The sequence below is a fragment of the Helianthus annuus genome, chromosome 1 (genome assembly GCF_002127325.2).
Source record: "Helianthus annuus cultivar XRQ/B chromosome 1, HanXRQr2.0-SUNRISE, whole genome shotgun sequence".
In the NCBI taxonomy this organism is placed as follows: Eukaryota; Viridiplantae; Streptophyta; class Magnoliopsida; order Asterales; family Asteraceae; genus Helianthus; species Helianthus annuus.
Genome location: NC_035433.2, coordinates 101,416,783 through 101,488,871, shown reverse-complemented (window position 1 = coordinate 101,488,871; position 72,089 = coordinate 101,416,783). Strand labels below are relative to the sequence as shown.

Genomic DNA, 72,089 nt, shown 5'->3' with positions numbered 1-72,089 from the left:
AATGAAGATATTTCAGAAAAGGAAGTTGTTTTTGACAAAACACCGTCTGATTCTGATATATCAGATGGTGATTCTGATAAATCTGTACACTTTGATAAATCACCTGATAACAGCAGCAGTGATGATGAGAAAGAGAAACACATAAATATTGCAAAATCTCATTTGTCTCCTAAAAATTTTCATTTTTATTTTGCAGAAAGAATGGAGAAACTAAAAGAGAAACAAGCTGCAAAAGAACAACAATCTGAATCTGAAGGTGATGTTCAGAATGTTGAAAGTGTTAATGAGAAGGTTATCAAGGTAGAGAAAGAAGTAGAAAAGGTGATTGAAGTAGAGAAAGTGATTGAAGTTGTAAAAACAGTCGAAGTTGAAAAAGTTGTTGAAGTCGTCAAGCCATGTGAGAAGTGTTTGGAAGCCTGCAAAGAATGTGCAGCAAAAGATGACATCATAGCTGAGTATGAGAAAAAAAAAGAGCAGTTATTGTTCAATCTCAATTATGTGAAGGAATCGTACGACGTGTTGAACAAAACAGTAACTGGTCTCCAAACAACAAACTCAGAAAGAGAACAGGCGCTGAAAATGATGAATGCAACTTTAATGTCGAAGCAAAAAGCTATAAATTTTTACATTGAAGAGAGTGCCAAATGGAAGCAAGAGTTGGAAACTGAAAAGATTGAAAATGAGAGAATTAGGAGGTTATTGTTGAGTTATTCTACCTCTGATTATCTCATTGATCGTGTTTACCCGACTGTTGCAGGTATGGAAGCTTTTCAAGACGAGAAGCCGAAAGAAAAGAAAGACTGTGGTAAGAAAACAACTGTGAGCTATAACAAGTGTCCGCCTCCAATTTGGGATGGGTATTCACCTAGGAAACCAAATGAGGAGCAACTTGCAAAAGCAGTCAATATAAAGCTTAAAACCGACACAACTGATGTCTTACCAGAAAATATTGATGTGACGTTTACCTCATCCGATACTGATCATGAGTCTGAATTAATCAAAAAGGTGGTCGATCAGGTGTTGGATACTGATGAGGAGACAGAGTCGAAATCTGAGTCTGAAAAGCCAAAGTCGTCAGTCAACAGTCAAAATTCGTCGGTTAAACGATCTTATAGTAAAGAATTTTTGTTATCAAAGGCAGATTTGAATGATGAAACATTCGAAGTTGTATATACTTTGAATGGTTCTGACAAATTATATTACAACAAAGAGTTTCCGATAATGAGTATCAAAACGGAATTAATCAACAAAACTTTTAAACTAATAGAGGTTAATATTCCTGAATTAAAAATTTTGAAAAGTTTTGACAAACCTAAAAAATATACTTCTAGAGTTCAACAACGTCTAAACAAGAAAAAAGGTTACAATTCTGGTTCTGGTTTTTCAAAGAAACTTAACCAAAATCGTAGCTACAAAAAGAAAGGTTTAGGTTTTGTTCCACCAGAAAATCATAAAAATGAGAAAAATTCTAAATCAAACACTGAATTTGTATCAGGTGGAAGCTCGGAAGATGAACAGCAGAAACCATTTTGGAGACAGTCTAACAAAGAGTTTCTTGCTGAGAGGAGAAGGAATGGAACTGGAGTGTTTCATCCGAGAAATGCTCAAACCTGTTTTAAATGCAATGAAGCTGGTCACATTGCATCAGATTGTCCGAAAGATATCAAAGCAAAACAGGGAGCTTCTCAGAAGTTGAAAGAAAAAATAGTTGAAAAATCTAGAATTGTTGAAAATTCGAAAAATGAGGTTGGGGAATGTTCAAAGAAACATTTATACCAAAGGAAAGGAAAAGACAACCAAGTGTGGGTTGCAAAAAAGGTAGAAGAAAAAGTCGGCGATGAATCTGGTTCCACAAAGCCAGAAGAGCCACAAGTTGTGAAGAAAATTTCAGTGAATGATGATGTTTTTCCATCACTGAAGTTTGAGGAAGTTAAAAAGAAAATTGGTAAAATTGAAATTTCAAATCAATTTTATGATGATGAAAAAGAATTTGATGTCGAGAAAACATTTAACGGAAATGTTAAGAAAATATTTGGGAAAATGATGAGTGGGAAAGCTAAAGGGGTAAAAGATTTTTACACAACTAAAAAAGCAACATACAACCCTACAGCTGAAGAGTTGAAAGCCCTCAAGTCTGAGAAGACTTGGAGGGAAGTTTGTTTCCCAGAATAGTCAAAGGACTATGCCAGAGATCCCAAGTTTATATCGTGGATCAGGAATCGGCATCATTCTAATTTTTGACGTATTTGTTTGAATGATTGTGATTAATGTTTGAATGTTTTGCAGGTGAAAGGACTACGCCGGAGCTTCCAGGTGGGTATTTGCGAAGCAGGAATCGGCATTTTGATTGGTAAAATGGTGATGTAGACGTAATATTCCTACAATTGGTAGTTTTTGGGTATCTACAAGTGGTAATCTTGTTCCCACAAGTGGTATTTGTGGTTAAATTTTGAGATGCTTGGATACTTTGAAGTAATTACACTTACAAGTGGTACAGAAGGTTATTAAATGCAAATGGTAAATCAGGGACATTAAATTGTACTTGATTTACTATTCATGGCAAAAGATAGACAAGATGATGAACCACATCCCCGTTCTTAAAATTGATAAACCTACTAGTGGTTGTTATCAACACAAATTCATTTTCCGAAAAAGTCATTTTGATTAAAACAAACTTAAGTGTTTTGAAATCTAAATGAGAAAATGGTTTGCGATAGGGGGAGTTCAGATTGTTTATGCCTAGTGAATGGCGATTTGATGTGATTCAGTGTCAGTTGTCAAATTTTTTGTACAGTTGGTTTTGCATTTTATGTTTCTAATGGGTCAGAGTCTAGAAGTTTTAAAATTTTCTTTAAATTGTGTTTGCATTTTAGGGGGAGTAGGGAAATTTCAGAAAATCCAAAAACATTTGAAAATTTTAAAAAGCCAAAAACATGATAAATTTCAAAAATGAGTTTTTGTTGCGAAAAAGAGGAAATGATAGTACATCAGTGGACTATCACGGCACGCTAAAGAATTGTAAAGTTAAAAAGTGTTAAACAATCTTACTGCGGATGTGTCAGTAGATTTTCGCACATTTAGTAAATTGAAACGAGATATAAACCTAAATTCAAACTTGCTTAATTCGTGGGTAACTATTCTTGAATATATGGGTAACCCCCGAAATCTTGTTTGAAAGGTCCCATATTCTGAGATACTAGGTCTTTATACTCAGTGATATCTGGGGTATTATCCCGGGACTTCTGCTGTATGGAAGTACTGACCTAGTCCCCGGATAATACTTTCTGCTAAAGCTTTGAAACATAAGCTTCGCCCTCAGCATGCTGATGAAACAATAAAATTGATAGTCGCTGCTGTTGAAATGCAAAAAGATCCTCTAAAGGGGACCCACCAAAAGTCGAGCCGTCATCTCTCTGCTGAACGGAAGTTCTGACCTGAGCTCTCACGGTTTCGCACCTAACCCTTTACAGATATCAGCTGTGGTATACTCACCTGTAAGACTGAATATTTGGGATCTGGATACGGGAGTATATTCAAGTGGAGTGATACACAATTAAGTTTAAGTCTCTAAAACATTAATGTCGTATCTCGAATCGATTGAAATTTGTGTTGAGAATTTAAGAGGACAAACATACTGACAATCTAGGTAAATTGTTTAAAGCTTAAAAATGAAATCTAGCTTAACGGTGTTGGTGATTTGTCTCATAAACTGATATGATCCTCTTGCACAAACTCATAAAAATATTGATTGTAAATATTACATTTTTTTTATGTTTGTATTTTCAAGTGGTGTTAGGTAATATCTTTCAGAAAATTCAAAAAGATTTTGTGTGTGTTTTAGCATAAAGTTTTGAAAAAGTCAAAAAGATTTTCGACAACTGATATTGAAAAACTGATTTTCAAAATTCCGAGTGCTAAACATGATGAGCAGAATTTGAGGGGGAGTGTTTGTGTAAATCTAAATGTATTTGTTAAATCTAACCTTTTTTCAAGTGGTTCATCATAAATAGTTGAGAGAAAATTATTAGTGCATAGTGATTTGAAATGTTAGTGAAAGAAATTTATTTCTAGGTTGAGATTGTGCAGGTAGCCAAGTTTCGACCCTGGAAATCAATTCTGAAGATTTCTGTTAGAGTCAGATTGATAGATTCTGAAAGCTTGTGAAGATCAGATTATGATTCTAAAGATCATGTCAACTGTTGATGCTGATGAACTTAATGAATCAAGAGATCTGATCAAGAGAATTAGAGTGTTTTTAGAGCCAGGTTTTTCGATTCTGAAAGCCTGTGAAGCCAGACAAAGATCCTGAAGATGTTACTGAAGAACAAATGAATGCCAGTAAATCGAGAGGGGGAGTCTGAAGATAGAGAGAAAGAGAAAGCCCAGAGACTGATCTAGACTAAAGATGTGAAGACACAACTTTGAAGTCAAGGTGTGTTGGCGACTCCATCAACATCTGAGGGGGAGTTTGTTGGTGCACTACATCTGTTGATTCCGTCTAAGGATCTAGGATCAGATCTTACATTGTATTGTATAGCATAGGGCACGAAATACGAGAAAACAGGAGTCTGTATAGGTTTTAGGAGCATGGATCGCTCATAGGGTCATAGATGTCTTGGGTCGCTTATGTGTCATGGTGGATCGCTTTTATGGTCAAGTCTGGATCGCTCATATGTACATGTCCATATGAGCGGTTCCAAACTACTATATATAGGTGTGTTTGAGCGATTCTAAGTAGTGATGCTTTGTATTCCACGCCGAAGCTCTGCCGGTGTGAAGATCAAGCTGTAAATCGTTTCAAATCAGTAAAACAAGCAGTTAGGAAGAAGAACGAGCTATATCTACTTGCTTTTCTTATTATTCCGCATCTGAATTGCAAGAGACAACCTCTGAACGACTCGTTTGGGTCAGTAACCGATCCTACACCTTTCATCTTTGACAAGGATTGCAACCAAGCATTTCTAACACTAAAAAAGTGCTAGTCAATGCACCTATCATGATAGCGCCTGATTGGAAATTACCTTTCGAAACCATGTGTGATGCAAGTGACTTTGAAGTTGGAGCTGTCTTAGGACAAAGAAAAGATAAGCATTTTCACCCAATATATTACGCTAGTAAAACACGTAACGATGCACAATAAAATTGCACAACAACTGAAAAAGAATTGCTAGCTGTGGTATTTGCTTTTGATAAATTTCGCTCATATGCTGTTCTTTCTAAAACGATAGTCTATACAGACCATGCAGCCATTCGTTATCTCTTTAAGAAACAGGATGCCAAACCACGTTTAATCAGATGGATTCTACTCCTCCAAGAATTTGACATTGAAATAAAAGACAAAAGAGGAGCAGAAAACACCGCTACAAATCATCTATCCCGCATAGAAGATCTATCTTTTGAGGCAACTAGGGACGAGCTCATCAATGAAAAATTCCCAATGGAGTCCTTAGAAATGGTGGAGTACCGAGAAGAGCCATGGTACGCCGACTACGCCAACTACCTAGCTAGTGGAATAGTCACAAAAGGATGGTCGCATCATCAAAGAAAAAAGTTCTTTGCCAATGTAAAGCATTATTTTTGGGAAGATCCTTATCTTTTCAAAATGTGTGCCGACCAACTTATTCGACGATGCATACATGGTGGTGAAGCAAGAAAAATTCTCCGCCATTGTCATGAAGGTCCATACGGAGGACATCATGGTGCCGCTAGTACCGTACGAAAGGTATTTGATTCGGGATTTTATTGGCCAACAATTCATAAAGACACCCAAAGTCTTATAAAGACTTGTGATGCATGCCAAAGATCGGGTAATATTTCTTCCAAAGACGAAATCCCAAAAAATGACATTCTTGTTTTGTGAAAATTTTGATGTGTGGGGACTCGACTTTATGGGACCTTTCCCACCGTTAAAAGGAAACAAATATATACTTGTGGCAGGGGATTACTTGTTAAAATGGGCCGAAGCTGAAGCTCTTCAAACCAATGATGGAAGAGTTGTGGTAAGATTCCTGAAACGATTATTCTCTCGTTTTGAGATGCCAAAAGCATTGATAAGCGATAGGGGTACCCATTTTTGTAACCATCAACTTGAAATTTTTTTAACAAGGTATGGGGTCTATCACCGGATGTCAACGGCATGTCATCCTCAAAAACATGGACAAGCCGAAGTGACTAATCGAGGTTGAAGGAGAATACTTGAAAAAAGCGTAGGGTTAAATAAAAAGGAATGGGCCGATAAATTAGACGACGCTTTATGGGCTTTTCGAACTGCATATAAGACAACAATAGGTACCACCCCATAAAGCTTTGTCTATGGAAAAAGTTGTCATTTTCCAGTAGAAATAACACACAAAGCCTGCTGGGTAATAAAAAACGTAAACTTAGACATAGAAACTGTCGGTAAAAATCGATTTTGTCAATTAAATGAATTAGACGAATTAAGGAATCACGCATACTCTAACTCCAAAATTTATAAGGAAAGGATGAAAATTTTGCACAATAAACACATTAAACCTAATGAATTTCAGATAGGAGATCAAGTTCTATTGTTTGATTCACGACTTCGATTATTTCCTAGTAAATTAAAGTCTAGGTGGTCAGGACCTTTTTCTATCACCCATATTTTCCACACGGTGCAATTGAAATTAAATCTCGAAATGTAATTCCATTCAAAGTCAATGGACAATGGCTAAAGCTTTATCAAGGATTCATTGAGGATGAAAAGGAAGAGATCTCGTTACAAGCGGGCGGGGAATGAGCGAAGGTTTGTGCACCAACATCATATTTTGTAGGTAATGGACGTCGGGAAAGCTTCAAAAATCGGTAAGATTTCTAAAACCAAGTTTCGGAAAACGGGTCACTCATACGTGCACTTAAAAAAATATTTAGTTTTTACCCGCCCACGGGGCTGTGTCCACTGGACACAGGGCTGTGGTCGGCTACTGTCGGGGATAGAACCCTTTTTGTCTTCTCATTTTCATTTCAACACGACCCGTTTTCCTGAAAACTCTCTGGTTCCTCCGAGAATCTCTGCAGATTTTCACGTTCTTCCACCGTTCAACATCATCAAGGTATGATTCTATCATCATAGTTAGTTTGTTTAATGATTTTCATGTAGTTTAACATCAAAAATTTGGGGAAAAATCTAGGGTTCTTGAACTTGAACCGAACAAAACCTCAATCTTTTGCTTAGATCTGTTAGTATTAGCATAGTTACATATTATAGGAAGTAAATCAACTTAAATTGTTTGTGGATTTGCCCGATTTCGAACAAAAATCTCAAACCCTTGTTTTTGAACCTAAAAAGATGAAATTGTAGGGGTCAACGGTTTGTTTTTGGAAAAACGGCACTTGAGGTTTCATTTTCGGGGAAAACCGCCCCTACTCAACCAAAAATTTTCAATTTTTCGAAACCGGGTCAAAAAATGGGATTTTTGGGAAACAAAGGCCTTAGCACGGGGTCATGCTCAGCGAGCACGGGGGCATGGCCAGCAAAATACAGTCGAACACGGGGCGTGGCCGTTGGCCACGGGGTCGTGTCCAGCTTGCTGTTTTTAGTTTTCTTCGGAAATTTAATGTTTCATACTAATTGTTTTGTGTTTTCTTTCAGATGGCTAGAAAATTCACAAGTTTCAACCAAAATGAACGGAACTATCAAGCCCGATTTGATGTTCTCAAGACAAGGCCCGAGAAAGTTCCAAGACAAGTATGCCTCGAGACCCTGGAAGCTGTGGGGCAGCTAGATCGTTTCAACACCCTAGTCATGGGTCCACTAAGGGTGGCCCTCTACACTAGACTCCATGATGTCCACGAATATAACATGGAGTTCTATAGCACATTCACGTTCAAAGATAAAGCAGAGCCGTTTGATGAGCAAGTGATTGAATTCCGTTGTGCTGTGGAGATACTTTCAATATCTATTGCACAGTTTGGGGCACAAATTGGGTTGTTTTCCGAAGAGAATGCCGGCGAAGAAGAAAACACGGGTGGTCTCTGTGTGCTCCCACCCAACATGCACCAGAAGACATGGTCTCAAATCAGGGAAGGTCATTACGATCCAAGCCAAACCAAAAGCTCCCAGTTGCGGGACCCTCTTTACCGCTACATCCATAGGGTCCTTAGCAACTCCCTCAGTCAAAGGCGTGATTGCACCGGTGTTGTCAACCTACAGGATCTGACGGTCTTATACTGCATCCACAACCGTGTCCCTCTTGATGTCCTACACCTGCTCCTCCGAAACATGCACCTTAACCAACTGGTCACCGCCCCGACACCCATCTTCTTCGGAGGATGGATCTACCGCCTCTATAAGACCTTTGTTCGAAGAATGCCAAAATCCTTCCGAAAGGGCCCATGGTCAGGAAAGGTAGATCTCGTCAACTGTTGTTCTTTGGGGATCGTCTATGATATGGGTGATGGCACAGTTCGCTTCCAAACCACACAAGGGCATGTTTGGAACCCGGAGGAAGCCCTCGTTTCATGGCCAGCCGGGTTCATCCTCGTCGCAAGGGGGTGGTTTTCCTAATTTTCCAAGTTTGCATGATCTTTTGAAGGAAAACCTCTTATGCACCCGTAACACCTACAACATGGCCAGCAACACCTACACCCGGGTCGGGGCAATCGAGAGGAACATCTCCGAAATGCAAGACGACATCAACCATATCCGGGAGCACATTGTTTATAGAGGAGGAGATGATGAAGACGAAGACATGGATTGATGTGGAGGCGTTGGAGGAAGTGAGACATCGAATGCAGCTTCTCATAGGTTAACCCTTTATCCCACGAACAATTGATTGGCCTGTGTGCCAAGGTTTGAACAATTTACTTTCTTAACACTTTTACTTTCCGCATTTTACTTTTCCTTGCATGTGGTGATGGATAATTAACTTTGGTAGTTTAGATTTGGTTGTTATTTGTTGTGTGGTGTGGTATTTAAGCAAAACATGTACCTAGGAAGCTTGGAGCACTAAATATTAGTGCTACATAAGACCGGAACCCGAATTGAAAACCACAAACATGTTTTCATTGATTGCAAATTGTCACCACGGGGCCGTGCTTAGCCAGCACGCCCCCGTGCCCACTCCCCTGTACCTGCTGTTTGACTGAACCCAGCCCGCCACGGGGTCGTGTCCACCAGGCACGCCCCGTGGCCACATTCTATAAGTTTTTGTTACTGGCACTCGGACCACGGGGCCGTGCCCAGCCAGCACGAGGCAGTGGCCAGGTGCCCAGTAACACCAAACCCTTTTTTTAAACACCTTTTTACACATTTAATCAACGAAACCTATTTTTGGGACATATTGAGGACAATGTGCAATTTAAGTGTGGGGGGGATGCTAAAACCTTGAATTTTGCAAGTCCTAATAACAAGCCTTACACAAAACTCTATTGGAACGCTAATCACCCCAATTTTTTTCAAAAAATTTTCATTTTTTTAATTGTTTTGGTTTAATTTGGGAATAACAAGTTCTAAAAAGGTTATATTTTTACAAAATTACAACCGATAGCGTTGTGATAAAAAGAACCAACATAAGAAAATTACGAAAAGGCATGATAAATCTAATTAAAATTTGATTATATATACTTGATCACATTATAAACCCATTCCCACAAAAGTGAGTTTTGAGCCTTTATTGAGCATACAAGCATATATTTTGAAACTAAATGCTCATTTTTGGTTTCTTGTGTGAATAGCCACTTGGTTCTTACAACCCTAGAACTTGCCACGACGATACATTCCCGGTCCTTACCAACTTAAACCCAAGAAAGTAAATGATGGAGGCATTAGGGCTAACCCATTTTCCTTTCAACACCATTATTTTTCATTTTCTTTATCACCTACCGAAAATCCCCCTAGTTAACCACTTTGAGCCAAAACCTTTTTCATTTCTAAACCCACAAAACAAACACCCTTTACCCACCAAAACCTTTTTTTTCTCAAACCTTTTATTTTAGTAAAAAGCTCGGTTGTCATGTGACATTTCTTTATCAAAAAAAAAAGTCTAACAATAAACAAACAAGTTCCTCAAAGAAACTTTGTTTGAAGATGCTTAGTTTAAATAAAAGTCACAAAAACAAAAAGTTTTACGACGACCGACGCTTTTTACGCTTTTAGCCCTTTTTACTAACCACTAACCAAAACCACCTACCCTTAGCCCAAGCGTAACCCTTTCCCAAGTCCTCTTGATATTTAAGAAGGTTTATAGTTAAAAAGGAGGAGGGTTGATTGCTTGGCAAGCATATGGTAGAAGTAAGTTCCATGCCAGACTCGAGTGTTTCATAAAATACATCTTCGGCCGAATGTTGAGTGAACTCCCGTGAGGTATTTGAACTTGTATATAAATGGAATTTTAAAGAGGCATGTTATACCCAAATAAGTAATTTCTCTTATGAACCGTTCTAAATAAATCATAATGAATAGGATTGTAAATAGAAAAAAAATAAAACCCAATAAAGATCTTGGATTCCCGACACTCAAGACAAGCCCAAAACTTCTCTTCTACCCATTCCATCTGGGTGTGTAAGCCACATAATAAAGAGTTTTGCTTGAGGACAAGCAAAGATTCAAGTGTGGGGATATTTGATGTGCGTAAAATTCAACATATAAATTACATCAAATGAGGCATAGAACTAACCTTTTTTAGTACTAATGTTGGAAAAAGTATGCTTTTGTCTTCCTTTTGAATTTACAGGACCAAATGAGCTTAAACAAGCAAAAGGAACAAATGAACATCAAAAACCAACATAAATACGAAGAAAAGGAATAAACGTGACATGCCCAATCCCTCGACAGCATCTCCAAGAGCAAAAATAAGAAACAGAAGGCTGGCTACGGCCTGTGCCCACTGGACACGGGGGCGTGGTCAGATGTCTGCGGAAAGGACAAAGCTGTAGAAACTTCTACGCCCACCACGGGGGCGTGCCCAACTCAGCACGGGGCGTGGTCAACACTAAGATTCACAGAATCTTGCAAAATCTTGGTAGTACATATACGCTTCTGCACACAAGGCCGTGCCCGCTGGACACGGGCCGTGTCGAGCCCTACGCAGACAAATAGAATTAATGAAGGAAGAGAAAAGGATGGCCATGGGGGCGTGTCCGCTGGACATGGGGTCGTGGCCGGGATTTTGTGCATGTCACACCCCCAAAATCCCACCTGCGGAGTACTACCGCTTGGAGGCGTGACTGACCAGGATCCAGCCACCAATCATACTGAACAAGCATATAAATAGTTATAAAAGTTTAACCATTCACGATTGGTGTTCCAAAACAAATAAGTTTAAGTTGCAAGCGGAAGCATAAGTTTAAAGTTATAACATAAGTTCCAAAAGTTTCAAGTTTAACATAGTCTTGTAGCAATCCCTGTCCCACAACGATCTTCCTCCATGCAAGCTCCCACTGAGTACCTATGGTCCTGCAAAGCATGTAGTAACGAGTCAACAACTAGTTGAGTGAGTTCACGGGTGGGCGTTCGTTTTAGTTGTTTCGAAAACAGTTTACTTTATCTGGCATCCTGCCGTGGGGGTTACCCCATAGTTTTAAAAACGTGACCAGTTCGTTCTCAGTTACTCCGGCACTCCGGCCGTGGGGGCTACCCCATGTAGTTATCAGGCATTTCGGCCGTGGGGGCTACCCCATGTACATCATCTGGCTCTCCAGCCGTGGGGGCTACCCCATGTGTATACTAGACTCGTTACCGTATCGATTGCTGACTGTAGTCATGTTTATGTGCCCTGAAAACATCAATGTCTATCATCATTGACGTGCCCCAGATCCATTAGTTCACGCCCGTCCTCTGCGGCACGGTGTGAGGCTTGTCAGACCTAAATAGCGCTATCTAACTAATGACCCGCTCGCCATTGGCCCGGCGATTAGTCGATACAAAAAGGAGGGACTTCGTGATAGAGTTTTAGTCTAGTACGTTTATCCGTCCATCCGGACGAGGAATCACATTCCTGAACCACTGACGTCCTACCCAAGGTAGACGAGGAACCACGTTCCTTAACCCCGTTCCCAACCCAGGGAATCCCATGCTTTGTAAAGGGTGTGAACTCACCTTGGTTTGCTCGGCAGTCAAACACAGAAAGTCAATCAAGTCGCAAGTAGTCAATAACGTCCTAACACGGATATCACGTATAATCAGATTCGAACCAAGTAGTGTACAAATGTTCAACACGTTTGGCAAGCACGTTTAGCAGTAACAGTTGACAGTCAATAGAAGCACATACGGTTCACAAGTTCAGCCCAACTACTTAGGCCCAAACACGTAAAAGCAGTTAACACAGAAGCCCATCAGTCTGGCCCATTAACTAAGGCCCAAAAGTGTGGTCTCGAGTCGCAACCGGACTCGCAAGCATGGTCTCGAGTCATGCTGTGTGTTGATCATGGATGGTTGCGAGTCGCAACTGGTGTCGCAACCATGGTTTCGATTCATCATGCTGAGGTCTCGAGTCGCAACGGGACTCGTAACCTGTGGTTTCGGCTTGTCCTGTTATGGTTGCGAGTCGCAACCGCGTGGTCTCGAGTCATCACGCTGTGGTTGCGAGTCGTAACCGGGTGATTGCGAGTCGGTAACAGTCGTTTTCAAGTTCACGTGTTGATGCAGATGGTCAGATTAATGGTACAGTATAATCAGGCCCAAATCCGGAAATAACCAATAGAATTCCACTAACATATTTCCTAATCAGGTTATTAGTCAAAGATGGATCAAAATCACAAGGGTTTTCAATCTTCAACTATCATTCAAAGTGTTCTTCATACATTCAAAGCATATATTCAAGTTCTTCATAACATAAACAACACTTATTCACCCAAAATCATGAACAACTATCAAGATACAATTTACTAGCATGCATCCTACTTGACAACCATATTTATTAGCCGATTTTTCTTAGTATAAATACCCAAACTTTTCGGATCAAACCCAAATGCAACCAATATCATCATTCACCTTTTTGTCATACCATGAACCCATTTTCAACATCAAATATGTATAGTTCCACTCATAACAAGAAACATTCATGAACCGATTTCTTTTCAAAACATTATGTATAACTCATCTTAACATATTGTCACATAATCTCATCTTACAAACATAACATAAACACACTAACATTTAACAAAGCATTAAGAACACTAACCGGTTATGGGTTTCGAGGGTGTGTGAAAGGCTTCCAACCGGGTGTGTGTGTGAGCCGATCCAAGTCCAAAGATCCAAGAATGGTGGAGTGTGTTTGTGTTCTAGAGTTTAGGTGAGAGAGAGAAGTAGGAGAGTGTGTGTTGTAATGTTCAACAAAATGGTAACACTAACTAAGGTAGTGTATTTATAGTCAAAGTTCCAAGTGTGTGCACCCTATGGGTTTCGGCTAAGGGTTTACGGCCCAAAGGCCCAACCGGCCAAAGGTTCTCGGCCCAAGGCCCAAAACCGATTACTAGTCACTCGAGACCTCATGGTCTCGAGTCGGGTTCCTTGTTGTTTCGTGTCGGGTTCTCGGTTCACATATAACACACATACATATATACATACAATGCACACAAAACAAAGCACATAAAAGTTCACGTTATCATTTTAACTAGTCACATAACGTACAAGCAAGTTACAACGAAAGGTTCTAGATTTCGAGTTGTCACATCATCCCCAAGTTGAAAGAAATTTCGTCCCGAAATTTGATGGCACTCACTGAGGAAGCTAGTTAAGTTGCATGGTTTTCCTGGTTTTCCTGGGGTGTCACATCCACCCCCCGTTGATCTGGAATTTCGTCCCGAAATTCCGTAGCTTCAGCCTCAGTAGCGTTTGTACTGTTCTCAAACAGTTGGGGATACTTTTGTTTCATCCGATCTTCGCGCTCCCAGGTAAACTCTGGGCCGCGACGTGAGTTCCAACGAACTCGAACAAGAGGTATTCTAGTGCTCTTGAGGACCTTAACATCCCGGTCCGTGATCTCGACAGGTTCTTCGACGAATTTCAACTGTTCGTCGATCGTGAGTTCCTTCAGAGGAACTACGTGCGTCTCATCTGACAGACACTTCTTCAGATTTGACACATGGAAAACGTTGTGAACTGCCCCGAGTTCTGCTGGTAATTTCAGTCTGTAGGCCACCTTGCCTATTTTCTCAAGAATTTCGAAAGGTCCAACGTACCGTGGATTGAGTTTGCCACGTTTACCAAAACGAACCACACCCTTCCAGGGTGAAACTTTGAGTAAAACCCGCTCCCCAACCTGGAGCTCGAGTGGTTTCCTGCCCTTATCGGCGTATGCCTTCTGACGGTCACGAGCGGCCGCCATGCGTTGTCGTATTTGAGCGATCCGCTCAGTAGTGTCTACCACATGTTCTGGACCAGTGATTTGACTATCCCCCACCTCTGCCCAACAGAGGGGTGACCGGCATTTACGTCCGTACAATGCCTCAAACGGAGCAGCTTTAATGCTGGTGTGGTAGCTGTTATTGTACGAGAATTCTACGAGTGGCAGATGCTTTTCCCAGCTGTTGCCAAAGTCGATTACACAAGCGCGAAGCATGTCTTCTAGTGTTTGGATAGTACGCTCGGACTGCCCGTCCGTCTGCGGGTGGTACGCTGTGCTCATATCAAGACGTGAGCCAAAAGACTTGTGCATTGCCTGCCACAGTTCCGAAGTAAAACGTGCATCTCGATCAGAGATAATAGAAGTGGGCACCCCGTGCCTCGAAACAACTTCCTTGAGGTATATTTCTGCTAAAGTGGAGAATTTATCCGTCTCCTTGATTGCCAAAAAGTGTGCGGATTTTGTGAGTCGATCCACGATCACCCAAATAGTATCGTTCCCGCGCTGTGATCTAGGTAAGCCAGTAACGAAATCCATGGAAATTTGCTCCCATTTCCATTGTGGTATCTCTGGTTGCTGAAGTAGGCCTGAAGGTTTCTGATATTCCGTCTTGACTCGCGCACAAGTCAAACACTTGCTGACGTAAGTTGCTATGTGGGCCTTCATGCTAGGCCACCAATACGTAGTTTTAATATCGTGGTACATCTTGTCCGAACCAGGGTGTACCGAGTAGCGAGATTTGTGCGCTTCATCCATCACAAGTTCTCGTAAATCGCCATAGTGCGGGACCCAGATGCGCCCTGTTACATAATAAGCACCATCTTCCTTCTGTTCTAAACGTTGCCTTGACCCGCGTAGTGCTTCAGCTCTAATGTTTTCTGGCTTCAGTGCTTCTATCTGAGCAGCTCGTATTTGCGAAGGTAGACTAGAATGGATCGTGAGTTGTAAAGCTCTTACGCGCTTAGGCGTAGTGTCCTTCCGACTGAGGGCGTCTGCCACAACATTGGCCTTGCCCGGGTGATACCTGATAGAGCACTCGTAATCATTCAGCAGCTCGACCCATCGTCGCTGCCGCATATTCAGTTCCTTCTGCTTGAATATGTGTTCTAAACTTCTGTGGTCGGTGTAGATGGCGCACTTGGTTCCGTACAGGTAATGCCGCCATAGTTTAAGTGCGAAAACAACAGCTCCCAGCTCTAAATCATGTGTCGTGTAGTTCTTCTCGTGAACTTTGAGTTGTCGTGAGGCGTAAGCTATGACTTTATCTCGTTGCATCAATACACAACCAAGACCTTGAATTGATGCATCACAGTAAACCACAAAATCTTCTGTGCCCTCTGGCAATGAAAGGATAGGTGCACTGCAAAGTCTATCCTTTAGATGCTGAAAAGCTAACTCTTGTGCATTTCCCCAACGATAAACAACGCCTTTCTGCGTTAGTAAGGTGAGAGGCTGCGCGATCTTAGAAAAATCCTTAATGAATCTCCTGTAGTAACCTGCCAATCCCAAAAATTGGCGAATTTCCTTTGGTGTGCGAGGCGCAGGCCAGTTCTTAATAGATTCCACTTTGGATGGATCAACGTGAATCCCATCCTTGTTCACCACATGCCCTAGGAAATGGACCTCTCGCAGCCAGAAGTCGCATTTCGAGAACTTTGCGTAAAGCTGTTCCTTCCGGAGGAGTTCCAAAATAAGTCGTAGATGTTGTTCGTGCTCTTCCTTGCTCTTAGAATAGATCAGGATGTCGTCGATGAAGACTATAACAAACTTGTCCAGATACGGTTTGCACACTCGATTCATCAAATCCATAAAAACTGCCGGTGCGTTCGTCAGCCCAAACGGCATGACTAGAAACTCATAGTGCCCATATCGAGTCCTAAAGGCCGTCTTAGAGACATCCTCTTCCCGAACTCTCAGCTGGTGATATCCCGATCTCAGATCGATCTTTGAATAGTAGCTCGACCCCTGCAACTGGTCGAACAAGTCGTCAATACGCGGTAGAGGATAACGATTCTTCACAGTCACCTTGTTGAGTTCGCGATAGTCGATACACATTCTGAAGGTACCATCCTTCTTCTTCACAAATAACACTGGAGCTCCCCAAGGCGATGAGCTAGGACGAATGAAACCCTTATCCAAGAGTTCTTGTAGTTGCGTGGAGAGTTCTTCCAACTCTGATGGCGCTAAACGATAAGGTGCACGGGCTACAGGCGCGGCTCCAGGAGCTAGATCAATCTGAAACTCGACTTGGCGATGGGGCGGAAGACCAGGTAATTCCTCAGGGAATACCTCAGGATAATCGCGTACAACCGGAAAATCTTCTAGCTTCTTCTCCTTTTCTGTGGTATCAGTAACTAGAGCCAAAATCGTTGTGTGGCCCTTTCGTAAGCATTTCTGGGCCTTAAGAAGAGAGATGATGTTCTCAACAGCACTTCTCTTGTCGCCACGTATCATGAGAGGTTCACCACCTAAACCAGGAATACGAACGATCTTTTCGTTGCAAAGAATCTCTGCTCGGTGTTGGGATAACCAATCCATCCCAATGACAACGTCGAAACTACCCAAGACAATAGGAATAAGATCGATGGCGAAGGTCTGGTTAGCGAGAATAAGCTGGCAACCCTTGACTACGTGTGAGGCTTCCAAATTCTTACCATTAGCTAGCTCTACAGTGTGCTTGTCGCTCAGGGGTGTAGGAATACGCTTAAGCATCTTACTGACTTCTAGTGACACATAGCTAGTATCGGCACCCGAATCAAATAAGACTGTAACATAAAAGTCGTCGAGAAGGAACTTACCCGTCACCACGTTGGGATCATTCCTTGCTTCACCTTGGCCAATCACGAACACTCGTCCCCTAGCACCATTGTTGTTGTTGTTCCCATTGTTACCATTCCCCTGATTGTTGTTGTTGTTCTGATTCAGTTGGGGACAATCCTTCTTGAAGTGGCCTTCAGCTCCACACTGAAAGCATCCTTTGTTGTTACCCTGCTGCTGTCGCTGGTTCTGCTGAGGTTGCTGACGATTCTGATTGACGGGGTATGCGCTTCTGCAATCCTTTGCAACATGACCAGGCTTGTTGCATCGATGACAGTTGCCCCTGGTGCATGGCCCACTGTGGTGTAGGCTACAACGATTGCACTTGGGGTGATTCCCCTTGTATCCACCATGACTTTGACCACTAGATGACTGCTGACCGGGGCTCTTGTGATCATCTGTCTTTCTCTGCTGAGACTGAGTTTGCACTGAAGTTGAACCCCTGCTTGAAGTTCCATCCCATTTCCGTTTATCTCCACTAGAAGCACCAGAAGTAGTTGCAGCACCTATACGCTTCGGTAACTTGTTCTGCTCCACCGCTTGATCAGTAAGACGGTGAGCCAACTGTACAACCTGCTGGATAGTAGTCAACCTCGCTGAAGTCACATGACTTTGGATCTCTGGCACCAAGCCCTTGAGATAGAGTTCAATTCGCTTATACGGAGGATCCACCATAGTAGGACACAACAAGGCAAGCTCATGCGATCTCTTAGTGTATGCCTCAATTTCTGATCCTGACATCTTGAGATTGTAAAACTCATCCTCCAGTTTGTGAATGTCGTCACGACTGCAGTATTCCTCCCTGATCATTTCCTTGAAGTTTTCCCATGGGGTGGCGTTGGCAGCAACCAACCCTAACATCTGCACTTGAGCATTCCACCACGTGAGAGCCAAACCCTCGAGAGTACCAGTAGCATACTTCACCCTGCGCGCTTCAGGGCATTCGCACATTTCGAACACAGACTCCAGTTTCTCAAACCAGTGTAGGAGACCTACTGCTCCTTCAGTGCCGCTAAAAGTTGTGGGTCGACAGTCCATAAAGGTCTTAAAAGTGCACACCGGTGCCTGAGCATACTGACCTAAGGTATGTGAAAGAAAGACAGAGTTTAACACAAAGGTTGGTTCACGAGAGTAGGATCCAAATGATCCTAGAACATTTCGGACTGCAGGATATACCTCCTGCGTGTGCGGCTGCGAGCGCTGCGGCAACTCGCTCGTTGATCAAAGCCGTCAACTGGGCTTGTGTCATGTTAACGCGTCCAGACATGGTTCTTCATAATAAGAGTAATACGTGTGAGAGAGGTTCGCGAAAGTACAATAGTAGGACAGAGTAAGCACGCACGTGTTCAAACAACAGTAGCTATACTAATCAAGCATACTATGAGCAATGTACTACGTAATTAACAAGTAGGCAATATACATACATCATATTACCTAGAACATCGAGCCTTGCATGAGGAGCGAAGTGTCGTTGTGGACCGTTGAGCACTAAACCGGTTATAGTCTGGTTTTAACAAAAACGTTTCTCCTTTATTAAAACCAAGTTCACTATAACCAATGGCTCTGATACCAATCTGTCACACCCCCAAAATCCCACCTGCGGAGTACTACCGCTTGGAGGCGTGACTGACCAGGATCCAGCCACCAATCATACTGAACAAGCATATAAATAGTTATAAAAGTTTAACCATTCACGATTGGTGTTCCAAAACAAATAAGTTTAAGTTGCAAGCGGAAGCATAAGTTTAAAGTTATAACATAAGTTCCAAAAGTTTCAAGTTTAACATAGTCTTGTAGCAATCCCTGTCCCACAACGATCTTCCTCCATGCAAGCTCCCACTGAGTACCTATGGTCCTGCAAAGCATGTAGTAACGAGTCAACAACTAGTTGAGTGAGTTCACGGGTGGGCGTTCGTTTTAGTTGTTTCGAAAACAGTTTACTTTATCTGGCATCCTGCCGTGGGGGTTACCCCATAGTTTTAAAAACGTGACCAGTTCGTTCCCAGTTACTCCGGCACTCCGGCCGTGGGGGCTACCCCATGTAGTTATCAGGCATTTCGGCCGTGGGGGCTACCCCATGTACATCATCTGGCTCTCCAGCCGTGGGGGCTACCCCATGTGTATACTAGACTCGTTACCGTATCGATTGCTGACTGTAGTCATGTTTATGTGCCCTGAAAACATCAATGTCTATCATCATTGACGTGCCCCAGATCCATTAGTTCACGCCCGTCCTCTGCGGCACGGTGTGAGGCTTGTCAGACCTAAATAGCGCTATCTAACTAATGACCCGCTCGCCATTGGCCCGGCGATTAGTCGATACAAAAAGGAGGGACTTCGTGATAGAGTTTTAGTCTAGTACGTTTATCCGTCCATCCGGACGAGGAATCACATTCCTGAACCACTGACGTCCTACCCAAGGTAGACGAGGAACCACGTTCCTTAACCCCGTTCCCAACCCAGGGAATCCCATGCTTTGTAAAGGGTGTGAACTCACCTTGGTTTGCTCGGCAGTCAAACACAGAAAGTCAATCAAGTCGCAAGTAGTCAATAACGTCCTAACACGGATATCACGTATAATCAGATTCGAACCAAGTAGTGTACAAATGTTCAACACGTTTGGCAAGCACGTTTAGCAGTAACAGTTAACAGTCAATAGAAGCACATACGGTTCACAAGTTCAGCCCAACTACTTAGGCCCAAACACGTAAAAGCAGTTAACACAGAAGCCCATCAGTCTGGCCCATTAACTAAGGCCCAAAAGTGTGGTCTCGAGTCGCAACCGGACTCGCAAGCATGGTCTCGAGTCATGCTGTGTGTTGATCATGGATGGTTGCGAGTCGCAACTGGTGTCGCAACCATGGTTTCGATTCATCATGCTGAGGTCTCGAGTCGCAACGGGACTCGTAACCTGTGGTTTCGGCTTGTCCTGTTATGGTTGCGAGTCGCAACCGCGTGGTCTCGAGTCATCACGCTGTGGTTGCGAGTCGTAACCGGGTGATTGCGAGTCGGTAACAGTCGTTTTCAAGTTCACGTGTTGATGCAGATGGTCAGATTAATGGTACAGTATAATCAGGCCCAAATCCGGAAATAACCAATAGAATTCCACTAACATATTTCCTAATCAGGTTATTAGTCAAAGATGGATCAAAATCACAAGGGTTTTCAATCTTCAACTATCATTCAAAGTGTTCTTCATACATTCAAAGCATATATTCAAGTTCTTCATAACATAAACAACACTTATTCACCCAAAATCATGAACAACTATCAAGATACAATTTACTAGCATGCATCCTACTTGACAACCATATTTATTAGCCGATTTTTCTTAGTATAAATACCCAAACTTTTCGGATCAAACCCAAATGCAACCAATATCATCATTCACCTTTTTGTCATACCATGAACCCATTTTCAACATCAAATATGTATAGTTCCACTCATAACAAGAAACATTCATGAACCGATTTCTTTTCAAAACATTATGTATAACTCATCTTAACATATTGTCACATAATCTCATCTTACAAACATAACATAAACACACTAACATTTAACAAAGCATTAAGAACACTAACCGGTTATGGGTTTCGAGGGTGTGTGAAAGGCTTCCAACCGGGTGTGTGTGTGAGCCGATCCAAGTCCAAAGATCCAAGAATGGTGGAGTGTGTTTGTGTTCTAGAGTTTAGGTGAGAGAGAGAAGTAGGAGAGTGTGTGTTGTAATGTTCAACAAAATGGTAACACTAACTAAGGTAGTGTATTTATAGTCAAAGTTCCAAGTGTGTGCACCCTATGGGTTTCGGCTAAGGGTTTACGGCCCAAAGGCCCAACCGGCCAAAGGTTCTCGGCCCAAGGCCCAAAACCGATTACTAGTCACTCGAGACCTCATGGTCTCGAGTCGGGTTCCTTGTTGTTTCGTGTCGGGTTCTCGGTTCACATATAACACACATACATATATACATACAATGCACACAAAACAAAGCACATAAAAGTTCACGTTATCATTTTAACTAGTCACATAACGTACAAGCAAGTTACAACGAAAGGTTCTAGATTTCGAGTTGTCACAGTGCAGGCTATATATAGGGGTGCTTGGTTCACTTTAAAGGCATCCCTTGGCAAACCACCTCTCTCCCACTTTGCCACCACTCCACCACCATTACAACACCCACATCCACCACCATCATCCATCATCCACCTAAGAGAGTGTGTAGTAGTCTCGGGATCCAAGATTGATAGTAAGAGTTCTTGTCAATCAAAGGCCATGTTTGGCTAAGTCTCTTACATCACTTGGTGAAGACAAGTCTTTAATGTATTACTTTTGATTTTTAGTCTTTTCGCACTTTTTATTTTGTTTTGTTTTGTATTAGTGACTTTAATAACTAGTTTCTTATGTTGAAGGTGAAACTTCCTTATCATTTGTCCGTGGTGTCTTGGCATTACTTTACTGTCTATATAAAGTAAAGATTTACACCATTCATATCTCTACGGTCTATATAGAGAATGTTAGTGTCTTGATGCGTTCATACGGAGGGAAGGGAAGATTTCAGTTAATATTGATAATGATATTTTGGTTGTAGTTAGTTGTACTAGATGACCAGATTTCGGTCAAAGAGGAATAAGTATGGACTAAAGGGGTCGATGAAGTGATACATAAGTATGGTGCTTTCACACAGAAAGGTTGTTGACCTCGGCATACCTCACGAAAGTAGAAATTTTATTTTATGCTCCTGCCCTTGATGAACTTAAGTATGGCTCGTTGTTCCTCGTATAACGTTTGTAGAGTGTGATTTAGCCAAGTAAGGGTTGGCGCATTTTAGGGTTAGACAAGAACTATGATATTCATTTTAGCACCACAAGATAAGACGCGAAGAAAAAACCAAGACGTGGTTGTCATCAATCTGTTCCGCATAATTGTTTTAGAATCACAAGTGTAATAATAAATCTGATGATGAGAATGCAGGTGGTCGCACACAAGTGGTATAAACAGAAATAAAGTAACGATACCGGTCGTTGGAAGAGTTACATTGAAAGTGTTGACGCAATAAGAATTATGTAGAAAAAAAATAATGGTTGATCGAATTCGTAGCGCTTCGGTTCAGACGGAGCGTTCTCCATAGTTGTCGAGCTTGCCCGTATGCAATAAGAATAGATTCACGAAGATTCATGTATGGAATTGAGTGTGTAATTAGTCGAACATGTATGTAAACAAGTTTAAAAGATTGAACTAAAACGTGTGCATGAATTAGGAGCATCACATACGTCACCAAGAGGTTCCATTACAAAGACGCAAAAATAGGTTCAAAATGGTATGGGCATGATAACTGGTGCGCGTTAGGTGTATTATGTTTTTTATTGATATTTTAAGACCAATTTACACATTAGTCAAGTTTTAAATTTATAAAACACGATATTCTACTAACACTAAACACACACTTGGGCAAGTGCACCCATCGTGAGCGTAGTATAGCGTTGGTAAGATACCGAGGTCGTCCAAGGACACAAGAGCTTTTAGTACCGGTTTATCCTCAACGTCTAATCAAAATAAAACTTTTGAGAAAAGGATTAGAAATGAAAAATAAAAACTAAAAAAATGTTGAAATAAAAATAAAATAAAACCAGATAGACAAGATGAATCACTTGGATCCGACTCGCCTTTAATGTATCCTTTAATGATTTCCGCACTTTTGCACTTTTTAAGAGATTATCTTAGTTATAGTAGTAGGCCCCCTTTTGAAGGTGACGTTACCCTGAACCCAGTGGTTTGAGCCAGCAAGGATACAATCCCAAAGGGTCGGAATATTGGAAGATAATTAATTAAGTTATTAATGCGAAAAGTGGTAGGCCCCTCTTTTGAAGGTGACGTTACCCTCGGCTAAGTGGTTTGAGTCAGCAGGGATACAATCCTAAGTAGCCGGTTTAATGTATTAATAGTAGTTTACATATGAGGGGATCAAGCCATTCGCACCCCCACCATCCAATACCAGTGGGTATTGAAGGAGGTCCTAGTAAGCTTTACCCAGGTCCTTGTAGGATCTATACACTGAATAAGGCAAGAACCTTACCAAAGCATTCCCTTAACCCCCGACCAGGTAGCCAACATATCTTTATATAGAACGTAGAGATATGCATGGTGTAAATCTTTTACTTTATATAGACAGTAAAGTAATGCCAAGACACCACGAACAAATGATAAGGAAGTTTCACCTTCAACATAAGAAACTAGTCATTAAAGTCATTAATACAAAAGCAAATAAAAAGTGTGAAAAGATTAAAAATCAAAAGTAATACATTAAAGACTTCTCTTCACCAAGTGATGTAAGAGACTTAGCCAAACATGGCCTTTGATTGATAAGAACTCTTACTGTCACACCGAACCAATGGCGGAATCATCGGGGCGCGGCACTGAGCGAAACAGACTGTCCAGAAGTTTCCATAACAATTATCATTACTATTCAATTTTAAGTAACATGTCCCTTACCATGTCTCAAACAGTAAACAAATTATTACAGACAAAATCTATGCAAGTATTTCTGTTCCGACAACTCAGATTTAAATATAGCAATTGTTTATCTGCTTCTAGAGACCCTTGATTCAATTACTACAGACAACTATTTGTTGGACTCTAGAGCTTTATTCTAGCCTCGCTTTCCTACCAGATAAGCATCCTAATTACCTGTCACATACGTTAAAATAAAAGTCAATACACATAGTGTAAAGGCGAGTATACAAGTTTGATAATAGCATATAGAGTTCGAAATAGTTTACGCATAACCAGCACGTACACAGAGGAAAACGAAGCATGTTAATTATCGACACGGATCTATCGATACCAATGACTGCGGGTTGACTGCCCGAGGCAGTTCGTAATACATGATCACCACTGTAATCCATGCAAATAACTGTCCTTAACAACCCCCGCATGAGCGGGTGCTGAGTCCAAACTATAGTACTATCGTCGTTAAGGCAGGTAGACAACATTCCATGTGTAAACATAACAAACAAGCATTCATTAAGTCACGCATAACATGCGGTAACGGTTAGCGTTTTAAAAGTATTGCGTAGTGTGTTCGATGTGATTTCGCATATGTAACGTATGTAACACCCAAAAGTGCATAAAGCAAAAAGGGATCGAGTATACTCACAGCGGTTGATGGATTGAAAGGAGTGCTTGAGAGTAAGGTTAGTCTGAACAGTTCGATAGTATAACGATAAGCAATGCGTAAAACGGAAACAAGTGTCGATGGATAGGACAGCTGGTCGATCGGACGGTAGTCCGATCGGACGGCTGACCGTTCGATTGACAGTCCATTCGGACAGTTGTCCGGTCGGACGGGAGTTCGATCGGATGGTTGTTCGAGTGGATTGTTTCTATCTTTGAGTAGGATGTGTTTATGTATGATAGTTGACTTTTGAAGTTTTCGTTGTAGCATTTGAAAACCTTGAAGTATCTTTGCCTTTCAGGTCGGTCGATCGGACGATCGTTCGATAGGTCGGCAATTCGATCGGCTAGTACTTCAGTGAAGGACATGTCCTCAGTAAGAGGTTACTCGATCGGACAGTAGTTTGATCGGGTGGCATTTCCGTGCATCGAACATGATGAAAAGTCGATTAAGTGTTGAAGTCAAGTATCTCATGATCCGAAGAGTAATCCAATCGGACAGTAGTCCAATCGGACAGTAGTTTGATCGGGTGGCATTTCCGTGCATCGAACATGATGAAAAGTCGATTAAGTGTTCGTTCAATACCCAACTTCAACAAGTTGATTAAGTGTAGGACCATGTGTTAGCCGATCGGCTGGCCAGTCGATCAGCTGACTGTCCGATTGGCTGGCTGTCCGTTCGGACAACAGTCCGATCGGTCAGCACCCTGACCTGGTCGGCCTGTTCGTCTAACACTTGGTTGTTCTGATTGTTTGTCGTTTTATCGAGGTACTTTGACAACGAGTCAAACAACAGAAACCTCGTCTTTACTTGGTTCTCCTGTTCGGACACGAATCACCCAAATCTGGTTGGTGAACGGTTCGAGGCGGTGTTTAACGTTTAACCCGAAATCGGTGAACCTCGTGGATAGATTCCGGATCTTGAGTCACGCAACCACCGAAATGGTTAGAAAGTCGGCACAAGATCCGTTTCTATCGGTTTTGGAGGTATTGGGTGTAAAAGATTTGAAAGAAAGTTGGAAAACCATCTTTCAATCCCTTTTACCGTGATTATGTTTAGATCCGTGAAGGATCTTTGTTTGTTTATGTGGAAATAGGTTAGATCCAAGCTATTCTTGGTGGATTGAGGCCAAAACATGAAGTTCTTCAAGAACCCATGTTGACATCATCCTAGAAGACTTGAATCTTGATGATTTCTCGGTTAAAAGTTAAGATTTGAGAAATAGTAAGGTGTAGGAGTGTGCGTAGATCAAGAAAGTACAAGATTTAAGTCAAGATCTTACCGGAATCAAGAGAAATCTGAGAAAAGATGGGGAGCACGAGCTGGTCGGACAGAGGTTTCCAAAATTAGAAAGTTTGACAATGACAGGGGTATTTATAGGATGCCAAAAGAGGTAAAGGCTAGCCGATCGGCCAGGCAGCTCGATCGGACAGCCTGTCCGATCGGACAGCTGGCTGTTCGATCGGCTGGTAGCCTGATCGATCAGTTGCCTGATTCGAGTGTTCGGCGCGATGATTTTTTGGATATTTCGATTTCGGTTGCGAGCGATGCGAGTGCGATAGAGTTTCCTATTCAAATTACTTTTAATCCCAACTACTCGTATCGAGCACTATCCTTTCTCCACTAATTATCATGATTCGATTTCGATTGAGTTCGATTGCGATTGAGTTTCGATTGCGATTCGATTGATTACCACATATAACATAAGTAAACATGCACAAATAACAAATAAGGCACACACACGTATAATAATCACCAAAATGCGTAGTTCGAGTTTCGAGCGCGATGTTGATTAGATTAGATCGATTAGCGTTTAATTAACTTTATCGCATTGTTACTTCCTATTATTCACAGTCGTAAAGCGGTTCGTATTGAGGAACATACTTTGATTACTTCGACTGTAATTAATTACTCCACATAATACAACTAACGTAAAAACATAAAATAGATTAACTACAGTCAAAGAAGTCAAACAGGGATTGAGCAATGAGAGACAGATTGCTATTAGCGATCTTTTCCTCCTTTGACTTCAATCTTGACTTTGACTTTGACTTTCGAAACACTGGGGTGTTACACTTACTATCAATCTTGGATCCCGAGACTATTACACACTCTCTAAGGTGGATGACGGATGATGGTGGTGGATGTGGGTGTTGTAGTGGTGGTGGAGTGGTGGCAAAGTGGGAGAGAGGTGGTTTTCCAAGGGACGCCTTTGAAGTTTGCCAAGCACCCCTATTTATAGCCTGCACAGAAGCCCGACCAAGGCCCCGTGTCCAGCGGACACGCCCCCGTGGCCATCCTTTTCTCTTCCTTCATTAATTGCATTTGTCTGCATAGGACTCAACACGGCCCGTGTCTAGCGGGCACGGCCCCGTATGCAGAAGCATATCTGTATTACCAAGATTTTGCAAGATTCGATGAATCTTAGCATTGACCACGCCCCGTGCTGAGCTGGGCACGCCCCCGTGGTAGGCATAGAAGCTTCCACAGCTTTGTCCTTTCTGCAGACATCTGACCACGCCCCCGTGTCCAGTGGGCACGGGCCGTGGTCAGCCTTCTGTTTCTTGTTTTTGCTCTTGGAGATGCTGTCGAGGGGTCGGACATGTCACGTTTATTCCTTTTCTTTGTATTTATGTTGGTTTTTGTTGTATATTTGTTCCTTTTGTTCGTTTTAGCTCATTTGGTCCTGTAAATTCAAAAGGAAGACAAAAACACACTTTTTCCAACATTAGTACTAAAAAGAGTTAGTTTTATGCCTTATTTGATGTAATTTATAGTAACGCCCCAAAATCCAAAGTTTTTATAAACATGGTATTTACTAGATATATGTCATGAAATAACTTAACTAGGTTGTTTAACTTAGTTAACATAAAAGAGTAAATAGAAAGAATGAATGGGAATTACAAGGGCTAATTATGACATTTTTGGAAGTTGATGGAAGTGGTCAGTAAAAGGGAAATTGAAGCCAAAAATTCTGCACTTTAGGTGTGAGTGTGTGCGTAGAACATCAGGAGAAACACAAAGGGAGCCAAAACCCTTGTTCATCAAGAATCACTAAATTGGTGATGAATTTATGATCCAATCTTATGCATGAATGAAGCATTATCATCATCTCAACCTTACAAACATGTGGTAAGTTGTAATTTGAGATTTGGTGATCTTGTATGAAGTGGGTTTATGTTTAATCCACGAAATTGTATGAAATTAATCATGTATATGTGTTAGAATCACCATATAGAACATGGATTATGCATGATTTTGATTAATTCGATGTTTTGAGGTGAAACCCGTTTGTTATGATGAAGATGGTGACTTGGATATATCATCCATGTCCAATCCTTGTTCAAAATTTGATGTACTATGTTGTATGTGATGAATACTTGTTAGATAGGTTGAGTATGGTATGGAATTTGGTTGATTTTAGTTGTATTTGATTGATGAAGGAAAGAAGTAGGAAGATGAGCATAAGATAATTGTACAATGTGCTTAGAAAGTAGTACGCACACCAAGTGTTTGTTGAAATGCCTAGGTGAGATTAATAGATGAATTGGTATGTAAATGATGGATGAAAGTGTATAATGTGTGGAGATGATGTAACTGGGTGATAATTAAACATGAGAAATATGTTTTGAATGGAATACATGTAGGATTTTGGTTAATTACATGATTTGGTAAAAGGTATGCATTAGAAGTTGTACTCTATGCTTGGGTAATATGATGCACATTATGTGTTGATTTACTTATGGTTAGATGAAATAATATGTGATTTGGTGTTAAGTGTGTAGGAAGTGCGTATATTAGTAAGGAGTAAGGTTGGGAAGCTATGTGTGTTAACTAAGTTTGGACAATGTTGTTAATTGTAAATCATGATATTACTAGTATGGAAGAAATTGATTATGTTTTGTGTGCATAAAAGTAGATGATCATATGTGTTTTGCTATATGAGTATGAAATGTGTATGATGTCCGCAGTATAATCTATTAATGTTGAGAATGTATGAGCTTAAGTTGATAATTCATATAATGGACAGTTGACTTTCTAAAGTCAACTGTGCATAAATAGCATAGTAAGGCATTTGGCCACAAACGTAATGTTAGGGAAATCGCAAGGCACATGCTATATCAATAAATGTTATATGTGACGATATATAGAATTATATGGAATGAAAAGATGTGATTGTTATCTTATGCATTGTATGGTTGGTATTGACTAGTAAAGGTCAATATAGAATATGAATGTGAAATTAATGTAATTTAGAATGTGCGTGTATGCTAATAATGCAGTAACCATAATGACATGAAAGTATAGGATCATGTCAAGGTGGGTGGAAGCGTGGAAGGCTAACGGGAAGGATGCGAGGAAGCAAGTACAAAACGGACGCTTAAGGTAAGTGATTTCCAGAATCACTTCTTATTTATAAATGAAGTTTGGTATGTTGTACATAGGGAACCATGTAAGAAGTTATGAGTAAGGGTAAGTACCAAGGTAAGTTCATAAGAACTTCGTCATCCTTAATGTAAATTAAGATGATAGTCTCATCATGATACTGAAATGTTCCTCATGTTAATGGAATGTTCATTATGTCACTAGAATGTTCATCATGTTAATGTATTGTTTATCATGTTACTGGAATGTTCATCATGTTACGGGAATGTTCATCATGTTAATGGAATGTTCATCATGTTACTGGAATGTTCATCATGATACTGAAATGTTCATCATCTTAATGGAATGTTCATCAAGTTACTGAAATGTTCATCATGTTACTAGAATGTTCATCATGATACTGAAATGTTCATCATGTTAATGGAATGTTCATCATGTTACTGAAATGTTCATCATGTTACTGGAATGTTCATCATGATACTGAAATGTTCATCATGTTAATGGAATCTTCATCATGTTACTGAAATGTTCATCATGTTACTGGAATGTTCTTCATGTTAATGTAATGTTTATCATGTTACTGGAATGTTCATCATGTTAATGGAATGTTCAGCATGTTACGGGAATGTTCATCATGTTTGTTGGAGTTAGTCGGTTATGTTTATGTGTAATTGCATTGATTTGTGTTGATATGTTTGTAGGTAAGGCTCAATTTACGTGTAAGTGAATGTGACTTGTATGTATGTATGTAGATATAGAACTGTAGCGTGTGTAAGTAGTGTGAACTCGTATGTACACACATATGAATGGGATACGTATGAATGTACTTAGATATATGAAAGTGCATACACGTGTTGTAACCTGATGATTGGAGATCACTGGTATACGTATACGAAAAGATGTGGGTTTTCAATATGCTTGAGATTACGTATTCCTAACCATGTTACTATTGAGAATGAAATGGAATGCAGGTATAGGAACGCCGGACTCTCGAGGAATTGATGCCAGACTCGAGTAAATAAAATTGAGATGATGTTTCAATAGAATAACTTATGTAGTTAGAATGTTATATTGCCTTTTAAGTATATGTTTTAAATTATATATGATGTCACCATGTACTAACGTGTTGGTTATATATGGTGACCGCAGGTGAGTCAGATATTCATGATGGACAAGTGAACGAGGGTCGAGTTGAAGATCATGGATTGTATGGGAAAACGGTCATGTTTTTTGTAATTATTTGTTAACATAGTTACATAAAATAAATGATGAATGACGTATTTATGTTAAAAGGGTTGTCCTAAACGGTATTCAGTATGTTAGAGTAGTTAAAAGAAAGAAATATTACGGTTCATTTTCCGCTGCGTCGTTTTGGGTCAAATCGTAATTAGGGTCTTACATTTATATGTTGCATTTTACACACATCAAATACCCCCACACTTGAATATTTGCTTGTCCTCAAGCAAAACTCTTTATTATGTGGCTTACACACCCAAATGGAATAGGTAGGAGAGAAATTTTGGGCTTGTCTTGAGTGTTGGGAACCCAAGATCTTTATTGGGTTTTATTTTTATCTTATTTACAATCCTATACGTTATGATTTATTTAGAACGGTTCATAAGAGAAATTACTTAATTGGGCATAACATGCCTCTTTAAAATTCCATTTATATACAAGTTCACATACCTCACGGGAGATCACTCAACACTCGGCCGAAGATGTATTTTTATGAAACACTCGAGACCGGCATGGAACTTACTTCTACCATATGCTTGCCAAGCAATCAATCCTCCTCCTTTTTAACTGTAAGCCATCGTAAATATCAAGAGGACTTGGGAAAGGGTTAGGCTTGGGCTAAGAGTAGGTGGTTTTGGTTAGTGGTTAGTAAAAAGGGCTAAAAGCGTAAAAAGCGTCGGCCGTCGTAAAACTTTTTGTTTTTGTAACTTTTATTCAAACTACGCATTTTCAAACAAAGTTTATTTGAGGAACTTGTTTGTTTATTGCTAGAGTATCATTTTTTTATAAGGAAATATCACACGACAACCGAGCTTTTTACTAAAATAAAAGTTTTGAAAAGAAAAAGGTTTTGGTGGGTAAAGGGTGTTTGTTTTGTGGGTTTAAAAATGAAAAGGTTTAGGCTCAAAGGGGTTAACTAGGGGGATTTTTGGGTAGGTGATAAAGAAAATGAAAAATCATGGTGTTAAAAGAAAAATGGGTTAGTCCTAATGCCTCCTTCATTTACTTACTTGGGTTTAAGTTGGTAAGGACCGGGAATGTATCGTCGTGGCAGGTTCTAGAGTCGTAAGAACCAAGCGGCTATTCACACAAGAAACGAAAAATGAGCATTTAGTTTAAAGATGTATGCTTATATGCTCAAATAAAGGCTCAAAACTCACTTGTTGTGAGAATGGGTTTATAATGTGATCAAGTATATATAATCAAATTTTAATTAGATTTGTCATGTCTTTTCATAATTTTCTTATGTTGGTTCTTTTTATCACGATGCTATCAGTTGTAAATTTGTAAAAATATAACCTTTTTAGAACTTGTTATTCCCAAACTAAACCAAGACAAGTAAAAAAATTGAAAAGTTTTTGAAAAATTTTTTTGGGTGATTAGCGGTTCCAATAGAGTTTTGTGTAAGACTTGTTATTAGGACTTGCAAAATTCAAGGTTGTAGCATCCCCCCCATAGTTAAATTACACATTGTCTTCAATGTGACCTAAAAGTAAGATTTTAGGTTGATTATATGTGTAAAAAGGTGTTAAGAAACAAAATTTCATGTTACTGGGCGTCTGGCCACGACCCCGTGTTGGTCCGGGCACGGCCCCGTGGTAAGATCGCCAGTAACAGAATTAAACAGAAGGCTGGGCACGGGGCGTGTTCAGTGAGCACAGCCCCGTGTCCAGTTACCTGAACTGGGCATTTTCTGCAGAGCCTTGGGCACGGGGGCGTGTTGGCTGAGCCCGACCCCGTGCTGAACTTGTTGTAATGCTGGAAAATTTTCAGGAGGCTCTGTTTTTGTGCATGGGGTGTTGTTTTAAAGTTCCCTTGGTAACCTCCACTTTTTCGAGTGTATTCAATCAACATTCAAACACCATCCAATAATTTAAAGATCATCATTCATTAGAGAATGAAGTACATAGTTCCTAAAAAACTAAAAATTACATACTAAAAACTGGATAAGAGGGTCATAAAGTGCAAGAAATCTTAAACTACAAAGAAGTCCTAGCCAAGATGTTTTTATTATAAGAGCAACAAAATTTCCGAAAAATAATTCTTTCGGTTGAATAAGGCTTTTAGAACTTCCTTCTGGAAAGGGCCCTCACACATCATTAAGCCACTCCTCTATCTCCCGGTGAAGGTGGAAATCGGGTTCTTTTTCTTCCTCATGTGGAGGTGGTTCGACTTCAACCGGAACCTCTTGTAAGGTGTCTAGAGGAGGTTCCGGGGGAATGTCGTCCATCCGGTGGGGTTGATAACTTCTTATGCCAAGTTCCAATCTTCTTGTCGGTAGATTAGTTCCATAGGCGGCATTGCAAGAATATTCAACCTTTGGTGCAAAAGGTTGATTTCTTGGAAGCCACTCTCTAGTCCCACAGTTAGATAGTTGATACGATCAACTAGGACTTCCTCCACGGATGTCATCTCGTCGAGTGCCTCTCTTAGCACCATTACGTAACGCACAAGGGTTGCTTCGATCGATGGCTTTCTTTCCCTGTGACTGTTCCTCGAGTGAGCTAAAGAGGTTCCGCTATTCTGGCTCGACATTCTAAGAAAACAAGTCGAAAAGTTCAAACTAATGAAACAGTAACTCCGGCCACGGCCCCGTGCTCGCTGAGCACGGCCCTGTGGCCACCATTCTGCAAATTTTTTGAAATAAGGAATCTTAGTGCTTTAAATTATTTTTCTGACTTTTGAAACATTTCTGAGCAGAAATAACTTAAAACAGTGTTGTAAAACTTATTTTTGATAAGATTCCTTGGTTAAAAACCTAACAAATATCACAATAAAGCTTAGAAATATGGAGGTTTCAAGCTTTAATGGAGGTTTTGAGGAGATTTTGGAGAAGAAAACAAGAGACAAAAGTGGTAAAGACAAGATGGTTATTGGGAACCTTCTTTGGAATATACCTTGTAGGGTATATGTGAAAATCCCAGCAGATCTTGGTCTTTGGAATGGGTCCAAATGTGCAGGAATCATGCTGACTTTATAGAAAACGACAGCATGCTGACCACGGCCCCGTGTCGGCTGGACACGGCCTCGTGGTCAGATATGACTCTAACATATTTAATCTGTATTCTGAACATGGGGCGTGTTGGCCTGGACACGCCCCCGTGGTCAATTTTTAGGCGGGCATGGGGCGTGTTAACCTGGACACGGCCCTGTGGCTAGAGAGTTTTATGAAACTTTGTCTTATCTTAAGGAATTTGTCCAGATTGGGTGGTTCCTTGCTGGACGGAATAACACCGAAGTGCCTAAGGTACCTTAATTCCCCTTGCTTTAGACAAGAACGCAAGAGGTTATCGGAAAGGGTAAAAGTTAAGCTAAATACCGGTGGGCGAAACCAACCTTTATTCCCCTTATCCGGGCTCTCATTAAAGAAGGTATATGTCGAATCGCTCAGGTCTATGAACGCATCGGCGGAGACCGATGGAGAGTCCTTCATGGCACAATTGACACAGGGACGACTATTGCTCAAGTCCTCACAAGAGTTAGAGGTGCTTTTGGGATCGACGATGTTGTTGGATTCCGAATGCGTCAATGATTCTCCTTGATTATCGTCTTGAGATAAATAGCTTGTATCCATCTCAAGTTCGTTTAATAATTGGAGAATTATTTCATTGAGCTGACATAATTCTTCTAAAATCATGTCATCCAAAAGAAATGGTTGAGGGCATTCGGGGGGAGAGATAGGGATTGTTTTTACTTTCGCTCATCTTAAGGTTACAGGGAAACGATGGGTCTATATAGTGGGGAGTGTAATTTAAAAAGTAACAATTTAAATCCTTATGAGATCCACCACATATTTGACACCACGCACCATAAGAGGAGCGGAAGTAAAAATAATCAATATCGCTCATGTTTGTGTCAGAAATTACCAACCGTCGGGATCTTACGGTTCTGTTTTCAGTATCTGAAGCTTGGGCACGGGGGCGTGTTCAGTGGGCACGGCCCCCTGTTCAGCTACTGTCTGACTTAAAACATGATTGCCAGTACCAAAGATTGGGCATGGGGGGTATTCAGTTACTATCTGCAGAAGCTGAAAAATTTAGAAAAATCGTAAAAAAATAGAAAAAATAAGAAAATGATTAGGCCGTTGATTCCTAACTTTCTTAAAATCCTTGTGTCCCCGGCAACGGTGCCAAAAACTTGGTGTGCGTTAGGTGTATTATGATTTTTATTGATATTTTAAGCCCAATTTACACATTAGTCATGTTTTAAATTTATAAAACACGATATTCTACTAACACAAAACACACACTTGGTCAAGTGCATCCATCGTGAGCGTAGTATGGCGTTGGTAAGATACCGAGGTCGTCCAAGGACACAAGAGCTTTTAGTACCGGTTTATCCTCGATGTCTAATCAAACTAAAATTTTTGAGAAAAGGTTTAGAAATGAAAATAAAAACTAAAAAATGCTGAAATAAAAATAAAAAAAAAACAGATAGACAAGATGAATCACTTGGATCCGACTCGCCTTTAATGTATCCTTTGATGGTTTCCGCACTTTTGCACTTTTTAAGAGATTATCTTAGTTATAGTAGTAGGCCCCTCTTCTGAAGATGACGTTACCCTCAACCCAGTGGTTTGAGTCAGCAAGGATACAATCCCAAAGGGTCGGAATATTGGAAGATAATTAATTAAGTTATTAATGCGAAAAGTGGTAGGCCCCTCTTTTGAAGGTGACATTACCCTCGGCTAAGTGGTTTGAGTCAGCAGGGATACAATCCCAAGTAGCCGGTTTAATGTATTAATAGTAGTTTACATATGAGGGGATCAAGCCATTCGCACCCCTGCCATCCAATACTAGTGGGTATTGAAGGAGGTCCTAGTAAGCTTGACCCAGGTCCTTGCATGATTTGTACACTGAACAAGGCAAGAACCTTACCAAACCATTCCCTTAACCCCCACCAGGTAGCCAACATATCTCTATATCCAGTTTAGGAGAGCACTCGGATTCCTGCCAATGCACAAAGAAGTTGCAGGATTACGGTTTTGAAATTCTAATATGTCCTATCTTTGTCGATATTTAAGCTGCTTTATGAATCACTAACATCTCGTACAACACTCCTTGGCAAAACACGTTGAGCTCCAATATCACTTCATACGTGATTGTTTTGATAAAAGACTTATCGATGTTGTTAAGGTCCACACTGATGACCAACGTGCCGACCTTTTTACCAAAGCTTTTGACAAATCACGATTTGACTATTTACTAATGGTAAACGGCATTAAGGTCAAGCCAGAGTAAAACCAACATCGGAAAATCATTTTTGTAAATATTAATTTGTGTTTTCTTAATTTCTCGTACTTTTTGCATTTTAGGGGGAGTAAATTCGAAAAAAATACAAAAACATTGAAAATTTTCAGAAATACAAAAATACAAAAACATCGAAGAATTTCAAAAACACAAAAACAATAGAAAATCAAAAATGAGTTTCCTGGTGAGCAAAAGAGAAAATGATAATACATCAGTGGTCTGTCGAAACCTCTTTGAACCTAAAATGAAAAACGATAAGCAGCTCTATATAAGATGTATCGGTAGGCTCACAATCATTTTAAAGTGTGCAGGGTGATATAAACCTAAATTGACTGAAGATCGTGTGGGAACCGCTCATTGGCATATGGTCTTGGTACCGAAATTTCGTTTGATAGATTGCCGAGGTTTTGAGATATGTGGTCTTTATGTTGTTTATCATCTGGGTATCATGGTTGATTCTTTTACCGAAAACAATAGGGACGCAAGTCTAGAACTTCCATGATACCATACATACGTGTAGATATCATACAGACATGTAGATAATACATGATTCATACGACCTCAATAAAGTGATAACCAATCCCATGTCACAATCAATAAGTGATAATATATCACAGCTTTTATGCGGGAGTCAAGTTCGTCTCTTTGTCGGTACGATGGTACTAACCTGTTCACGGACTTGCTCTTGTGCCCTGCATGCATCGAATATCAAGTTCCTCATTAATAAGTGATTTTATCACATAGGGCTTGTATTCATCCAAAAATAAGTGAGTATCTCACATCATATACATTGAAAACAGATGATAAATGGTATTCTCACCAGTAAGATGAACTCTCGTGCATACCTTGATACAGGAATGTGTCGTGTGTGGATGAACACCGGTTGGTAAGTATAAATCATACCATAACGTATCCCCTAACCGCGAGTGCATCTGATAAGTTGAGCTTAAGTGGACAACAATACTGATAATTGTTATAGGATGCTTATCTTAATATTAACTAATTAAACAACAAGAGTGTTTTGACGTGATCGTACACTGATATGATTCTCTTACCCTCGAAACTCGCAAAAAGAATGTCTGTAAATATTTATTTGCTGCTTTCCGTCTTTAAATTTGAAATATTCAAAAATTCCAAAAATATTTTAGGTGTGTTTTAATATAAACTTTATAAAAACCAAAAAGATTTTATCTCTATCTTATTTTTGATTGTACGATGTTGGATCTCGAGTCTTTACCACCTTGTAGGATCGCGAGACGACCTAACGAGTCGATCAGAAGAGTGCTCAGACTGAATCAGAGGCAGAATTCATTGATTCAGTCTTTGTATAGCTTGATTTCACTATTTAATGTCTCTTTTATTGATCTGCTAACAATGTACAAGCGCTGGAGACAATCCGGCAGGGCTTCGACGTACCATACAAGACTTCAACCTTACTGTTTATCTAGTTTCGCTCATTTGTCCCCTATATATAGGACACATGGTTTCGCTCATACGTACATGTTCTGTAACACCTCGAAAAATTTCGTCCAATGATGTCTTGACACGTGTCATAAGGTTCCGGTATGTGAAAACAAACTTTAGAGGGACTAAAAGTGACAAACAGTGAAAACTATGGAACGTAAGGGTCCAAAGTGTCAACAATGGATAAATAGACTCTACGATAACCCTACATAATGTTCATAACCTTAAACGGATGGTTCATGGATCATACGAAGCGGAAATTGCACAAAAGTGAGGAATTACAAACTACAGGGGCTAAAAGTGTCAACATGTTTAATTTATACCTCTGAGTGAACTTTTGGCAGACCCGAAGCATTGTAATGCTAAAATATACTCACTAGAATATGTGGTAAAAATTTCGTGAAGTTTCGTCAACGTATGAGAAAGTTATGGCCAAAACCGTACTTGAAGGACTAAAAGCGTCAACATCGAATTTCATGGCTTTTCGGTTGAGCGCAAAGTTATCCGAGGACATTACCATGTTGGTAAATGTCCCAAGGTTCTTAAAACCAAGTTTGGGGGTTTACGAGTCAAGATAAGCATCAAAAACATCGCGCGTGAAGGTCAGGGGCCAATTCTGCCAACTTTGGAAAGTTGCTGGCCTGACCAGGTCCTTACGGACCGTATGGGGAGGACCTTGCGGTCCGTATGACTTTCCCAGATGTGCAGTTTCGCGAATTTTGCATTTTGGTCCGAATTTTGAAGTGGGGAACAGCTGCTATCACCTCCTTTTGCACCAATAAACTTCCTTGCATGCCTAGGACAACAGTAACCTCCCTTCAACCTCTGAATTTCCTCCATAAATCAGATTATTTCATTCATTTCTTGAGCACTTGTTGCAACAAAGAACTCTCACAACTTGCAAAAGCTCTCAAGGCCTTCTGGAGCAATTCTGAACGACAAGGCTGACTCTAAGTGTTAACTAAGCTTCAATAGGACCTTTGTAAGCTTCTATATCAGTCTCTAATTCGTTCTTGCTTTGATTATTAGTAAAAGTCAAAACCGTTGTTCTTGTAGTTTGACTTTTCGATTAAACGAGTTTTACTCTGTCATTTCTCAAATTGAAACCACTGATATGTTGGTATTTATGTGGGAAACAAACCCTCAAAAGGGTATCCTCTGATTCCCACTTTATGCATGCTAATTTTCGAGTCAAAGTTATTTCTAAAAAGTCAACAGAAGTTGTTTTTGCAAAAATAAGCTTAAATGGTAATGTAGATGACATGCAATCCGTTTGATCATCAAAAATAACTTGTAATGGATATAAGAATGTGTTTTATCATAATCAACTCGACAATCTTTAGTATAAACCCGGATTGGAACCGAAAGTCTTATAAAACGACTTTTTCGTTGACTCTCGATTCGGATCCGTGCATGCATGTTTGAGATCTGTATTGGAGTGTATTTTAGACCACTTTTAATTTGGTTAAACTCTCTGGAATTTTATTGCTTGAGTCTATGTTTAGCCGATTCATTTGCATGTTTCCGATTTATGCTTAAAGTTGACTATTTTGCCCTTTTTGATATAAAACGTGATTTTTGGAAAAGTGAAAGAGTAGAAATCTTTATTTCTAATATATAAACTTGCACCGAAAATTTGAGATCAGTTAGTGGTCCAGATTTTGAGTTATGGCCGATATCGTAAAACTATATCTTAAAGTTACATAAACGGCGCATTTCGCGTATAAACCATTTCAGGCCACGTTTTGATACAAAACTTTTTACCCACTGATGTTATATATTATTTTGGGAATTTTGATGATTTTTATTTAATTTTTGGCTGATCGGATCATAGATCGCTAAGTCGATTCGGTTAATGCCGGTCTTGACCGTTTAAGCCATAAAATGAGTTTTATACATTCTTTTGATCCGAAACCTTTTTCTACTGATTTTATATGTTAAATAAATTATTTTGAGCCTTCTGGAAATGTAAAAATCTCAGCTTTCTTATTAAAACCCGGAAACGGCTCTAAATCGCATTTTTAGCATTTTTAACGCATAGTAAGCGTTATACTCATTTTAAACATATAAGATTCATACCTACTGATGTATTTAGTATATTTTCATATAATAACAGTAAGTATAAATGTTTGAACTCAGATTTCCAGTTTTGGCAGTTTTAGCCCTTGTAAAATTACTAAAATACCCCTACGGTGCATAGTTTGATTTTAAATGTTAAGTTTGGTATATGGGTCATACCCTACTGTTATAATATACCAAATAAAGTATATTTACTGTATAAACCAGACCCGAAACTCAGATTTCTAATTTGACTCTTTTATAATCTTTTAAATGACCAAAATGCCCTTATAAGGCATAAATTGAGTTTAAAATTATTCCGGGCAATATAGAACATAACTTACTGATGTTATATCATATTTAAAGCATATTATCTCAGGGAACTTGCATTTGACTCTTTTGGCTACCCGTAACGCCCTTTTAGCGTTCGGTTCGGTTTACGTAACTAGTTTGCGTAAATTGACCAAAACGGGTCAAACGTTATCATTTTTATCTCAAAATCCAGAATGTATTTAGAATACCCATATTATACAAGTATTCAAACTTGTCGGGTCTAAATCACATTCTATCCGGTCTTTTGCTTAATCATGCGCTTGTACCGTATCGTCCTTAAAACTAACCGGTCAAAGCTTAGGCTTAAATAAAAGACCCGTTAGGAATCTAATAGGTTATTATAAACCTTTGTTCCAGATTAGGAGGCCCAGTAAAAGCTACCTACACTTACCATTTGTGTCTCATACTTGCTCAGGTAAATACATTTTGACTTATTTTCCCTATACGGGCTTGGGGTACGGTATTTAAAATACCGCTTGATCGAGCGCACAAATCCTGCACCCTATGGGTGTACAGTCTTGAATAGTTTGTGCGACTCGTTTAAACAGTCTTGTTCTTACTTTAGGCTTTGGGGGGTTATTGACCGTGTCCCGGATATCCTTGGCATTATCTTACGAGATGGCCACGACCAGAGCACGGGGTGTAGGCGTACACCCGACGTGTATAACTCTTTAATGTGGTGTGTCATTTAATCTTTAGCCCGGACAGCAGATCCCGGGCCACCAAATGTACGAGTAACATGTAATTCGTTCACAAGTTTATATTGCATAATTATCCCAAGTTAATAAAAATATTTATGCCTTGTGCATTTAAATCAATTTTCAATTATTTTCAAAATGAGTCAGTTGATTTGTATTTACCAGTGTAAACTGACGTATTTTCCCAAAAGGTTAAGTGCAGGTACTATACGAACTAGGCTGGTTGTTTCCTAAGAGCGTCCACTATAGTCTCGTAAGCTCGGACGACAAAATAAACTGTTGAACAATTTTATCTTATTTTTATTTGATCCGCCTGTGGATCCGTTTCAACTACTTATGATGTTTTATTACATTTAATTAAAGTTGAAATGTATCTATTCTGCTTCCGCTGTGCATTATTATATTGTGTTGTTTGTCTATGACGATGCCAACCACGTCACTGTACCCCACACCGGGCCCACCGGTGACACGTGGAGATCGGGGTGTGACATGTTCATATGAGCGAAACTACATACTGACCATATAAATGAAACTATCTTTGACACATGAGCGAAACTACTCTATGACATATGAGCAAAACCATGATTAAAACATGATTTCTCGATTTCCGTGCATGATACAATCAGCCCTAACCTAAGACTCGAACGAAGATGTAGTGGACAGACAACTGCACCAACACACCTGAAACCTGATTGAAACCTAAAACAATTGCATCTTCATAACCGGTCGAAGTTAACAAGTTTTGAAAGCTAAAATCCAAAATTGATCAAATTTTTACAACTTTCAAACTGTTGGCGGTCGGTAGTTGATTGAGAGTTGGTCACATGTGTGTCGTTTGTTTATGTTAACTATATTCCAAGTGGTTGTTCTCATTACGCATTTAGCTTTCTTGTATGTGCAGATGCGGCATCCAAACCACCTAAAGGCAAAGAGAACGTGTTAAATGACAAGCTTTGGAATGGAGACACGACATGGATGTAATCAGAGGATCAAGATGATCGAGTTGCAACTGACCACTCATCAACACCACAAGGATCTAAAGTTTGAAGATCAACATCTCACGAGCAACGTTCAAGGGGGAGTTGCTGATACATCTCTTGTCTGTTTCTCGCAAAGACTTCTAATATCCGACAACAATGTGAAGAATGAACCCTCACGAGCAGCATCCAAGGGGGAGTTTGTTGATACACTTTGTGGATATGGCTCATTCGGTTCGACTGTGGATATGTGCATCTGATTGATGATTGTGTTATTGTTGCTACTGTTAGTTAATCTTCTGCAAGTCTGCATGTGTGCAACCCTCAACGAAGAACCATGCATTTATATCCAACGAAGAACCTGATGTCCATATTCTTCATGAAGAACATCAGATACGAAGAAGTGCATGCATGGTTCACGAAGAACATACTTCGTCCTTTATGTTTCGTTGATATGAGGTTCACGACGAACCCATGTTCTTTGTGGGTTAGAGTTCTTCGTGGGTTTGCTTCTTGGCCCAGCTTGTTCTTCGTGGACAGTAGATAAGGTTTGGTATAAAAGGCATGATGAAGTTCAGATAATGGAAGCACACACAGAGAGAACACATAGAGAACTAGAGCACATCAGAGAGTTTAGTCGATTCTTATTATATTATCTTGTACCGAAACTCTTTGATTTGAATACGCGAACGCATTAATCATTGAATCTTTGTTTTCCGCTTGCTCTCTATCTCGGTTTGTCTCGAAACGAGGATTCCGCACTCGCTACGGCACTCGAAACAAGAAGTCATCGTAGTCCGACGATCCGTATCGGTACCTACAGCGACTCACCGAGTTTATAAGTGAACCACCGGAAAATCACTAGAGAAACCGCTGGGTAAAATAGAAAAAGCAAGGACGAAAATGAGAAGTTGAAGGGCAAATGAAGGCGGTTATGAAAAGATATAAAAGTTTCAAAATTCAAATTTAAGAAGAAACGGACAAGTGGAGGGATGGGATTAAAACTGCCACAGCTAGAAGCCTAGGGCAATCAAGAATCTCCTGGCGGAACTGTCACGTCAGTCAAGTCCGGGTCGCCCAAATCTACAACTGGGCATAAGGGCCCTAATAATAAAAGACACATGATAAAGAAGCAGAGAAGCTCAAAAAGGCCAAGGTTAAAACCACACCTTCCGACGAGAAACCCGTGGCTAGAAGAACGAAAACATTAATGCTTCAAGTACATCAGTTTGATAAAATGCACCCCTTTTCTCCTAACAGAAATGACTCACATTTTATCCAATACATCACATAAGCATGACTATGATAGCTAAAAACCTTTTTTGAAAAAGGCAAGATTAAAAAACAAAAACCCCTAAGCTTAGAGTCATAAGTACCGCTATTTACAATACCGACACTCATGACTGGGGGCTGATGACGTGGGTACTCGGAGATCCCAGTCAGCAAAGTCAAAGTCAACGGCAATCGTAAAAATAAAATAAACAGGACTAAGCACAAGCAAGAAGCTGAAAGTCAGAAGCTGAAAGCTCCTGACCATGAGCCAATACACCCACAGCTGATGATAGGAAGCTAAGGTTACTGTACAACCTTAGGACTTGAATTGAATAAGTCAAAGTGAAACAAACCTCTATAAAGCATAAAGGTGTCATCGAGACACACAAAACCTGAAACATAGCTAAAGAGGCAAGGCTAACCCTACAAGCAACATCAGAGAAGGATAAGCTTACCAGGACTAGAAGGTATACAACTGACATGAGACTCCTTTGGCAAAACAGCGTACCTATATAAGGAGAGTCTTGTTATAGCCAAAAGTAAGTTAATCTCTCACTCTCTCACTCTAAAACTTTGATCTTTTCTCTTGCTAAGACTCTTAAGAACATTCTACTGATTCTCACGCGGGAGGCCACCTTTCGCGTTAAGGCTTACGGTGTTATTTGGTTACAGATTCCGATCAAGAAGCTATCTTTTGGAGTTGATCCTGGACCTTCCCTACCATACTCTTGTTGTTTTAACACTTTTTAAAAAATAAAAATTATTGTGCCAACGGAGGATTCTCTAGTTATGGTAGGCTGGTAGCAAACCTTTGATTCATAAAATATGATGAAGAAAGTCAAAACATTAACTAGAACTTGTATTATGGAACATGATCAGCTTAAGTTGTAAGAAGCAGCAAGCGTGTGGACGTAAACCCAATTCTAGGAAGCCACGTGACCATAATTATGGTCTGCCTAATGAGCCCGTCTAAGTATAACCTACCCCAACACTTATACCTACACACACGATTCAGTTTTTAATTGTTATTATGCGTTGTTGTGCAATATTTAATTTGATAGATGATATATCAAAAGAATGTGCCTACAAATAATATATAATATATCAAGAAGTATGTCTACAAATGAATATAATAAATGCAGTGCCGTTAATCTATTTAAAGAAAAATAACAACTATTACTTATAGCCCATTTCAAGTGTCTGCTAATTATATAAGTTCATATTAAAATAATGAAAAATTATAAAAGATACTTTTAACTTTCACATTAAACTTTCTTACTATTTTAAAATAAAAACATATAATTAAATTAATATACTTTAGAGTAAATTACAATTTTCATTATGTTAATATTATGTTATTAACTGTGTGTAATTGATCAAAATACCCCTTGTTCATCATGTTATTAAGAGCGTGTGATTGACTAACATACACCCTGTTATTAAAATAAATAAAAAAATGAAATCGCTTAATCCCAACCATCCACCTACTCGTCGACCTCAACCCTAACCCATCCCCTAAAATCACAATCGCTCATTATCAACAATGGGATTCTTGAGAAATTTGTAAATCTTCATACTCGTCACCAAGTTAAAAAACAACCATCGCGCCATTCCTTTCTCTCAATTTCCTCCATGTCTCTCCTAAATCTAGTATTAGTTTCATCGCCTTCGTGTACTTTGTAACTTGTTATCCAAATGCAATTGTTCATGTTATACAATTGTATTATTCATCAATCTTAATGGCATGATATCCCGCAACTCGCCCTTTTGTATGTGTTTTTCATAGTTTAAGCTTTCAAAGGTTAGATATTTCCCTATTAATTTCAATAGAAGATTGTAATGTACATCGACTAAATTTGGAAATTCCAATTGCTAGGTTAGAAACACTCAGAATGGTTAATGGGACAGATTCTTAGGGTATGCGATTAGTTATTTTTTACGGGTATTTGACAAGTATGATTTTAAAGATACACGATATGATTACCGAAAATATACACATCCATACGAGTTTAGAGATAAGTACCATACGAGTGCAAAAATTATAACCCTGTAATTATTAAACCATTAAGATCAAATCTGCAATATTTATAAACCTCAAATACCAACAAGACATTTAACTGTAAAGATAAATAACGAAACTTAGGCTGGACGGTATGGTCCGTCCTCAGCCCCGGTGCCGCCCGTCCTCCCACGCCCCCCCCCCCCCCCCCCCCCCCCCGGTCCCGTCCCCATCGTCCGAGTTGTGCCGTTTGCGACGGAGCAAAATGTGGGCCCCCTTCATCGTCCTCTCCGTCCTCCCATCCCGCCCCTGGTCTTCATCCCGTCCTCATCTTCATCCCGTCACCATACCCTTGAGCGTTATAATTCACTCAAATCTCATTATAAAACAATATCTTAATTGGAAAAAAGACAAAGAAAACAATTTATTTTCAGAGCCTGCAAGGTTATTTCCTTTCCAATTAGATTGCATAAATCGAGGAGAAGGAAAATACTAATTAACCCCTCACACCCAACATCCCTCGTGCCCATCCTCATCCCCCAGTTTCTTCAATTAGAATCCCCTCCTCTCCCTTCCCAATATATATCCCAACACAAAACCCCTAATTTCCCCATCTCACTCTCCCACATTTCTCTTTCTACAACTCAAAAAATGGCCACTTTTCTCTACTTACTCTTCACATTCACCCTTTCTTCCACCTGTGTCTTTGCTGCTCCACCTCCATTGGATGGTAAGTTTATAAATTGCTTGAATCTATTGTTAAGACTTGCATCTTTTTACTAAAGACTAGTGTTTGTTGCTTTAATCTCTTTCCCAGGATTTTTACCAAACGGAAACTTTGAAGAGCCACCAAAAGCAACAGATATTAAAAAAACAGTGTTGCTAGGCAAACACGCTCTACCCAAATGGGAAATAAGCGGCCTGGTGGAGTACATCCACGGCGGGCCTCAGCCCGGAGGGATGTACTTCCCAGTGGCACACGGTGTACACGCTGTGCGCCTTGGAAATGAGGCCACGATTTCACAGACTATAGCTGTGAAATCGGGGTCTCTATACGCGGTCACGTTTGGTGCTTCCAGGACTTGTGCACAAGAGGAGGTGTTGAGAGTGTCGGTCCCGCCGCAGTCTGGGGACTTGCCGCTGCAGACTCTATATAGTAGTGATGGTGGTGATGTGTATGCGTATGGGTTTAAAGCCAATTCGACTAGTGTCAGGTTGACGTTTCATAACCCTGGAGTGCAAGAAGATCCACAATGTGGTCCGCTTATTGATGCTGTTGCTATTAAAGAACTTTTTCCTCCTAGATCTACTCGATGTAAGTACTAACTACTCGTAGCTTGCCAGTAGTCTGAGCTTGAGTTTGGTTTGTTTAACTTACTCGATCTTGAGCTTAACTTGTTTAATTTACGAGAGCTCGGATCTACTTGTTTTGAGCTCTATTCTGTTGGTAATTAGTTTCTCAAACAAACTCGACTAGTTTACTTACGAGAGCTCGGATCTACTCGTTTCGAGTTCTTATCTATTAACTAATTTATTTATATTTATAATTTTTTATATTTAATGTTTCGAGTAAACTATGTCTGGTCATTTTTGCCACATTAATCTAAAACTCAAACCTTTTGAATATGGGTTCATATAGTTTCAATTTTGTTGTCATTTTCATTCAAAATTAAAATATCGTTAGATTTTTAGCTAAAATCCAGTTTTTACGTCTTTTTCTCCCTTTTAATGAAGAACGAAGGGCAAGATGTTCTTTTAACGTTCTATTTTAACAAATTAAAAAAATATGACAATTTTACCCTTCATTAAAAAGGGAGGAAAAAGACAAAAAACCGGATGTTAGCTGAAAAATTTGATCAGATTTTGCTTTTGGATGAAATGACAATTGAAACCACATTACATAAATTCAAAAGATTTAAGTTTTGGATTAAAGTGGTAAAAGTGATTAAACCTGACCATTTTGGCAGTTTACTCAATGTTTTTTTAGTAAATATTATTTACTTATTTTCGTGGTAATTTAATTATATAATGTATTATATAATCGTCTGAACGGCGAGACAGCTTGGGCTCAATAAGAAGCTTTTTAGGCTCAAGAATGGTTAAACTCGGCTTGATTTAAGCTTTTGTCGAGAGGATCTTGAGTCCCCTCGAACAGATTAGCCCGTGTTTACACCATGCTAGAGAACATTTAAATCTAAACAGAATTACTCTCAAAACCTTCAAATCTGAACAAAATTACTCTCAAAACCTTCAAATTTTAACCAAACTACCGAGATCTAAATTCATAAAACCCCATAAATCGATTTTGTTGCAGTTAATTTGGTGAAAAATGGCGGATTCGAGGAAGGTCCTCACCGATTAGTCAACTCTTCCAACGGCGTCCTCCTCCCTCCTCGACAAGAAGACATCACATCTCCACTTCCCGGATGGATCATCGAGTCGCTAAAAGCGGTTAAATTCATCGACAACAAACACTTCAACGTCCCATCTGGCCTAGCAGCCATCGAGCTAGTCGCGGGGAGAGAAAGTGCAATCGCTCAAATCCTCCGAACGGTCCCAAACAAACTGTACATGCTCTCCTTCGTCATTGGAGATGCGAAGAACGGGTGCCATGGAGACATGATGGTTGAAGCATTTGCGGCAAAAGACACTTTGAAAGCGCCGTTTAAATCTGAAGGAAAGGGGAAATCGAAGGCGGTTAGCATGAAGTTTAAAGCGATATCTGCGAGAACTCGAGTGACGTTCTACAGCTCATATTATCATACTAGGGCCGATGATTTCGGATCTCTGTGTGGCCCTGTGATTGATGAAGTTAAGGTTATCGGTGTGCGAGCTTAGAGGAACAATGTTGATGATGTTTAGTGTGTTAGTTTGATCGTTTGTAAATCAAACGCTTGGTGATTATTGGGTGACAAATGGTCGTTTGGTTATCAAAACAGAGAATGTTATCACTCATTTGATTTCTAGTTATAAAAACCATTATTATAATTATAAAAAATAAAAAAATGAAACCGTTTTCCAGATATTAATTCTAAGTTTCACTCGTTAGAGCTTCTCGAAGAAGCATATGGATATGAACACTGATGTGACTATGCGGCCACATTGGATCTTGTCTGAATGAGTTCTATGTGCGCTCTATTTGTTTAGCTCTTTACGATGTTCTTAATGATTTAGATTTTTTAATGGTTCAGACTGTTTGTTTTGTGAGAATATATCTGAATGGTTTAGACATTTTTCTTTGAATGGTTAAGTATTATACTGAGTCTGAATGATTAAGAACTCTTATCTGAATTCGTTAGACATTTGTCTCTGAACGGTTAAACATTATACTGAGTCTTAATAGTTCAGAACTTTTACTGGTTCAACACTTATTGGTTCAGACTTCTTTCTGGTTCAGTAGTTAACTATTTAGAAATTGCCAAACAACCCTTAAGAGTGAAAATATGACACGATGTTTCTTTCGTTTTCGTTTGAAATCTGTAGCATTGTGGATTTGTGTTGATTTGTGAAGTGGTTTACGTGAGAGTTTGTGGGGTAACCTAGAAATGAACGAGGTAGGTATATAAATCTGATTTATGGGTCGAAAGGAACACGAGCTATTTAGTTTGTAGTTTTTTCAAAATTTTGATGTGACAAAACACGTACTTTTAAAATTTAAAAAATGTATTGATCAAAACTGATCCAAACGTAATTTAGACTAATATATAACTTAGAAATTTAATGTTATGTTATGATTGTTTCAAGTTTTTATGTCATATACAAACCAAACATCTCCATCAAAATTTCATTAATATTCCTCGTACCATCTATCAAAACACTTTAGTTATGAAATTGTTGGTGAAAAATGCAAATTTATTTCGACATTAAAAGGATTTTAGAGGGTACTAAGATAAGATAAATGATAATCGATATATCTTGTGGTCTAGAAGACATGTTAAGAAACAATTCATAAACATGGTAATTTTTGTTAATCTTAATTTTTTTTGAATGAGAACGCATACATTCATTTAAGTTAAACCAAAGAGATCATAATTTACTTTTGTTAATCTTAATTATTTTTTTTGAATGAGAACGCATACATTCATTTGAATTAAACCAAAGAGATCATAATTTACTATTTACTTGAGATTGAACCAAAGACCTCACACTAACACTAAAAGACAAGAGCCTCTATTAAGTGAGTTAGTCCGTATTAACGACTTAATTTAATTGTATAATTATACGTAAAATGGACGCAAGTAACTTTTTAACATCGGTAAAAACATACCAATAATCAACAAATAATTAAATAATTGCCAATCAATGTATGTTGGCGGTGTTTTTTGTCATTCAACTTTCAAACTTATGTTGAAATTGTCACCACCTTTCATTTTTATATTATTACTTTATATAAAATAAAATAAAATAAAATAATATATGTAGTAAGATTTTTCTAGATCTCTATTTATGAAAAGAACAAATGTAACAACGTTAAATCATTTATTCTTTGATCATTTTTTTTTATTTTGATAATTAAGTATTTCTTTTCTTGCCCACCGATGTTCTTTGATATAACAAAGTTAAATCATTTATTCTTTGATCAAGTTTTTTAATTTTTATAATTAAGTATTTCTTTTCTTACCCACCGATGCAAATGAATAAATTTATGTATGTAGAAAATGTAAAAAAACCATCAAATTAATTTTTATATATATTTTAAAATTATTAATCGTTTAGTGGAATATGTGTAGGTATTGAAGGAAACTTTATTCATTTTTAAACTCGAGCTCGACTCAGCTTGGCTTGTTGTTACTTATTAAGTAATTGTATGTAAGTTTACTTGTTCATTTGCACCGCCTAATATTTATTATTTGGTAAATAGTTAATTTATTGTATGTGTTCTTTTTTTTTTTTTCATAAAACGAAAATATGATGAAGCTGGAAACCAACATGCCGTGGACTCAATGAGCGACAAGTCCATTATTGAGAATGCACTTGGACAAAGCTCTATTCACTTGCCTGGATGGGGACGTGATCCAGTTATTGATGATAACACAATGGGTATTGCTAAAAACGCAAAGTGTCCTACTTACAACGAGCGCTAGTTGATGCACTTTAAATAGTGATAAGTAAACGTGCAATAATGGAACAAGCACTGATTCAAAAATAGTATCACGTCTCCTCCATCAAGTCCATCAGAACAATCTCAAGGTGATACATCAAAGGGTGGTTAAAGTTTCGACAAGTAAAGTCGTTTTAGTAATTTTATATAACCCGTTAATAACTTATGAATAATTTTTCTTTTGTTTGGTTGTTTGAACGATGATGTTTTGATTAATGGTTAATGTCTACAAATTAAATATTTTTACAAACACGTCAATATTTGATTTCTATGTTAGGACCAATACCTACACATAATATTACTTGCAAACCCACATATATTTATGCCACATCAGCTGTCACATCAAACACCATCTAAATAAATTGCTATACTTTTAACTACACATATAATAACTCTAGCCACACATGTATGTGTTGGTATAGCTTGCTATATACCTTACACATAATTGATGTGTGAGTAATGATCTATATCCGCAGTCGCGAGTCTATACATCATATATGTGTAGGTAAACGCAACTAGCAATACAATATATGTTTATTTCTATACGTGTGGGTAAAGACCTATATTTGTTAAGATTGAAAAAGCAAACATTTGTTTTTTTATGTGTTCTCATAATGGTGTTCCGCACAAATCTCCCAACACACAGACGTGTTTGTGTGGAGCGACGAATTTAGAAGAAAAATTTGGGGTATAAAAAAATTAAATAAAATCAATTGTTGTCCGATAATGAAGTTTAGAAAAATAGAAATGGATGATCATGTTTTGTTGTATCCGTTCATTCGGAAAGATTATATTAATCAAAGTGATAAAGTGTAAAAAAGTTTAATGTTGAAAAGAATTCTAAATTCGGGATATTAAGTTTTTTATGTATATTATACATATCAATTTAAACTCTTGATTAATAGTATTCATCACTTTTAAGGATTTGTTTTTATTTTCTACTAACTAGGTGGATCCGTCCGCGCTTCGCGGCGGATACTCGTTTTTCCTAATGTCATTTGACGCAACACGTTTGAAGAGTTATAAATGAATAGAATTTTTAATGCTTGCTCTACTTGTTTCAATAGTTATACACTGTTTTGTTTAAAAGGACATATTTACAGCTCTTGGAGAACATAAAAAGGGACCTTCAACTCCGTCAACAAACCCATCCATTTGGTAATCAGCACTGTGTACCAACCTCGTGTGTATTGAGTGGGTAAACATCTTGCTACTCCTTGTCCTAAAGATTAACCATCAAAACGATTATAGCTGAGCTGGTGTGTTAAGTGTTAACAATAAAATGCAATCTGCTATCTAAAGTCGTAATGTTACACTGATTATAGTTACCTATGAAATACAACCTGCAGTTTCACCTGCTGACCCGCTTACAATCGGACCAACTTTTACCGATTAAATAAAAGTTACCCCCTTATTTGTTACAATCAACGAAATGTAATCTGCAACCCGTCCTTGCAATATATCATGTTATCAATCAAGATCCAACAAAAGACCTGTTATATAATAAGCACAAAATAGAATTAGGTGTTACAATATTACACAACAATTGAAATTTTTCCGTTGTTAAATCTGTAATTAGAGACCTGTGACAGGTACATTTATGATTTATATTTTATAAGCCACCAATTTTTTGACTTTGTTTTCTTTAGTAGAAGGGCACCACTTTTGAAGGTGATGTTCTGCACCTAGGAAAATTAATAGCTTACTTCAAGTTGATATTCATAATTAAATAAGCGTCCTAATAATCCCACACCCCAAAATCTTAATTTCACACCATGTATACGGGCCGTATAACGTTATACGGCCCGTATAGAATAAGCCGACATGACAAATATTGGGTCGTATAATATTATACGGCTCGTATAATGCTATACGGCTCGTATAGATGGAGAAAATATTAGGTCGCATAAACAATTTATACGGGCCGTATAACATTATACGGGTCATATACATTATATGAGGTTTGGGTCGTATAACATTATATAGGTCGTACAACATTGTATACGGGTCGTATAATGTTATACGGCTCGTATATATGGAGACAAAAAAAACATTCTCTGACATTTTTTTGTGCAACAATCAGTTATACGGCCCGTATAACTCTATACGGGCCGTATATATGTAGGGGTGTGAAAATAAGATTTTAGGGGTGTGGGAATAGTAAGACCCTTAAATTATGAGTTAAAAGTTTAATTTCAGTTGTCTTATAAAGAACTATTAGATTCTTAATCAACCAATTTAAACCAAGTGAATTGACCCTACCCAGTATCTTTTGTCCTTTTTTATTTGAATATGATAAATAGTTCAACAAAAAATTGCTTTTGCAAGTGTATGTAAAATTAGTTACTCGATCTAACCTGTACTTCAAGAGCAGCCTCCCGCCCAAGTGTTAAAATCTGTAGAGTCCCACGTTCCTTTAGAGAGACGAAAATTAGCTAGCTAAGAAATAAATGTAAATCCATTCGAAAACCAACTGAAACCGAAATTCAAATATTACCACAACACTACAACTCCAATGGAATCAAACTCTCAGCCTTTTAATTTCACCATAATCAAATCCTTCAATGCCCAAGTACTTATATTCTTGAGACCATTTACAAGATTTTAGGATCTTACCAAACTAAATCCGTAGAAAAAAGACTGAACTAAAAAATATGCTTCGACTTCAAATTAAACAATCAAAGTATCAGTATTAACTAAATCAAACAAATCATGTATAAGAGACCCTAACCTGAATAAAAATGTGCACGCAGGGAGACCTGCGAAGTGACAGATTATAAGAAAATAGTTGGAAGAATTGTATTCAAAATGGTAAACGGTGATTGTGGTTATCTTCATCGCAGGCGGCACAGATTGGAAACAAACGGGACACAAAGCGCAAGAGAAGTGAGGCCTTGTCACCGTAGTTCCCTTTTCCGGCGAATAAAAATTTTTAGCCTCGAGAAATGTTTCTTCGTACACTTCTACAACGACTTTCTCCTTGCAGATGTCCTTCAAAAGAAACCAAGAACCACTATAAAAATTCAACTAAAGAACAATAACTTTTTAAACTTCTATAGCAGAGAGAATACAACAATCAGTTGATATGTCAGTACAGAGCATAACAAAACCACTATAGATGCTAATCTTTCTACAATATTTGTAAAAACAAACAGGACAGTGTGAAAAACACACCATGAAATCCTAAAAAAAATGAAATGTAAGCACCTTAAATTCAAAATTATACAGCATTTGTAAGAAAAAAAACAGTTAACTATACAGCAACATTGAACCCTAAACACTAAAAACCTAAAATGTAAAAAGCAGTTTAACTTCAAAAGCATACAGCATTTGTAAGAACAAAGAAAACAGTTCAACAAACACATCATTAAACCCTAAACCCTAAAAAACCTAAAATATAACCACATAAAATTCAAAATTACACAACTCACACCCACTCCACAGCTACCACACAGCACAAACACTCACATCACAGCAACCTACTCCTTTTTATCACAAATCATAAACAACAGTAGATAAAATCAACAAAACAACAAAAATAGTATAAAAACAACACCATACCTCATCTTCAAGCACAGAAGTCGGAGAATCTGCCAACGGCTCTTCAGTCGCTTCATTTTTCGGCACCATCTCTCACTGAAAACCCTATAAAACACACACAAAAAACAGATGATACGTACCGATCAAGACGTTTATGAAGAGGTTGTGGTGGAAGGGGGAGAACCGGAGAAGTTGGAGGAAGCAAGAGGTGGCTACTTACCGGATCCTCGCCGGATGCCCTTCGTTCTCTCGTCGACTCTCTCTCTCTCTCTCTCTCTCTCTCTCTCTCCCAGCGCTCTCTTTGTTACTGAGGTGTAGATGTGTGTGGGACTTGAGTTGAGTTGTTGAGGGGGAAATCAAAGATGCGAACTTCAGTGGCAAAAATCAAAAGTCAAAAAGACTCCTGGCGCAAATGGACGATGTCAATTGATATATATAATAATAATGCTTATATATGATCCTATCTGATTTTTAATAAATAATAATGATCATATTTAAGTATTTGTTTCTTTTAACTTTTATTATTTATTATTATATTTTATTTTTAGTAATAACTTGCATTTGTTAACTTTTTAAAAATCTAAATCCTTAACATTTTTTTAACATTCTAAGTTATATGGTCGCATGTTGTGATAGTACGTTACGACGGGCATTAGATCAGTATAGATTCGGTTAGTTACAATACCAATACAATACATGCACTCAGTATAGAAATCAACACGTGATTTATATTGACCGAAAACGATAAAATCGAACACTGGCACCGACACCGATATTCGAACGGTATCGACCGGTTCAGATTGTCATGATATTGTTCCCGATATTCATTTATTGTTGTAAACCAAATTGTATAAACGTAATTTCTTTAGACCGATAATCATAAAAATAAATACAAATACTGTTTCCAATGTTCCGTAGGATACGATAGTGATACGATGTCAGTTTATCAAAATAAAACAATAAAAAATAGTATTACCAAAACCGATGTTGTTCGTTCAGTTCACCATGGTAGTGGCACTTTATCCGTTATCAAATAGAAAACCATAAAAATGAATAGATTCCAGTACTGATGTTGTCCGGTACGGTAAGGTAGCAATACGATGTCTGTTTATCAATAGCAAAAACAATAATTTAAAGTACACACACCGACACATATGTTGTTCAGTCGTTTTCAGTTCGGTTTTATATGATAGCAGCACCCGCCGCGAAGCACGGGGAATCTCACTTATATGGTGTAAGTTTATCGAAAACAAAAACAATAAATACAAATACCGAAAACGATACAGATGTTATTCAAACGATTTCAGTTAGGTTTGGTACGATAATGACACAATATTCGTTTGCAATAAGATATAATGCCCAATGTTGTAACAAATAAACATCGAACGCAAACAAACAAACTGAATCGATCAACTAAACAACATCATGTTTGTTTTTATTGTTTTTGATTGATGTAAGGTTTTCTCTTTCTATTACTATAGCAAATACCGGTACCGTAACGATTCGAACAGATAACACTGAATTCCCGTCGCGAAGCACGGGTGAAAACTCACTAGTTGTGGAAGATATTAAAGTGTGAAGCTATTCTGGAGTTGCGTCATCCTACTATCGATGTGAAATGGCTCATAAAAAGTTTTAATGTTGGGTTTTATTAAACTACCCATAATACAACTTGACCTTTAAATGTTGGGCTTTATTAAACGACCAATAAGACAATTTAACCCAAGTATAAATAGATATACTTTTTTCTGTCTTTTTCACGAAGCACCTGCATATATCTTAGCCACTTCGGCACACAAGGATAGATCGGAAAAACGAAGTCAGATTTCCACGTTTTTAATTTTTTCTCTAGATTCAGTCAATTAATTTCTTATATATAACTTATATATGAAACATATATAAATTAAAAAATGTAAAATTGAAAAATTATTGTAACCTTTCCATAAAAATTTTATCTTACAATTTATTGGGCAAAATAATTTTAGAGTGAATTACACATTTTTTCTTTACCTTATGCCAAATTTTAAACGTTTTCATTTGCTTTTAAAGTTAATACATTTTGTACTTAATGTTTAAAAAATTAGCATGGTTTATCCTTTGGTTCTAACCAAATCAATTTTTATCGTTAAATCAGATAGCATAAAAGTATTTTAGTCTTGCTATCTATTTATTTAAAAATATTTTATTAAATAAGACTAAATTAAATTTAAAAAATGAATATAACATGAATAAAATATATATACCCCTCTCTGTTTTACCACCACCACCATCAACCACCACGCCACCAACATGGGTTAATTTTACAATCTCTATCTCTAATGTACACACAAAGAACACCATTAGCGTTAATACGAGAGGTGTCCTCCTGCGTTTGGACTTTGGCATGAGAATCAATAAAGAGATCTCTAAGAGTTAAGCATAAGTGAGAGAGAATAGTTTTAGAGAGAGAGAGAGAGAGAGAGAAGTGATCATACCATTGGAGTTGGAGGAGACTCCCTTTTATAGGCAGAGGTCTTTGCCATGGAAAGCCTCGTTGACAGCTGATATCTTCTACTTGTGGTAAATCTTATCCTCTGGTGATGAGCTTGCACGAGTGGCCTTGCCTCTTTGGTAAATGTCAGATTGTGTGTCTCGATGCTACTTTATTCACTTTTGGGCAAAGTCCCATCACTTTGACCTTACGGGTTCGGGACCCAATGTGTGTACAGTAACATGAGCTTCCAGCTGCTGGTCATCAGTATGACTGCTTCTAGCTTCTGGCTTCCAACTTCTGGCCAATAATGTAATTGTGTCCAGCTTGTTGCTTTCAGCTTTGCCGAGTGGGAGCTTTCGAGCACCAACGTCATCAGCCCCAGTCATAAGTGTCTATGTTGCAAATATAGGTACTTGTGACTCAATAGGTTGTTACTTCAGGAGACTTAGTTGAGTTGGAGCATGCACCTTAGCCTTGTGGTTGTTTAAATATTAGCGCGTGGCTCATACGAGGGAGTTATTAGTCCCTTTTCCTTTGCTTCTTACTGTGGCGTATTTTATGTTATCAGCTTTTTATACGATGTGGGGAAGCTGTTAAGTAATATACGGGGAAACTTGAAGCTATGAGCTCACGACTAGGAGCTTGTAGTTGAAAGTTACTAGCTATGAGCAGCATGGGTGTGTCAAACGTTTCGTATTTCTCTTTTCGCCCTTTCATTTGCCTTGATCCACTTACCCACTCGCATGTGCAAGTTGTACTAGACGACGAAGATTTGGCTGATAGGACCAGCCCTCCAGCTGGCGGCAATTAATCCCAACTTTCCACCAGTCACGGGTTTGTAGGGATTTGAATTTTGAATTTATGAACTCCCTTTATAACCGTGTAACTACCCTTATTTTTCTTCATCTTCTTCCCCTTTTCGCTTTCTTGCATAATCTGTTGGTTATTCCTGTCACGGCCCTTGGCCCCGGTTTGACCCGGTCCAAAGCCGCGAGGCAGGAAATCCCGTGGTATTAAATTTAAGTGACAGCGGAAGTCTTTTAATACAGGATCTTGTAATATTAAAACTGCCCGTTTATATAATTTAGGGATAAAACCTTGTAATTTTACAATAAGGTGATTTCACTGGGAAATCTTTATTTTACAAAACATGTTTCTTTTATTCATTTACATTGAGCCACTTCTCTAAGCTGGTAGTGCTTCACGACACTTTTCTTGGATCACAACAGATCACCTGAAACATGTTTGAAAAGGTTTTGTTAGCGGGGAAATACTGAGTGAATCATTCAGCTTACTGAAAATTACACCTTTATTATAATTCACAGTATTAAGAGAGATTACAATGTTTCTATGTCAACCAATTACCCACAGTATTTGTCACTCGACCGGATCTGTGACTGTGGTCATATCACTGTTGGTTCCTGTCACCCACAAGTGACGTAAATCACTATTTAGGTCCGACTACCTAATAGTGTATATCATGATTTAGGCTCCCTCACCTAAAATGATAAAAACAGTAGTAATGTGCACAATACCCCACATACCGGCTGTAATATGGTGATTACATAAACTTAATCCCTGTAATTATAACTTTGAAAATAATTTGAGGTATTGTAAAACAGTTGATAAAAAGAGAATGAATCACATTGCAGATTTAACGAGCAGTGTATAAGCCTACTGATTAGCCTTGATCAACCTAATTTAATTAATAATGCACACAAACTGGGTTTGTAACTAATACAGCATTTACGACAATTCACGAGATTAAACCCTCACAACGATTGACAAAGTGCGATACTTAAACATCCAGCGGATTCACAACGAATGACAGAGTATAGCCTGAGTTCGGGCAGCACTCAAACATCCTGTCGGAATCACGACGAATGACAAAGTATAAACCCTAATTTGAGCAGCACTTAAACATTCGTTGGATAGTTTCAATCGATCGGACGTTGAATCGTAATAGCGATCGAGTTAATACCCGGTATCGTGGCAGCGCCTCGCTATACTAATTAAAATTTTGACTTCAGAGTAGTGAGAATTCGTTTTTACGAAAAGATTTCGACACCAGTGGACTGTGCATGCAACAGGCTATTTATAGCTGAAATTGAGGTCTCACGCGGCCCGCGTAAACCTTCAGCTTATGTTTACGCGGCCCGCCTAGCCGCCCAGTCTAGGCGTAGGCTTGATTGGTCATACGTAGGTCCCCCAGCTGGTCAACACGTGGCCCCAGCATACTTATCCGGTCAACCATAAGTTGACGCGGCCCGCGTAAGACCTGGATTGTCTTTTACGCGGCCGGTCTGAGACCCTTAAACGTTTATTTGATAACTTCCTAGTTGACACGGCCCGCGTAAGGCTATGCTCAACCTTTACGCGGCCCGCCTGAGACTCAAGAACTTTGTTTTCTTGATTTTTCATGTACTATAAGGTTTTACAGGCCCGGGGTTTGTATTTATAGGTTAGTTAGGGACATTTTTTTTTTGAAGGTCTTTACATCCTCCCCACCTTAATTAAAATCTCGTCCTCGAGATTTATTGAAATAAGTGTGGATATTTGCGTTTCATCTCTGATTCCAGCTCCCAAGTATACTCCGGTCCTCTCTTTGAATCCCACTTGACTTTGACCAGCACTAGGCGCTTGTGTTTGAGAAACTTGACTTTCTTGTCTTCTATTTGCAGTGGTTTCTCTACAAATTTTAACTTTTCGTTTACCTCTATTTCTGGAAGAGGTACTACCAGGGATTCATCTGATAAACATTTCTTGAGATTGGATACATGAAATACATCATGTACTCCAGCTAATTCTTCTGGTAGTTGTAAACGATAAGCAACTGGTCCTATTCGTTGGATTACTGGAAATGGTCCGACGTACCTTGGACTCAGTTTTCCTTTCTTACTAAATCGTACTAGTCCTTTCCAAGGAGAGACTTTCAAAAGTACTTTGTCCCTGACTTGAAACTCTAGTGGCTTGCGGCGATAGTCTGCATAGCTTTTCTGGCGATCTCTAGTAGTCTTCAGTCTTTCCTTGATTTGAGTTATTTTGTCTGTGGTTTCTTGCACAATTTCCGGACCTGATAGTTGACTTTCTCCTATTTCTGCCCAACAGACTGGAGTTCTGCACTTGCGTCCATACAGTGCTTCGAATGGGGCAGCTTCGATACTTGAGTGATAACTATTGTTATAGGAGAGTTCAATTAAGGGTAAGTGATTATCCCAATTTCCACCAAAATCAATCACACATGCTCGGAGCATGTCTTCCAGGGTTTGTATCGTCCTTTCACTTTGTCCGTCTGTTTGAGGATGATATGCCGTACTTAAATTTAGTCGGGTTCCCATTGCTCTCTGGAAACTAGTCCAGAAATGGGAAGTGAAGCGACTATCCCTATCTGATACGATGGAGAGTGGAACTCCATGTAAGGATACCACTTCGTCTACGTACAACTTTGCTAACCTTTCCATGCTAAAGGTTTCTTTCATGGGTAGAAAATGAGCTGATTTGGTTAATCGATACACAATTACCCAAATCGCATCATTGCCTTTTCTGGTTTTGGGTAACTTAGTAACAAAATCCATTGTTATGAGTTCCCATTTCCATACAGGCATTTCTAATTGTTGTTATAGTCCTGAAGGTTTCTGATGTTCTGCCTTGACTTGTGAACAAGTAAGACACTTAGATACGTATTCAGCTATGTCCTTTTTCATTCCTATCCACCAAAAATTATTCCTTAAATCTTGGTACATCTTATTGTTTCTGGATGTACGGTATACCGAGATTTATGAGCTTCTTCTAAAATCTTATTTCTTATCTCTCCCTGCTTAGGTACCCAAATTCGTTTCTTGTGGAATCTCCAAATTCCATCATTTCCTTGCTCTAGTTCCTTTACATAACCTTTCATTCCTTCAGCATCGTCCTTGATTGATGTTTCCTGAACTTTCTTCAATTGTTCCATTAAATCTAATTGTAGATTTCATCTAAGCATACGAACTCTTCGTTGCTTCTCACGATACTTACGACTTAAGGCGTCTGCAACTACGTTTGCCTTTCCCTCGTGATATTGAATATCACAGTCGTAATCGCTTAGGATTTCCATCCATCTTCTTTGCCTCATGTTTAACTCTTTTTGCCCAAATATGTACCTTAGACTTTTATGATCTGTATAAACAGTAAATTTACTTCCATACAGATAATGTCTCCAAATTTTGAGGGCAAAAATTATTGCTCCTAACTCTAAGTCATGCGTTGTATAATTCTCTTCGTGCTTCTTTAATTGCCTGGAGGCATACGCAATTACCTTCTTGCGTTGCATCAGTACACATCCAAATCCTAATTTTGAAGCATCACAATATACTTCAAAATCTTCTGTTCCTTCGGGCAAGGCTAAAATTGGAGCATTTGTCAATCTTTGCTTTAAGATTTTAAAAGCTTCTTCTTGTCTAGGTCCCCATTCAAACTTAATTGCTTTACAGGTGAGCTTGGTCAAGGGTAAAACTATCTTGGAAAAATCCTTAATAAAGCGTCTATAATATCCAACTAAGCCTAGAAAACTTCTAATTTCCATAGCCGTTTGCGGGACCTTCCATTTGGTGATTGCTTCTATTTTAGCAGGATCTACATGAATTCCTTCGTGGTTCACCATGTGACCTAAAAATTGTACTTCTTGCAGCCAGAATTCACACTTCGAGAATTTGGCGTAAAGCTTTTCCTTTCTTAACAAAGTTAAGAGTGCATGTAGGTGCTCACAATGTTCTTCCTGACTTTTGGAATAAATAAGTATATCGTCAATGAAGACAATTACGAATTTATCCAAGTATGGTTTACAAATCCGATTCATCATGTCCATGAATGCTGCAGGAGCATTTGTGAGTCCGAAGGGCATGACTGTAAACTCATAATAACCATACCTAGTTCTGAAAGCAGTTTTAGGTATATCTTCTTCTTGTACTTTCAATTGATGGTATCCGGATCGTAAGTCTATCTTAGAAAAATATCTAGCGCCTTGGAGTTGATCAAAAAGATCATCAATCCTAGGTAATGGGTATCGATTCTTAATTGTAACCTTATTTAGTTCCCTATAATCAATACACATCCGCATCGATCCGTCTTTCTTTTTCACAAACAACACTGGTGCTCGCCAAGGGGATGAACTAGGTTGTATAAATCCTTTGCTTAATAATTCATCTAATTGCGTTTTCAGTTCTAGCATTTCAGTGGGTGCTAATCGATAAGGTGCCTTGGCTATTGGTATAGTACCAGGAATTAGATGAATTCTAAACTCTACTTCTCTATCGGGTGGTAACCCAGGTAATTCTTCTGGAAAGACATCTGGGTATTCTGAGACTACAGGAATGTCCTGAAGTTTCTTACTTTTAGTGTTAATGATTACAGAAATCATATACACTACTTCTTGTTTTCTTGAATAACTAGCCAACTTCATTACTGAAATGAATTTTAGTGGTTTTCGAGGTTTATCTCCTGTAATTAAAATTATCTCTCCTGTGGGGGTACGAATTTCTACGGAATTCTTATCACACAGGATTCGAGCATGGTTAGCTACCAACCAATCCATTCCTAACACCACATCGAATCCGGCTAATTTCATAGGTAACAGGTTGGCAGAAAACTTATGGCCTAATAATTCTATATTTCCTTCTTGCAAAACCTCATTTATGTTAACAGAATTCCCATCTGCCGTTTCAACTGTAAAAATCTGCTTAAGGGTGGTTACTGGTAAATTAAGAGCTTGGCAGAATAAAGTATTAATAAAACTTTGGTTTGCACCAGAGTCAAATAATACTTTTGCATAAACGTCGTGAACTAAGAACATACCGGCTATGACGTCAGGAATTAGTTCAGCTTCCTGAGTAGTCAACTGGAATGCTCTGGCATTCTTCTTAGTAGCTCCTTCAACCGTCTTAGCTTTATTGTCTGTTGGTTTGGTTAGCTTAGGACATCTTGTTTGAAAATGTCCAGGTTCTCCACAGTTGTAACAGATTATTGATTTCCTTCTACATTATTCTTCCCGATGTCCTATAGCTTTGCAAAAGTTGCAGGTCACATTGCACCTTCCGAAGTGTTTCTTCCTACAATTTCTGCAAAAAGGAGGATTTGAGGATTGCCCTGTTCCTCTTTTCTTAGTATTACCCATACGAAATCCTTGGGTAATCTTTTGAGCCAAATCCTTCCTTCGATCTTCTTCTCGTGTGCGCACCAGTTCATCAGTTAGGGTATTTGCTAATTCCACAGCATCGTCAATAGTGCGTGGTCTTGCAGCTTTAACGATGTTATGGATCTCACTAATTAGTCCCCAAATATAGCGAGAAATGAGCACCGGGTCTGGCGAAGCCAGTGTTGGTACCACTCTAGCATATTCAAAGAATGTCGAAGTATAACTGCGACAATCTACACCCGTCATACGATGATTTAAGAACTTATTTGTCATTTGATCTTTTTCATACTCGGGACAGAATTTTCTTTCTACAAGACTCTTAAATTCTTCCCAGTTCATGGCATAGGCCATCCTTCTTCCTTTTGCTTGCAATACCGTGTTCCACCATTCTAGTGTTCCTTCTTTGAACAAATTTGACGCATACATGACCTGATCGTCCATGTCACATTTACTTATTGCAATTACTGCTTCGGTTTTCTCTAACCATCACAGTGTTGCAGTGGCTCCTTCATTACCTGCAAATTCTGCTGGTTTACAGGCAAGGAATTCTTTGTAAGTGCAACCAAGCGTTGCAACTTTCATTTTCTTAGGATGTGGGGCCTGCCGTGGATTATTATTGTCATGATTGCCACCTCCATTTATGCTATTACTGTCGTTATTTTCCGGAGTACGTTTACTAGGAATGATTTGTTGAGGTTCAGCAGGTTTCTGAGCGGCAGCCATAATTGTTGGAATAGCATTGGCTATCCCTTGAGCAATGATATTTTCGATATCTTGCCTAGTCATATATTGATTTTCCTGATTTTGCTCAGATTGGTTTACTTCATTTACTGGTTCATTAGCGTTTTCCATCTGTTTATTATTGTAAGTGTAGCTTATTAGTGTCAAATAATTGATAATCAAATATATAGATTAAACACACAACTACAACATGCATATATAGCCAAAATTGTCGATTTCTCGATTTCTATTTTTATATAGATTATATAGGCATCCATACATACTGTTTATCTTACAATGTTTTATTTCCTATTTTACAGTGTTATATGTTTGTTACTACTTGTTATTATACAACCATAGCTTCCTAACCCACTATTTCTTTGTCAACTGGTATTTCAGTAGCGACGCTCCCTTTCATCGTATTTCCAGGAGATTTGTTCCCCCATTTCCCGGATCCTATTCCTTGTACCTATCAGTTCTTCACCCAACTGACGAAGTTCGGCTAAGTTTTCGTTGCTCATTGGAGGGTTAGGGATAGGTTCTGGATCAAACTGTGGGAGAAAGGTATAAGGACTATTGATTATGTATTGAAATTGCCAGTCGTTCGTCCACCACTCTTCTATTTCGCCTAAAGGTCGAGTGTGGATTAGAGGGTCGGAATAGCTGGTTCCAGATTTACTGGAAGTTGGTTTTCAGCCGGATAAGGATAAAGATTGTTGTTGATAGAGCTAATGAGATCACAGCTTGCCAGTAGACGTTCTATTTCTTCTTGAAATGTGATTTCTTCAGTTTGTTTAGAACTCTCTCCTATTTCTATTCCCTTTTTCCTAGAATTTTCCCTGATTTCTATCTCTGCTGGCTTAGAACTTTCTCCGGTTTCGATTCCTTTTCCTTTGTCCACAGGGTATTCTACTTTGGGGAGTTTTCTAGTGGCTGGCTTCCTCCTGCGTACTTTCCTCCATCCTACATATCTTCTTCTTTTCTTAAGCTTTGCTTTTTCCGGAGGTGGAGCTTGAAATTCCAGGGGTTCCTCCACATCAGCAAAATAACCAGTAAAGTCGTTGGAGACGTTGATTGGTACTGGGTATAGATTCAGATTTTGAAATGCTTCAGATAGCTCACTTATGCTGTTTAGCATATATGCAAAATGCACAAAAATGCTAAATTAAAATCTTATAAGGAAATCTAAACAAATATTTAGTTTTATTGCATATCGAAAGACTAATTTTACAAAGGATAACGGAAAATGTAAAACACACTAGGATTTATTTATTTACGGAGTAGTGATTTTCTACTAGATCAGGCTTATTGGTAGATTAGAGGTTTGCATTCTCTGCTACGGTAGCTAACATATAAAGATCTGCCCATTTTTCATCTAATTTGTCTTCCCAAGGTGGATTATTGCCTATTTCCTGAATTTCTGGATTAAACCTCACTTTCTTGAATTGGGGTTTCTGACTTTTCCTAATAATTGAAATTCTTTTCTCTGGGGTAAGAGGATTCTCATATTGTGCTTTATGGACAAAAATCCCTTCTTCCAGATCTGCTAGATATTTTGAGGAAGAGGTTCCTTTTTCTTTGAGTGTAGTATCTAATTTGTGGTAGATGGCAGAAAGTCTTTGTTTACCCATACTGTAACTTAACAATTAATCAGTTAATAAAACACATATTCACAGAATGGAAATTAGAAATTCTAAATATTCCTCAATTACTTTAATAGGCTAAAATCAGTAATAAGCTTAAAACAGTGGCTCTGATACCACCTTTTCCTGTCACGGCCCTTGGCCCCGATTTGACCCGGTCCAGAGCCGCGAGGCAGGAAATCCCGTGGTATTAAATTTAAGTGACAGCGGAAGTCTTTTAATACAGGATCTTGTAATATTAAAACTGCCCGTTTATATAATTTAGGGATAAAACCTTGTAATTTTACAATAAGGTGATTTCACTGGGAAATCTTTATTTTACAAAACATGTTTCTTTTATTCATTTACATTGAGCCACTTCTCTAAGCTGGTAGTGCTTCACGACACTTTTATTGGATCACAACAGATCACCTGAAACATGTTTGAAAAGGTTTTGTCAGCGGGGAAATACTGAGTGAATCATTCGGTTTACTGAAAACGACACCTTTGTTATAATTCACAATATTAAGAGAGATTACAATGTTTCTATGTCAACCAATATCCCACAGTATTTTTCACTCGACCGGATCTGTGACTGTGGTCATATCAGTGTTGGGTCCTGTCACCCACAAGTGACGTAAATCACTATTTAGGTCCGACTACCTAATAGTGTATATCATGATTTAGGCTCGCTCACCTAAAATGATAAAAACAGTAGTAATGTGCACAATACCCCACATACCGGCTGTAATATGGTGATTACATAAACTAAATCCCTGTAATTATAACTTTGAAAATAATTTGAGGTATTGTAAAACAGTTGATAAAAAGAGAATGACTCACATTGCAGATTTAACGAGCAGTGTATAAGCCTACTGATTAGCCTTGATCAACCTAATTTAATTAATAATGCACACAAACTGGGTTAGTAACTAATACAGCATTTATGACAATTCACGAGATTAAACCCTCACAACGATTGACAAAGTGCGATACTTAAACATCTAGTGGATTCACAACGAATGATAGAGTATAGCCCGAGTTCGGGCAGCACTCAAACATCTTGTCGGAATCACGACGAATGACAAAGTATAAACCCTAATTTCAGCAGCACTTAAACATTCGTTGGATTGTTTCAATCGATCGGACATTGAATCGTAATAGCGATCGAGTTAATACCCGGTATCATGGCAGCGCCTCGCTATACTAATTAAAATTTCGACTTCAGAGTAGTGAGAATTCGTTTTTACGAAAAGATTTCGACACCAGTGGACTGTGCATGCAACAGGCTATTTATAGCTGAAATTGAGGTCTCACGCGGCCGCGTAAACCTTCAGCTTATGTTTACGCGGCCCGCCTAGCCGCCCAGTCTAGGCGTAGGCTTGATTGGTCATACGTAGGTCCCCCAGCTGGTCAACACGTGGCCCTGGCATACTTATCTGGTCAACCGTAAGTTGACGCGGCCCGCGTAAGACCTGGATTGTCTTTTACGCGATCGGTCTGAGACCCTTACACGTTTATTTGATAACTTCCTAGTTGACACGGCCCGCGTAAGGCTATGCTCAACCTTTACGCGGCCCGCCTGAGACTCAAGAACTTTGTTTTCTTGATTTTTCATGTACTATAAGGTTTTAAAGGCCCAGGGTTTGTATTTATAGGTTAGTTAGGGACATTTTTTTTAAGGTCTTTACAATTCCGGTGGTATCTTCCCTTTTCCGGCGATACATAACTAACGTGGTAAGAGTGTGTATGGGTTTTTGATATATTTTTAGTATTTTTTTTACTCTTTTATCAAGCTTTAAATTTATAAATCACGATATAAAACTATCATTCTCTACAACACGCTAGGGCAAGTGCACTAATAGTTGGCGTAGTATAGTGATGGTAAGATACCGAGATCGTCCAATGACACAAGAGCTTTTAATACCGGAATATCGTCGACGTCTAATCTAACCAAATGTTGAGAGAAAATTTTTTGTTTTAAATAAATGAGAATAATAAAGAACCAAATAAATAAAAGAACATATAGAAAAGATAGAATCACTTGGATCCGACTCGTCATTTATGCATCATTTGATGATTTTCGCGCTTTGTTTTTTTTTAAGAGATTATCTTAGTTATAGTTGTTGTGGCATGTCCCTCTTTTGGAGGCAGATCTACCCTCAACCATATTGGTCCGAGTTAACAGGGATACAGTCCCGCAAGGCCGGATTATTGAAAGATAATTAAGTAAGTTATTAATGCAAAAAGTGGCATGTCCCTCTTTTGGAGGCAACGCTACCCTCGGCCATATTGGCCTGCGTCACCAGGAATACAGTCCCGCAAGGCCGGTTTAAAGTTTTAATATTAGTTTATTTATAAGTGATTACAAGTCATTCTTACTTCCCCCGATTTGATGTTATCTGCCTCAAGGGAAGTCCTAATAAGCTTGAGCAGGATCTATACACTGAACGAGGCAAGAACTTTACCCAACTACCCTTCTAACCCCCTTCCAGGCAGTTAACGTGCTTTATATAGACCGTAAAGACACGAATGAGTGAATCAACATGTTGATCCCAGATAAGATGCTCTTTGACTAAGTATGGAAAATAGATTTCAACAAGTATGAAAATATTGTGCGGAACTAGAAATCAAAATTTTAAGAAATAACTTACAGAATTTTCAAGTATATTAATCACTTTGGAAAACAAAGTTATTGACTGTTACAAATGAATGATCAAAGAATTCTGTATTGAAGGGTAATGGAGTTTATGGTGTGTGTGTGTATTGAATGCTTGGCTCAACTCATTTAACCTTCGGGGTTGACATCTCTATTTATAGAGAGTCTGGATCACGAATAAACATTTGTTTATTCCTGCACTTGCTCTGCACAAAGTAGCTTTTTGGCATATTCATTGAATTAGTAGATGTCAACTTGCTACTTTCCAAATTGTGTTAGGGCCTTATCTTTAAGACAAGTTGGTTCATCAGAAATTTTGATGACCAGCTTACCAGAATTCTGTTGAGTTTGATCATCAGAAATTCTGATGATTAGAGTTTACCAGATTCTAATTATAAATACCAGATTTATCATCAGATTCATCAGAGTGGCCTTTTCTGATTGTCTTCTCTTTGTCTTGATCAATTTCTGATATTTGTTGAAGATGTTTCTTTCTTTCTTCTTGTCTTGTTATCTTGTAGAGACCTTTTTATTAATCTTCCTTGACTGTATCTTTAGCATATTATCTGGTTGATTATCTTTTTCTTCAATACTTATATAAAAGTTTCCTAACAATTTCCCCATAAGTATTGTAAGAAAAATAAACTACCTTATAACAAATGAGCATAATTCAAAGAAAATTCCAAACAATGGAATTAAAGTTGCAAATTACAAAACCTTGTTCAAAAACAGATTACAAAAGAAATAACATAACTTCAATTGTTTTTCAAGACAGATTAACAGTTTTGTGGAGATCATCAGTCTTCAATTTTTTCTTGTGATGAATGAACTTGTGGCATTCGTTGTATATGTCTCATGTATATGTATATGTGTATAAATGTTGGTTTTTGTTTACTAATCATAAGTGTATGAAAATGTTACATGCAATGATGTGAAAATGATTGAATGGATGATTTAAGTGAAGATGATGTCTTGATTATTTGGAGTTATATGATGGAATGCATTTAGTTATTATATGATGAAGAAATGACTATCATGCATTGAATACTTGTACATAAGTGTTAGTGGTGATTTGAAGATGATATGATGTATCACATGAGAGATGATTTAAATCAGGTTTCATGCATGATAATATGATAAAATATGATGATACCAAAGTGTGTCATAAGTTTGATAGTCTTGCAAGTTGTACATGAGGCTTTAAAAGTAGTAAAATGGATGAAAAATACATAATTTAAGTGGTTTACATGAAATCTGCATCAATCTGATTATGATAATCATTTTATACACTAAATAACATATGTTGTGTGAAAAAATGAAGTCTTGATGATTTGGGATGACTATAGTAAAGGTTGGTACATGACTAAGCGTTGAAAATGGTAAAAATCGGCTTTTTAAGTGATTTTTTTTTCTGAAACTGATTTTAATCAAGTTAAAATGATACTTTTATAACAAATATGGATAATAAGACTTATCGTAAGTATCCATGGTGCGTGGCTTCTCGTCTGTGACTTTTGACGCCTAAAAATGATAATAAAACGTTAAAAATACGCATATTTTGATGTACATGAAATGGATTATTTACATAATGTTTTGAGGAAAGAACATGCTTTTAAAGGATTTGATATGTATTTTTATATAAAACATGGACTTAAATGGAAATTATTATATTCTCATGGAAAATATGGATTGAAAATGAATATGTTGTCTTTTCGAGGAAAACGTGGTTTTGGAAAAGGTGGGAATAAACGTTTTGGAAAGGATGATGTGTTTCGGTAAGAAAGGAAAGTTAAGCCCAAGATATATTGGACCATTCGAGATCATCGAATGTGTCGGTTCTGTGGCCTAGAAGCTGGACTTGCTTGAGGAGCTAAGTGGAATTCACAATGTGTTCCACATCTGCAACTTACAGAAATGTCTAGCCGATGACTCACTAGCAATATCTCATAAAGACGTGCAGATAGATGAAAACCTGAGGTTTGTTGAGAAACCAATATCGATCGAGGATCGACAGTTTAAAAAGCTCCGAAGGAAACATGTGCCAATTGTAAAGGTTAAATGGGATGCTCGTAGAAGTCCAGAGTATACGTGGGAGGTTGAGTCCACTATACGACAAAAGTACCCTCACTTGTTTCAGTAAATCTCGAGGTGGAGATTTCTTTTAAGGGGGTGAGGATGTAACACCTCGTAAAATCGTGTCCAATAATGTTAAGACACGTGTCCTAAACCCTAATAAAGTCAAAAGTTGACTACGATGGACTAAAGTTGACAAACAGTGGAAAGATGTATGTGGAGGGACTAAAAGCGTCATTATGTAAAACCTGTGCCTCTGAATGACCATTTACGGAATTCATAATCATTAATAAGCCACACGTTGGATTTACGAAACCGTTTGAGAAATAAATCAAAAGTTTATAAATAAAAGGGTTAAAAGCGTAAACATGTTTAATTATACCTCTTAGTGACCTTTTAACGAAACCGGATCTTAACGGCATTTGATTATAACTCCAAGAATACCTAATATTCAACTTGAAGGGCCAAAAGTGATGAAAATGAAAGTTATTATGAGTTATAAGGACCAGGGACTGAAATTGACAATTTTAAAACTTGTTTTACCTGATTTGGAGTGCCTCGCAGGCCGCGACCCGCCCTCATCTCTCTCTCGCTGGGCGCGAGAGAGTGCCTAGCTCAAAAACAAATTTGCAGCTGCATGTTGGTAGCCTTGTTGCCCACACAACCCACCATGTATGCTCAGAACTCGAAACTAGGGGTTATTGGATGGTTTTTAAAACCTCTAGGACACCTGGAATGATCAGGGATGATCCCTAACACCTGGCTTCATCTTGTGAATTCATGAATTAGTATAAATAGGGGCCTTGGTTGCCATTTTCATTTGCACATCTCAAAAATCTTTCTTATCTTCCTCTCTTGGAGCTTCCTGGTCATAAGGAGACTCCCCCAAGTTCAAATTTTCGAGCTAAGACCTGTTGTAAGTATCCCTAGCCTCTGTTTTTCGGTTTTTAAGCTTTTAAAAGCCGAAAGTCAAAGTTTACGATAAAAGGCTTTGACTTTCGGTTTAGACCTTAACGGTCCAGCCATTGTTCGAGGCGAATATGGCTACGTGATTGTAATTAGGTAGGTGTTAATCCCTCAAAAGGGCACCTCCTAATTACCACGTTTACTTGGTCAATTGTCGGGTCAAAGTTATTAAAATAAAAAGTCAAAGGGGCCAGTTTTTAAAATAATTCAAATATGATAATGTAGAGGTTATAAAATGTGTTTCATCACTTTAATAACTTGGTAAATATTATTAGAACATGTATAAACATGTTCAACCCAACAATTCCAGGTTTAAGGTCGGTTCGCAACCGAAAATAGCAAAATCTTGACTTTTGCTTTAACTTTCAATTCTAACCCAAATTAACATAGTTTCTTTATGTTTTAAGGTTCCTTTGTGACTATATTATGTTATAGTATAACCCTCTGAGGTTATATTACATGGTCACATAGTAATCTGAGTTCGTTTACTTGATTCCATTATTATGCTTACTATTGACTAATACAACCTTTTGTGTAAAAAAAAGGTTTTAAGTATTAATGAGCATGCAAATGAAATATGTACTGATTAGTAAACATGTGTAGCCTATTTTGACATTAACATTCTGGTTATAAACTAAGTTTACATAATTAATCAAAAACATGCTTTTAAAAGGACTAAAATGCCCTTTTTCATGCAAAATAAGTTTTAAACATAATTTTGACATAAAACCCATTACCTACTATTGTGATATCACATTTAGGAATCACTGGGATGTTAAGTTAGATTATATACTGACTTTAACTTCAAGTTCTTGTACAAAGTTTATAAATGACGATAATACCCTTTTTGCATTTAAAATAGGTTTTAAACATAATAAACATGCAAAACCTTTTTGCTACTGATATGTTATGAAAGAATAAAAAAAAAATATTTTGACTATTCAAAGCTGGTCATAACATCAGAATTACATAAACATCAAAATTATCGTCATTTACCGACTTTTACGCTAATTAGGTGCATAGTATGGTTTTAACCCATACTTAGCACCCAAGACTTGTTACCTACTAATTTTATAAACCATTTTAAATATTTTTACAGTAGGTATAAGTCATAAACTCATAATCCCCACTAAGTCCTTAAAACTATGTGTGAAATGACCAAAATGCCCCTACGGTGCATAGTTTGGCCATAAAGCATAAACCACACATATATTTGATATCCTACTGATATTATATCATAAACTAAATATTTTTATAGAATTTTTATGACCTTAACATCAGATTACTCGCAAGCTCCTTTTATAAATCATAAAATGACCAAAATGCCCTTTTGGGGCTTAAATCGGTTTTAAAACCTTTATGGGCATACATGTTGATATCTTACTAATATCATAACATATTTTAATCATAATATCTTACGGAACTTGTATATGACTCATCTGGTTACCGTTTATGCTTATACGCGTTAGGTTCGACTTATGTGACTAGTTTGCATAAATTAACCAAAACGGGTTTAACCTTATCATTTAAACTTCAAAATCCAGAATGTATTTAGTTTACCCATATTATACAAGTCTTCATACTTGTTGGGTCTAAATTATATTCCATTCCGGTCATCGCTTAATCTAGCGTATCCTACCGTAAAACATTCTTTAAGCTAACCGGACTAAGTCTACGACTTAAATAAGACCCGTTAGCATTCTAATAGGTTAATATTACCTTCATTCCAGACTAGGGAGCCCCAGTAAAAGCTACATTCGCGAGTCTAAGTAAATCATACGGCTGAGTAGTTAACCTTGCTTTTAAAATCAAAGTTATAACTCAGGTAAATACTTTTAACTTATTGTCCCTTATACGGGCTTGGGATACGGTAAATTATTACCGCTTGGTCGGGTATGGGATCACTTGGTCGGATTGTGACTAACAAATGCGCATAACCCATTTTAATCCGTATTGTTTGATAACATAAACATTGGGGGTTAATGCGACCGTGTCCTGGATATCCTCGGCTCATTTAATTGCAAATGGCCACGACCTATGCACGGGGTATAGGCGGGTATAGGCATACACCTGACAGTTGCAAAATGCTAAATTATACCCACAAGGTTGGGGATAACTCCTTTGTGAGTTTATAAAAGTGGTGTGTTGATTAATCATGTCTCGATTTCTATACTGGGCCCCATATGTATGACAAACATGTAAAACTCTATACAAGATTAAAATTTTAATTGTCCTAAGTTACAAAAGATTTTCGTGCCTTGTGCACCTAAACCAATTTTATTAAAAATTTTCAAATGAGTCAGTTAATTGTATTTACCAGTGTAACTGACGTATTTTCAAAAGACTAAGTGACAAGTACTACACGCAATTAGGCTGGGAGCTGCTTGGTGTCTAATACAGGATCTTGCAAGTCCTTAAGATGGCTTAAAGTCTGTTGAACATCATTTTTGAATATTATTTAGATCGCCTGTGGATCCGTTCTACAACCGTCTGTATAATTATTATTTTGAACTTTGAACATTCGATTTGTAATAGTAATTTCCTTCTAAGCCTTCCGCTGTGCTATAACTGTGTTTAATTGTCTATGATGATATTAACTACGTCACGATACTCCCCACCGGGTAATGTGGAAATATCGGGGTGTGACATCCGGGCAGCCTCACTCACTTGGCGACACATTGCCATGGAGTGCTTTGAGTCACAGTCGAAGGGCAATCGATGTTAAAAGTCGCCTAGGTTTGGGTGCTTCCTATGTCGTCACACATGTTAATGTCCTAGCTAAACATTAGCAATCTCGATTTCCTTGCA

General features: G+C 38.5%; 1 protein-coding gene and 2 long non-coding RNA genes across 3 annotated transcripts; 2 read left to right on the top strand and 1 right to left on the bottom strand.

Moving 5' to 3' along the window:
* Positions 1-27,226: 27,226 nt before the first annotated feature.
* On the top strand, positions 27,227-30,038 carry LOC110938023. Its single transcript, XR_002591161.2, has 3 exons — positions 27,227-27,418; positions 28,595-28,672; positions 29,822-30,038. It is a non-coding gene; the product is annotated as an uncharacterized LOC110938023 (long non-coding RNA).
* A 14,403-nt stretch (positions 30,039-44,441) lies between these two features.
* On the top strand, positions 44,442-46,981 carry LOC110872264. Its single transcript, XM_022121040.2, has 3 exons — positions 44,442-44,688; positions 44,776-45,273; positions 46,273-46,981. Exons 1-3 carry the CDS (start codon positions 44,610-44,612, stop codon positions 46,794-46,796), a joined length of 1,101 nt encoding a protein of 366 aa, XP_021976732.1. The 5' UTR covers positions 44,442-44,609; the 3' UTR covers positions 46,797-46,981.
* Positions 46,982-51,974: 4,993 nt separating this feature from the next.
* Positions 51,975-52,900, bottom strand: LOC118492119. The gene is made up of 3 exons (XR_004892549.1): positions 52,820-52,900; positions 52,621-52,704; positions 51,975-52,050 (listed from the first exon to the last, which is right to left on the bottom strand). It is a non-coding gene; the product is annotated as an uncharacterized LOC118492119 (long non-coding RNA).
* Between the last annotated feature and the right edge of the window lie 19,189 nt (positions 52,901-72,089).

Coding starts and splice junctions, on each gene's coding strand:
- LOC110872264 (XM_022121040.2), top strand. CDS start 44,610: ATGGCCACTTTTCTCTACTTACTCTTCACATTCACCCTTTCTTCCACC. Junction 44,689..44,775: donor TGCTCCACCTCCATTGGATG/GTAAGTTTATAA, acceptor TCTCTTTCCCAG/GATTTTTACCAAACGGAAAC. Junction 45,274..46,272: donor TCCTCCTAGATCTACTCGAT/GTAAGTACTAAC, acceptor ATTTTGTTGCAG/TTAATTTGGTGAAAAATGGC.